The sequence below is a fragment of the Nipponia nippon genome, unplaced genomic scaffold (genome assembly GCF_047370975.1).
Source record: "Nipponia nippon isolate SJK-2023a ecotype South Korea unplaced genomic scaffold, ASM4737097v1 scaffold_26, whole genome shotgun sequence".
In the NCBI taxonomy this organism is placed as follows: Eukaryota; Metazoa; Chordata; class Aves; order Pelecaniformes; family Threskiornithidae; genus Nipponia; species Nipponia nippon.
The window spans coordinates 3,788,961-3,861,049 of record NW_028262343.1 but is presented as its reverse complement, the minus strand read 5'-3'; the positions used below and the strand labels follow the sequence as shown (position 1 = coordinate 3,861,049).

The following is a 72,089-nucleotide window of genomic DNA, read 5'->3' as shown; positions in this document are numbered from 1 at the left end:
TTGTCTACATATACAGTAGAAGTTCAGTGTGTCAAGTGTTTAATGTACATAAATCCTTGGTAACCTAGGTCTTAAGAGAGATTGTGGATTTTTAGCAATGCTGCATTCTTGTGTTGTCAGACCCACCAGGTCTTACCTGCACTGGCATCTGCACACTCAACTCGCCTTCCTGCTCACTGTGGCAGCCTATAGTGGAGGCCTGTTCTTTTTGCTAAGTGCAGCAGAGTGATGTGACAAGGGACAGCGTGTGCTACAGCACATAAATAGCCTGCTGGCTTTATTCCTCTTGGCAGTCCTTGGCTGGGAGGAATTACTCCAAGTCAGAGAGGCCTCCGTGACTCCATTGAGAGAACCTGGTATATCTGCTGTCCAGCTGGATGATTTTAAGGTCTTTTTTGACTACATCTGCAAAATAGCTGGGAGTGGTGAGATTCTACCAGAAAAGTTCCTTAAATCAGAAGCATTTATTTTGCAGCCTGCACCAGACCTTCTGCCAGGAGCATGGACTACAAGCTCCAAGTCTCAGAGGGACTAGAGATTACCCTCTTGGGACTTGTTTTAATATGCTTAGACATAGCGATGTATACTTCTATGACATTCTAGACCAGAAATTATGATGTTCAATTATTTCTGTCCATATGCTGCAAGATTACATTTTACTGTTTTTTCATGTCTTGGAACGTTAATTGATCTTGGACTTCATATGTCAGGTAAGCATTAGATTGCCCTGCCACAGCCTATCTCCTGACACAGTTTTAAGAACGATCACATTTGCTTCAAGGTGAGAGATTGGAAGGGAGATCTCTGAGGCCGCTTTCAAGGTCTGGACATACTCTGAAGTCACTTTGCTTTGGTTTGGAAAGGAAGTGCCCAGAGGTTCCCTGTTGGGCACCTTCCTGATTCCATGAAGCAAGAAAATGAAGTACATAACCTGCTGTGGTTTGAGTAATTCAAATGGAAAGATGGGTAGATTATGCATGACCCTGATTGCTCATGCCTTTTAAAAACCATTTTGGCTTCTGGTTTCATACTGTCAAAGCTTCTTTGCCAGATCAGTTTCTCTTAGGTACTGTATCCCACTATTGTACTCCCTGCTGTCAGGGTACTCCAGCCATCTCTCGGGAGAGACTGCTGTTGCCCTTACTGAAAATAGTTCCATTAAATGCTCATATGTGAAGGGTCTAGAGCACTACAAAAAGGACATTGAGGTGCTGTGGTGTGTCCAAAGAAGGGCAATGAAGCTGGTGAAGGGTCTAGAGAACAAGTCTTATGAGGAGCAGCTGAGGGAGCTGGGGTTGTTTAGCCTGGAGAAAAGGAAGCTCAGGGGAGACCTTATCGCTCTCTACAACTACCTGAAAGGAGGCTGTAGTGAGGTGGGGGTTGGTCTCTTCTCCCAAGTAACAAGTGATAGGAGGAGAAGAAACAGCCTCAAGTTGCGCCAAGGGAGGTTTAGATTGGATATTAGGAAAAATTCCTTCACCGAAAGGGTTGTCAAGCATTGGAACAGGCTGCCCAGGGAAGTGGTTGAGTCCCCATCCCTGGAAGTATTTAAAAGATGTGTAGATGTGGTGCTTAGGGACATGGTTTAGTGGTGGACTTGGCAGTGTTAGGTTAACAGTTGGACTTGATGATCTTAAGGGTCTTTTCCAACCTAAATGATTCTATGATTCTATTTAAGTGGACTAGGTTCTGGACTTCATGTTTGTCCCATCTTAGTCATTATTGCAGGTCCTTATCCCTTTATTATAGACTATTCAAGTTGAAGGGAATCAAGATTGTCTGTCAGTCTCTTCAAAATCTGCTTAGGATCAATTTCTATTAATTATCATCTTGATAATCTTCAGTGTTATCCTGGGCCCTTCTTGTATAGTCCTAATAAGATTGATTGCGTTGCTTGGTAATTCGGTGCCTCAGAGGTATCTGAAGTCAATATTTTCATCCGTTGTGAGGACACCCTTGGATCCACAAACAACCTGTTCTCTTTTACGTTAATTCATTGCTTGTTGGGAGAACAGGCAAAATACGTACTTAGTTACCTTTAGTTGCATCCCATACCTGAGATGAGTTTTATTTGGACCATTAGTTTAAGCTACCTGTGTTGTTGTTTTTTCTCCCCAAGACCTCGCATCTCCAAGAGCCAAAGAAGTGCTATGCATTCTCTGTGTCAATTGAAGCAAGGTGTGTGAAGGCATGTTATGAATCTCAAGGTGGAGTGCACTGCATTAGCGCTGTATTGGGTTTGCATGGCAAGGTTTTGGTAGCGGGGCAGCTGCAGGGGTGGCTTCTGTGAGAAGACGCCAGAAGCTTCCCCTACGGCTCCAAGACGGACCCGCTGCTGGCCAAGGATGAGCCAATCAGTGATGGTGATAGCGCCTCTGTGATAACATATTTAAGAAGGGGGAAAAAACCTGCTGCACAACAGCAGCTGGAAGAGAGTGGAGTGAGAATATGTGAGAGTAACAACTCTGCAGACACCAAGGTCAGTGAAGAAGGAGGGGGAGGAGGTGCTCCAGGCACCAGAGCAGAGATTCCCCTGCAGCCCCTGGTGAAGACCATGGTGAGGCAGGCTGTCCCCCTGCAGCCCGTGGAGGTTAACGGTGGAGCAGATATCCACCTGCAGCCCATGGAGGACCCCACGCCAGAGCAGGTAGATGTGCCCCAAAGGAGGCTGTAGCCCCGTGGAAAGCTCGTGCTAGAGCAGGCTCCTGGTAGGCCCTGTGGACCCATGGAGAGAGGAGCCCATGCTGCAGCAGACTTTCTGGCAGGACTTGTGACCCCGCAGGGGACCCATGCTGGAGCAGTCTGTTCCTGAAGGACTGCACCCCGTGGGAGGGACCCCATGCTGGAGCAGTTTTTGAAGAACTGCAGCCTGTGGGAAGGACCCACGTTGGAGAAGTTTGTGGAGGACTGTCTCCTGTAGGAGGGACCCCATGCTGGAGCAGGGGAAGAGTGTGAGGAGTCCTCCCCCTGAAGAGGAAGGAGTGGCAGAGACAATGTGTGATGAACTGACTGCAACCCCCATTCCCTGTGCCGCTTGGGGGGAGGAGGAGGTAGAGAAATCAGGAGTGAAGTTAAGCCCGGGAAGAAGGGAGGGGTGGGGGGAAGGTGTTTTAAGATTTGGTTTTATTTCTCATTATCCTACTCTGATTTGATTGGCAATAAATTAAATGAATTTCCCCAAGTCAAGTCTGTTTTGCCTGTGACGATAATTGGTGGGTGATCTCCCTGTCCTTAACTCAACGCACGAGCCTTTCATTATATTTTCTCTCCCCCTGTCCAGTTGAGGAGTGGAGAGTGATAGAGCAGCTTGGTGGGCACCTGGCATCCAGCCAAGGTCAATCCACCACAAGCACTCATGCCAATATCTGTGGCTTTGCTTGAGTATGTTTTCATCTTCAGTATCTGCAGAGCAATCATTTAGAGGTCTGGTTGCACCTTCAGAAACAATGATGTGCCATTACTTCAGGCCTCATTGAAGAGTTCAGGTTGCTACTAGGTAATCATAACAGTCTGGATTGGTGTTATCCAAAATGGAGATTGGATGTGAGCAATATTGCTCTATTTCAGAAGAAAAGCTTCTCGAACATAATTGTAGTTCTTCGAGGTGCATTTTGCACTCACTCTTTCTTGTAGTCCTGCTTTTCTCACAGGTTCGGACTGAATTGAAGGCACGGGCTGTTCTCTAGTTTAAATAGGCATTCTTTGAGGAGGACCAGTGGCCCAAGTTTAGGATGATGATTGCCCCATGTAAGAAAGTCATGTGTAGATCTCAATGAACTTTATCCTCTTCCCCTCCCATTTTCATTGTTTGCTCTGGAAATAATGGAGGATTGTTCCTACACAGGAGTCTGTTATTAATCTTTACAGATGCACGCTGAATTGGACAAACACTGAGTACTTACATAAAGAAAGTTTTTTAATTGTTAGCCTTACCATCTCAGTCATTCTCAGATTCATGTGGTAGGATAGGAGGGAGAGAGGAAGTGAGATAGCACCACACTGATGAAGTAAATACATTGTGCAAGGCGCAAATAGCGCATGAGTAGCACCCATCAAAGAAGGGACAGGTTCATTTGTAAGCAACAGGAACAGTGAAGGCTCATGGGCTATAGTAAAGAGTTATCAGAGCAGTAAATAGTCTAAGGCTTGATAGCGCACAAAGAGGTATAAGGTCTGAGACTGATGGTTAAAAAGGGGATAGGAAAAAGACAATGTATGCAACAGATATTATATATCTTTGTTATATACATTAATTACTAATAAAATACATTTGATGCCCTTTTCCTCTGTGCAGGACCTGAAGCTAGGTGCAGAGATAATTTGTGTTGGTGGAAAGTCAGATTTTAGTTTGCAGCTGAAGTCTCCCACTATGCCTTATGCTTATCCGTAAAGATCATAAAAGATTTCAAGAATAATTTCAGCTTTCACTATGAAAAGTCTTTCTCTTTCTTATGAAAATAGAAAACAAATCTATAGCAGTGTAATTTCTTTGGGTTCAAACCTTCGTCATTATTAGTAACTGTCTTAGGTTAGTTGTTTGGATGTCCTTTGCCTTTAGTATCTGGGCTGGAAGCCGTTAAACCTGATGAAAGATCCTTGTAGTTGCATCTGAACCTTGAATAATTAGAATATTAGCAGTCAGCACTCTAACAGTGTTTGCCTAGAAAGGTCTATCAATATTCTTGCTAATATTCTGCTCTCACTACATTAGTACTTGTTGCTTGTATCAGATAATTTCATTTGGTAGATGTACTTTAGCTAGCTACTGTGGGAATAAATGAGATAGTGTTTTACTTTGACGAGATGCAGCTGTGCCCTTGAGGTTTGTTACAAACAAGTTTGTGAAACTTGGAGGCAGAAAAATAAGGATGAGATTGGATACATCCCTGAAAGAGGAATTTGCATGCACCAGCTTGAAGAACCAATGGGTAACGCTGAGGGGACGCGTGGACGCAAGACAGTAGCCAACAAAATAAGTTTTGCTTGCTCGTGAACACTAGATCATATTATAAAAGGGATAGATTGTAAAAATAAAGTCGTCTTCGCTTGTCTTCACTTGTCTTCGCCTGTCTTCGCCTAAACTCATATGCGGAGTCCGTGATTAATTGCCACAAGTTACATTGAAGTATAGTAACAAACAAAGCTGTTTGCACCGTATATTTTAGTTGCATTAGGCTTTGAATCACACTGGAGGCATTTGCGTGTGTGCATCAACTTTAGAGTTAGTTTCCCTGGATTTTTAACTTTAATCCTGTGTTTTTAGTCTGAGGTAGGTGATAATGAGTACTGGCTTACTACAATCTATTTGAAGCGAAGAAGAATCTCTCATATGCAGCTTCTGTGCTATTCTGCTTTAGCTATGGTCTGTGTTGACTGGATTTTGGGGAAAGGAGGACTAGGTTTGTAAATGAATGAAGCCTTAGTGTGTTTTCATGGTGAAATATGAGAATGCTGAAAGCTAAAGATAAAGCAGGGTTCTGAATCTCTTTTTTAAAAGAAAACCGATATTTACAGAAAGGAAAATAATACAGTATTTCAATTATTCTGATTGTTGTCACATGTAGAAAAACAGAAACTTTTTTGCTAAAATCAAACTTTTTATTTAGTCTTGCTTTGGGGTAAAGTGAAACTCTTCTAGCAATGTCAGAGCACCTTCTACTAGTTTAGGGACTGGAGAGGAAAGAGTAAGTGGTAAGTTACATGCAGATAAAACTGACTTATGTCTTATTAAAACAGCACTGCCAGTATTTTAAGTAGTGGTCAGAACATGTGAAGATCCCACTGTTCTTGTTGTCCTCACTGTAAGTATAGTTCATCTGGTTTTCTCTTGTTGCTGCTACTGTCTCCTAGTGCATTGGGCTGTGGGAATTGTGCTATGTCTCATCAGTATAAAGTTCACATTTCTTCTGGACCTAGGTTTCAATGTTAATTCCAGTTTGGAGAAATTAAAAAAATACAGGTGTAGCTCTCTTACCCCTTCATGTCTGTCTAATGCTAGTGTCTTCTGGAAGCAAGTGAGTGCTAGTCAGCAAGCCAGGAGATTTCAGTGACATCCAGGATGAGAGTAAGGGATCTCTTTGAAACAAGCCAGCTGCTAACCATAACAAAGCTATTTAGCAAAAAGTCTGGGTAGAGAAGGCCTCCCCTGGAAACAGATTTAAAGAGCTTGCAAACCTTCATTGCCGTTACTGGGGAAAGTCGTTTGCTGGCATGAAGCATAATTAATCCAGTTTTTGAAATAGCTTGAGCTCCTCACTTCTGAGCAGATCTCAGTGGAAAGCACCTGCAGAAGTATTCAAAATGATTCTGCTGCCCAACTGTGTGTTCTGCTGACTGGCACGGTTTGCTATGGTATGAAAGTCAGACCTGTAGCTGTTGATGGTTTCTTGTGTATTGTTCGCTTCACAGCATGGGTTCACCACCAAGTAAACTGACACAGAAAAATGTATGTTCTATGGTATTGCTATTGTTATATTGTATTGCTGTGGTGCTGATGTACTGTGATTCATTTAAAAAGACCATCAAATAATGACACCAAGACTTCAAACTGGAGCTGTCTTTTGATCCATCAGGAATTTGAGATAACAATTATCATTCACTGTTATCCCCTCAGTACTAACAGAAAGTCATTGCATCAGAAACTCTTTAATTTGTAAGTAGACAGCTATTAAAAGTACATTAATAATATACAGTGACTGTAACATATGCCTCTCTAAAAGATTTAAAACATCTTCCCTCTGTGGCAAAGACACAGGACTTCTTGAAGCTACTTACAAAACAATCACAATTACTCTGGATATAGTTTTCTTAACAATAGCTGCTTGCAAAATGAGCCACCCTGTGTATTGTCATCAGGTAGAGTATTGTTTTGGTATGTTGATTGCCTATTCATTGTGTTACTTGTCCCAGAGGATACTGGAGTTAATTACCTACCTAATACCTGACCACCAGTCATCAACAGTAATCTCAGCAGCATAGAGATACCCTAGGACTAAAACATACAACAGCCAGCAGATCACAAAGAACAGCAGAATTTGACTAATAAGCAAGCACTGCACATATGGACAGAGAATTAACTGGCACTGTTTTTTATTTGAAAGTCTCCCAGGTATTGACTTGCAGATGGGTGGATGAATGCCATGATGGATGAAGGTCACGTATAGGACTCTGCTTCTAACCTATCTTGCTTTTCTAGAACACCACACCCTAAACCCTTAATAGCACTAGCTGTTTCTCCAGTCATTTGGGGTTTGGATTTTCATTCTCTGTTTCCAGGCTTGTCCAAGTTCTTAGACTTCTAGATAAACCTGCAGGATTTAGTATCCAGGTATTACATATACAGCTTTACCAGTTTTGTTATTTTAAAAGCTTTTTTTTTATTTTTTTGCTTATTGGAAACAGTGCTTGCAAATTGATTTTCCTAATAACAGAATCTGATGCTCTCCTGAATAAGACTTTGACTTCTTCAGGTTTTATCTGTAATGAAGTGATCTTTGTTGTTTCTAGTGAGGTAGTTTGCAGCGCTGCATCTCCTCAAATCCACTGCAATAGTTATAAAATTATTGCATCTTTCCACCATGTTTTTTGCTTCTTTGTGAAGGTTAAGCATATGTTCTGACTAACTGATGGACAGTTAGGCATGTTGTTGATGTGTATTAAATAAGTATATATCCATATATAACTTTTAAATAGCTATCAGTGGAAAGGAATTTGATTTGTCAAATTATTTCCTGTCAAAAGCTGTTTATGTCTCACTGCATTAAGCCTAATTCTCTGCTTTTCTGCCAGAGTTTAAGGTAGCTGCTTTGTCTTTTTTCCTCTTATCTAAGTCCACAACACACTCCCAATTGCAGCTATTTTTTTCTAGTGCAGTAGCTAAAGTTTGTGACCATGTTTTCTTTGCACAGTGTTACAATTTTTTTTTTTAGCTTATCTTTATTAAAATAAGCTCTGGTAGCAGCAAAAGAAATCCAGTTAGCTGTTAAATGAACTGTTGCTCTCAGTAATTTGGTGTTTGCAGTTCATGCAGGACAAGAATAAATTGTGTTGGCCCTCAAATATTGAAATCTATGCCACGTGCGTGGCTTCAGATTCCTTCTGCTCCCCCCCCCAATCCCTTCAGGCAACGAAAATCCTTGCCACCTTGAAATTATCTAGGCCCTCAGAAGTGTCTGAAGAGTAATGAAGAAGGTGGGGTCTTGAGGGGGAGGAGGGAATGTTGGAGGGACATAATTCAGCCGTGACAGATAAACGGACAAAAAAGAGTCGGGGGTATTGGCCAGCAAGAGTGGAATCCTTGTCTCTCGGGGCCATGGGAAGAGCAGCTGCAAAGATGTGATTTAAGCACAGCTCAAAAAGCATCTTACCATCTGCTTCTGGCCAAAAAAAGGCGGGGGGTTCTCTGTGTTTGCTACCTAATGGCTCCATGATTACACTTTCTGTTACAGAATTAATGGGATCTGTTAAGGACATCACTATGAAAAATGCAATGTTAGTTCAAAACTTTGAGTAGAAATCAAGGCCGCTTGAAGTCTTTTAAAGACTCATTCTGTTGTACTAGCCTTTTCACACATAGGTAATAATTTTCTCCTCAAAAATTAAATGTTGATTCTAACTGAATACATAGAAGCTTTTTTTTAATCTGTTGATTAATGTTGCAGTCTCATTTATGTCCAAAAATAAAATACTACAAAAAATACATTACTTTAATGTATCCTTATTACTTTAATGTTCCTTATTTAAGGAAAGATTGATTTTTAGATGTATGCCAATGCTACTTTAAATCAAATCTTTTTAGCTTTTGTGGTGTTTTTTTTTCTTTTTTCCAGGGGTCATCTTTATTTCTTCTTTAGATACTGTGTCTCCTCTAGTTATAGGTGCTTAGGAGCAGAGGTGGCAGGAGTTGCCTTCTTTCTGCACTCATGTTGGTTAGCAGGAGTTTGGGTGCTTTAATATTAAGAAGTAACAGACCCTAAAGTTATAACCTGTTCACAATGTGCAGTTGCTTCTCATCACAGAGGGTGGTTGCCTTTTCATGCCTTGGTCTAACAAACTAAAGAAAAAAATTCATTCAGCATGTTTTGCCTGCTTATTTGGGGTTCGGAGATAGAAAAAAAAATTGAACAATGAAAAATTCACACTAAAACTCCTCTGGAAATGCTTTAGAGACTTTGTGTAAGGGCTAAACCCATGCTCTGATTGTGATTTTTCTATCTTTCAAGTATTTGTGTGATTTTAAAAAAAATACCTTGTTTCTGACATTCAAAATATATTTCTTTCAAGCTAAAATACTGTTTTTGTAAACTTTAATTCTCAAATTCTCAAATTAATTTTATAATTCTCAAATTTAATTCTCAAATTAAAGGGTTAAATAGAGGGTTTTCTATGAGTTATAAAATCCAATAATTAAAAATCAAATATACATGAAATGTAACTTGAAATAAGATTCTGTTTCAGAGTTTGTTTTCTCAGAGACCATGAGAGAAGAAATTCTGAAATTAGTTTCTAACCTGCCTGGAAATGCTAGGATTAGTATGTCTGTTTTTCTGGGTTTTTTTGGTTTTTTGTTTGTTTTTTTGGGGTTTTTTTGGGGGGGGTGGTTTTTTTCCCTAATAATTATTTATTTGTGTGTTCCCCCCCCAGGAAACAGTCCTCAAGATAGCCCTAGGAATTTCTCTCCCAGTGCCTCATCCCACTTTTCTTTTGCACGAAGGTAAGAGGTTGTTTGTAGTACGCAACATGCATTTTGCGTAGAGGAAATGTTGTTGGACCCAGATATTAAAAAAGATGATTGCAAATACATAGCTATATCTGTCAAGTCTATCACTTACAATGACAAGTGTTATCTCTCTTACGTAAACTCTCTTAAACCTCAGTTGCAACAAAATTGTACTGAATGATTGATACAATGCAATCATACCTTTTTAAGTTAAAAAAAATTTTTTTTTGTTAATGACTTAATTGTAATGTATCCAATTCAGACATTGTCTCCTCATCCATTGAAATATGGGAAATTTTAAGCTACATCTAGTTTTTTCTTATTTTTTTTTTTCTTAACCATGTAAAAGAAGTGCATAGCTTGTAAGAGCCCTATTATAGAGGTCCTGAGTTCAGGGCTTGATTTTACTGGCAGCAGCAATACAGTCAGCATACCTTCAATACCCGACCTTGACCTGTTTCACTATCTGTACCACTGAGACAGTCAGCTTTGTCATAGGAGTGTTGTGAGGATTAATTAATGCTAGTAGAATTTTTTAAGACCTAAAGTGAATTTGAACCGTAACCAAAGTTGATAGCATGTCATGGGAGACTGCCTATTTGTGCCAGAGTGGTTCCATATCACTTAACACCTTGTCAGCCTACCTCAAATAATATGTTCATTAAATCTAAGCCTGGGAGGGTAGGCAGAGTTTATATGTTGACCCAAGAGTATATACACAAAAAATGAAATTGGAATGCTGTGGCTTTCTTTGTCATTAAACAGTGCGAGGCATGTAACTTGCATTTTCAGTGCGACAGCACTTGCCGCTATAGCTTTACTTCCTTTATTTTGGGGAGTTCATGAAAGTTGCACACACAAGCTCTCAAAAGTAAATGCAAGGAAATGGTTTAACTCTTTCTAAAAGCTGCAAAGGGGAGAAGACTTTACTTCTGTATTCCTTTTATTATTATCTGAATCAAATTCATCTGTGATAGTAGATCTTTTCAATCTTTCTAATAGCATATGATGTCACTTTTTTAATCAACACCTTAAAGTTGAGTATTTCTTTTGAGTCTACTTCTCTTGATAATATCCTTAAAAAAAGGAAAGATATCTCGCCGTAGATTACATTTATTTGTGAACATATTTTTAGAAAGATTCATTAAATCTTGAAATAGCTTATAATGGAAAAAGCAGATGTGAAAGATCGACCATTATTTAGAAATATAGCGGGCAAGAAGTAGTTTTCCTTTCCCACCAGTAATCAACAGAAAGTTGAAATCATTATGTTTTTGCAAACCTTAAAATTCAGGAGGAAAAAATGAATTTGTGATTCATTTAGATTTTGACCATTTTTAGAGCCCTGTAATGATGTTAATTTCAAAATGAAGTTTTAAATAAAATCTTTCTTTTAAAGGAGTGCTAACACAAGAAGTTTCTGTCATTTCAAAATATTTCACCACTTCAGTGGGATTCAAGAAACTTCTTCAGAGCAGTTTTCTATGGAAACTGATTTTGTTCTATGTTTATAGCAAAAAAGTTTGATAAAAAAGTTTAAAACAATGTTAATGTAAAATTTTCTTATCAATTTGGTATGTGTGTTATGGTTGTCTTCATATAACCTATAATAGGATGCATTTTGGTAGTAAAATAGCCTGTGCGTTAATGACAGCAGTTTTCAGACTTCTGACTTTATGCCTTTTCTGTTATGTTTTGTAAATTTAATGAAGGTACAAAGGAAGGGAAGGACAGTGTGTGTGTGTGATGCAACAGGTAGAAGGAGCAGAGGTGAGGCGTTATAGGTGTATGGATAGTCCTTTTCCATCCACTCCCCCTCAGTCAGTGGGGATACCAAAAAACTGGGGAAGTGTAAGGGAGGGAAAAGCAAAGGAAGTGGTTTGGAGGCCTCCTGTGGGAAAGGAGGGCTTCCCGGGATAGCAGTTTCTCATCAGCTGCAGGCCATGCCACACAGCTGCGATAGGAAGGGGAGCTGCAGCAGGAAGGCAGCCCTCCGCTGCACTGCCAGCTGGTGCGCTGGGCTGGAGGCAGCCTTCCCAATGGCCCCTCGGCAACGAGCAGGAGTGTCACCTTCCTCTGCCCACATCTGGTGGGGCGATTGATGCTGGGGAATAGCCTGCACTTCTGGTAGCGGCTGCTAAGGCCTCTTCTGCTGGTACATACGAGTCCAGTGTCCACAAGCCCATGGGTAGGTAACAGATCCTGCTTTCCAGAGCTGCTGGGAAGTGGGTAGGACTGCACTGTAGTGCAGGGACAAGCGGTGTATGAGAGTCCAGGGAAAAATGCTGTAGGGGCTTGCTACCCTTTTTCCCCTTATTCCCTTATGGATGCCTCCTATTCTTCTGCCTTTGCTTCCCAGATACTTTCCATGATATCCCATCCCTGTCTTCGATGTCCCTTCTGTGTGAGAATTGCTATGTGATGCAGGAACTCTGTTCAATATAAGTTATTCAGTAAGGAAGTATTTTCTGTCTCACAGCTGCAGAATATATGGGTCTTACCCATGTTTAAATACCTTCCAAGTTCTTGTTCTTTCAACTGTGAACATATTTAGCTTGTGCAGCTGAGCCAAAATGAAGAGAAAACTCTTTTTGGAATTGTTCATTCATCTGGAGGTAGCTCATGCATAGCTGGGGGAAGGGGAGGAGAATTAATGAATTAAAAACAAAATTATGGCAGAGGAAGAAGTTTTTTTCCAGAGTTCAGTCTTTGATACAGTCAGCAGTCCCTCTACCACATGTTCTCTTTATATTTTAACACTAATTATGCACTGTAGTTTGCAATTGGCAACATTCAGGTATGGTTCTTGACCTCTCTTCTCACACTATTATTCAAAGTCTCAGAGACTTGTGGATGGATAAATGGCAGTAGGAAACAAGGTATTAGAATGGAAAGAAGCCAAAGGGTTTTTTTAGACAGTTAGCTTGAAGGGTAGGGAAGTTGCATCAAGAGGTTTAAGGTTCCTGATTTGGCATGACTTTAGTTCTCCTTTATGGAATTATATTTTTTGTGCAGATCAGACTTGAGAAATGATCTTTGTACTGGCTGTAAAGCAGAGCTTCAATTCTCCTATCTTCTCTCTCCCACTATCATATTGTGTGTTAATAAAAACTAGTCCTGTTTTGTTATTTATTTATGTATTATTTTGCTTTTTTTTTTAACATATTTGATACAATTGTACTCCAGTCATGGGCACCGAAATGACAGGTAAATGTTACCTTCTCAAAAATCCAAACACTGCTCCCATAGTTGCTTTTTGGTTTGTCACGTTGAATGTTCAAGTTCCATGTTGTCTGTGTGTAGCTCACCTGAAGCAGTGAAGAACAGAAATTGGTTTTAGTTACGATTTTTTTTTTTAATTCTGAGTGAGCATGATTTTTGCTGAAAAATTATTTTTCCTGATCTACATATCTAACACTTAGCAAGTTTAAGTTTTTGCCTAATCATTCTTTCCAGTTATTTGACTTTAGCCTGCTAGTTTGCTGGTATCCTGTACTGATGTCACTTATGAAAGTGTTACCCTTGTATGCAGACTATGGTTGTTATTTCATGGTTCAGAGCATTGTGGTTTGCATTTGTTCACAAATTTTTAATTTGCTTCTCATTAATTTTCATCTGATGGACCTGAGAGTTGTGAAGACTCCCTGTGTTCCATTTCTATGCACATTAGTGAGAGACCAATCCTGTGGAGCTGTTCGTTCGCTTCCTGGTTATTTCATCTCATAGATTTTAACTAGAAAAACACTCTAAAAAAATCTGTAAGCCTAAGTCATCCTTGCTGAATGCTTGTTTACTGTGGTCCCCTGTGAAAGTTTACTCTATTAAAAACCCTGTTTGTATCATGCTTTTGGAATCCAGTTTTACACAGCAATACTTTCACAGATGTTTCTGTGTTAGGATACTGCAGTGTTCGTTTGACTAACCTCAGTTTCACAACAGGACTGATGGTCGCCACTGGTCTTTGGCTTCTCTCCCTTCTTCTGGTTATGGTACAAATACACCCAGCTCAACTGTTTCTGTAAGTATCCACTTTGCTATACTGATAGATTTCTATTACATGCTGTATCTTCTCAAATTTACTTACTTCTCTTAGGAGAAGGCAATGTAGGTTTTGTTACTGTTGATAGACTTTGAATTAATATGGGATACAAAACTGCTTCACTGAAATAGAAGAAAACTTTAGGCAGTGTGTGCTTTGCTTAGAGATATTTTCTGGCAGGGAAGTAGTGTTTAACTACCCCCTTTTGATCTGTGGGGCAGTAGGAGGGGAGACATACTGCCTTATTTTAACCATATGGTAGTTAGGTATCAAGTCTTAAGTGAGGCTGCCTTGATAACAAAAAGAAAGAGAAACCACTCTGATACGATTCATCCATCCTAGGCTAGACTGCTATCTTAAGATGGTATGATGGCATTTGCCTGTCTTTTTCTTTGGCAATAGTGAGATGTTAGTGCATGATAATAGGTGAGTTATTTAGCATTTTAGATGGCTATAATTAGAATAGAAGAATCCCTTGGGATACATAATAGGATAAATATAATAGTCTACATTGTTAATTTTTGCCTGTTAGAGCAATCCTTTTGGTGTGATCTTATATCAGCCCCCCCTGCCATGCCATGCACCATCTGAATTGTGACGTGCACCATGGCAGCGCATGAGATCCTGCTTCAATAATTAGGAGCTAGGCAGTGTGAAAAGTATGAATCTACTTTTGCACATCACACACACCTCTATACTGGAGAGGAAGTACTGGGTCATGTTACAACCTGGAACTAAGCTATCTGTTGTGATAATCACACCCGAGAGACTGGGGAGATAGATCTGCGGAGGAAGCTTGCTTCGGAAATAGCAAGTAGTTAGCATTTTGACAGTTATATTACATCATCTGCAGTAAAGGGCTTGGTCCTTGTAGATCCAACCATGACAAAAAATTGTTTTGTATCTTTAACCTTGTTTTGTACCTTTAGAGTTGCATCATTAACAGAAGTACTGTTTTATGAATGTTACGTATTATTGGACACTTTAGTATCTGATTTTTTTTAAATGTTTCTTTTACAATTTAAGTAAGCTTTCTCTTTTGTTGGGTGTGTTCTGTTTCTCTTGTGAAGTAGTTGAGTTCCACATCCTGTACACTGATAAAACTTGACCATTTTATGTTATGATCAACTCTATTTTATTTTTGTCCACAAAGGCTTCTGGAAAGTCATGTCAATTCTTTTTCTTGCTGACTTCAAACCAGGTTGGAGGATTTAATGTATCTTAAGAACTGTTCTTCAGTAGCACTGATTTTTGACCTCTGCTTTCCTTCCCATGTAGATCTTGCTTTTGTCAAGCAAATTGCTTGGTTTCACATTAATACCCTAACCACTTTCCATAGTGCATGTTTGTACACTTCTTGTTGGAACTAGACCAAATCTGCTGTGCTCTTCACTTAAAATATATTGATGTAAAGGAGGTTATGTCAGATAATAAGTAATTACCATAGGAACCCCATCATTGTTGTAAGAAACAGGCTTATGCTAGAAAGGAAATGAAAAGCTGTGTCAGAAACATATCAAAACACAGTTTTAATTTTCAATCCATAGTCATATGCTTTTTCTTTGACATCTGCAACTTCAAAATGGTAATTCTAGTTCATTTACTTCTTTCCAACTTAAGCTTACTAACTACTGTATGCATGCTGGAATGTGGAGCAGCTTTACATCATTTTTGTATTTCTTATTAAAGAATATAGCACTGTCATTTATGGGCAAGGATATCTTAACTTCTGTAACAGATTGTTGTTGAGCTCTCCCTTGATATTTACTGAATAGACCATATATTATAAATATTAAAATAGATGTCTTCCCTAGCATTGAACAAACAGTTTCTGACTTGTGGAAAGAAACCTGGTTTTCCAATAAATAAGTTTGAATTTTGTTGAAGAAACCAGCAGTAGAGAATTCATGCCATATATTTCTTATCTCCCCCTCCCAAGAATCCTCTACTGCTGATGAACCCTGCAAAACCACTGGAACAACCTCTGAATTTTAAATCTAGTCACTATTTCTTTGCTTCTTAGTAGAGATGCTTTTCATTTTCTTTTTTTACCCACTGGATGATATACGTGAATCAGAAAATGAAAACTGTAAGTGTGCCCATCTAATTGATTTAATGTACTTTTTCAGAATCTGAAACAGCTAGTACTGTGCAACCTCCTCCTCCATATTTTTACAAATTCTTAGAGGCAATGAGAGACCACTTCACACACAATAGCCTAAGTATACATACAGAATGCTCCCTTTTCAGTGCCAGATAAAGAAGATTCACATTAATCCAGAGATGTATCAACTGGAGACCAGAAACAGTTTTTATACATCACAATAGAGCACAACTTTAATCTTTCTAAGCAAATGAAATTCAAAGCAGGGGCAGAAGGGTCTGTAGTAATCATGGTTATGCTCAGGTAAGTGTAGCACACCATTTCCTGTTAGCCTGTTTTTTCTTAATTTTTTTTTATATTGGAAGTGAAGAGATTGATGGAATTATCAGTTTAATGGAAGTTCATGGGTTTAGAAGTGGTACAAGTACCACATATACCAGTTCTCACAACAAAGTTGAAATTAAATGAAAATATATCCTGCTAAGATTATTCGATTGAAAAGAAACTCTTGGTGTGTCGTATTCTAGCAAAGTTGGATCAGTTACAAGATGCAGTTGAGATGATTTTGAAAATTCTAGGAGAGCAAGCCTATCAAAAAGATAAAGTCAGAGAATACTCAGTTGCATATTTTTGCCAGTAGCTTATATTCTTGGTAGCTTATTTGGATGGGGAAATAGGGTAAAGAGATGAGGAAAGAGACTTTGGGGTTACATTAGCTGATATTGCCAGCAAATTTGTCTTGCCATGATGCACTGTGGCTGTGCATGTTAAAAATATGTTAAATCTTATGTAAATTTTGAAGCAGCTATTCTAGAATGCCAGGAGAGTTAATTTTTTTAAAGAGTTTTTGTATGAGAATTTGGATTTGTACAGAGATAAAAATTCAGACCTCCAAGAAAACACACTCTGTGCCTGTGATGGTCCTGATACAACTGAGAGCCCTTAGCAAAAGGAGATTTTTGCTTTAATCCTGTTGGATCTAGACTCTGTGACACTTTATATGAGAAAAAGTGTGATATAGGTTATTGTCCTCCTGATCTTCCCAGAATCCCCTGAAGCCAAAGAGGTAGAGATTGATTTTATAGAAATAGCCATATGTGATGGTCTGCAAGTTTTTGGACTTCTTCCCCTCCACAGGTAAAATAAAGGGAATGTCTGCATGGTACCAAGCAGCTTCGTGTAGTCATACAAGGATATCTGTGAACGAGCTATCTTGGAAACTAGTTTTGGTACCAGAAACAGTAGAGCATTTCTCTGTCTACACTCATCAGTCCAACATATTGGGTTTGCGTGGCAAGGTTTTGGTAGCAGGGGAGCTATAGGGGTGGCTTCTGTGAGAAGATGCTAGAAGCTTCCCCTATGTCCGATAGAGCCAATGCCAGCCAGCTCCAAGATGGACCCACCGCTGGCCAAAGTCAGGCCAATCAGCGATGGTCGTAACGCCTCTGTGATAACATATTTCAGAAGGGGAAAAAGTTTCTGTGCAATGGCAATTGCAGCCGGAGAAAGGAGTGAGAATATGTGAGAGAAACAACTCTGCAGACACCAAGGTCAGTGAAGAAGGAGGGGGAGGAGGTGCTCCAGGCACCAGAGCAGAGATTCCCCTGCAGCCCCTGGTGAAGACCATGGTGAGGCAGGCTGTCCCCCTGCAGCCCATGGAGGTTAACGGTGGAGCAGATATCCACCTGCAGCCTGTGGAGGACCCCATGCTGGAGCAGGTGGATGCCTGAAGGAGGCTGTGACCCTGTGGGAAGCCCGTGTTGGAGCAGTCTCCTGGCAGGACCTGTGGCCCCATGGAGACAGGAGCCCACGCTGGAGTAGGTTTGCAGGCAGGACTTATGACCCAATGGAAGGGACCCACGCTGGAGCAGTTTGTGAAGAACTGCAGCCCATAGGAAGGACCCACATTGGAGAAGTTCGTGGGGGACTGTCTCCTGTGGGAGGGACCCCATGCTGGAGCAGGGGAAGAGTGTGAGGAGTCCTCCCCCTGAAGAGGAAGGAGCGGCAGAAACAACGTGTGGTGAATTGATCGCAACCCCCGTTCCCCGTCCCCCTGTGCCGCTTGGGGGGAGGAGGAGGTAGAAAACTCGGGAGTAAAGTTGAGCCCAGGAAGAAGGGAGGGGTGGGGGGAAGGTGTTTTAAGATTTGGTTTTTAATTTCTCATTACCTTACTCTGATTTGATTTGTAATAAATTAAACTAATTTCCCCAAGTTGAGTCTGTTTTGCCCATGATGGTAATTGGTGAATGATCTCTCCCTGTCCTTATCTTGACCCACGAGCCTTTCATTATATTTTCTCTCCCCTGTCCTCATTGTGTTCTTCATAGAAATATGAAGAGAGATTTGTCAGGATTTGCAGAGTGATCGAGCAACAATCAGAAGTGTGAAACGACCCACTCGTTTCAGCGTTTGAGATATGAACTAAGAGGTGTGGGATTACTTTTTAATAATAAAAATATCTTTAAGTTTTTTTAAGCATCTGCAGTTCTGTGAGAAACAGTTGGGTCTGTAAAACAGACACATTTAGCAACCTGCAGACACATCTGACAGCTTGTGGTGCTTTTAATCAGTCAGTGTTCTTTCAGACTCTGCCCAGTGAAATATTTTTGTGGTATAACCTATATGAAAGGAAGGAAGATATTCTGGTCTGTAGTATCTGCAGTTTTAGCAAAACAAAGTAGACCTCCATGAGTTCTCTTTTTTTTTTTTTTATTATTTTGACTTGGACTTAAAGTTTTACAGTCATGGCTCTTATTTTAGTTCTGTTTAGTGATCAACACAAGATTAGTGCACAGTTACTGTGCACTACCAGTGGCAGACAAAAACAGTGGCAGACAAAAGGGAGGATCTGCTTAATAGAACAGTAAGGCTATTGCTTTTCTGGACTGGTAATGTGGGGAAATGTCACCTGTCACTTTGCCTTTCTGTTTGCTTGCCTTTTTGCTTCAGTTATTTCACGTATTCCACCTAGGTAACTTCTTAGGTGGTATAGAAATGTTGCAGAATCAGAAGTAAGTTTTGAGGCTGTTAGTTTCATGTAAAGCTGTATCATGTATCTATTTGTCTATAGGCCACAGCTCAAATGGAAGAGAGGCTTCGGGAAATTATAACAAATCATTCTCCAGATAACATCCTCCCCCTAGCAGATGGAGTGCTCAGTTTTACCCACTATCAGATCACAGAACTGGCTCGAGATTGTTTGGATAAATCCCACCAGGGCCTCATCACGTCACGATACTTCCTTGAATTACAGCAGAAATTAGACAAATTGCTACAGGAGGTATGAGCCATGAGACTACTGTTATGTTTGCTTGAAGAATTGTTTAAATCTGTTTGCCTAAGAGTTGTTGCCTTGAAATAATCATGACTGTTTCACAAATAATTGTCAAAGTGATATTCATAGCAGTTTTAGTCTACATAATGACCGCTACAAAGACTATAAGGTTTCCTAGTGTACTAGCCTGGAATAAATGGGTTGTAAATATTTCAGAAACAACAGCAATTTGTCATGCAGTGCAAGTTATAAATTGCTTACAGAAGTGTGTGCATAGGCCCTAAGTGAGGAGGCTTGTTATTCCATTTACTGTGGATAAATGAGGAAACATACACTTTCTACTTTATCAACCCTACTAATTGCCTGCTGTGTTGAGAAAGCAGACAGCAACCCTTAGCTTTCCATTAGTTGGAGGTTATTTAATTATTTAAATATTTATAATATTCCTTTCATAATTAAACTGTTTATTAACAGAAATAATGTCATTTCTAAAAGTGTTGAAACTTCCATAGAATAGTCAGCTAAATGAATTAAGAAAAACTTGGAACTTGACTAAATAAAAGCGCTATGACATAAGTCACTGCACTTTATGAATGTATTATTTTTAAAACAATGAGTACAGCATGTATGTGATGGGTTGACCTTGGCTGGACGCCAGGTGCCTGCCAAGCTGCTCTATCACTCCCCACTCCTCAACTGGACAGGGGGAGAAGAATACGACGGAAGGTTTGTGGGTCAAGATAAGGACAGGTAGATCACTCACCAATTACCATCACGGGCAAAACAGACTTGTGTTGGAGAAATTAATTTAATTTATTACCAATCAAATCAGAGTAGGATAATGAGAAATAAAACCAAATCTAAAAACCTCTTCCCCCCACCCTTCCCTTTTTCCTGGGCCCAACTTCACTCCTGATTTCTCTACCTCCTCCTCCCTCTGAGCGGCACAGGGGGACGGGGAATGGGGGTTGCGGTCAGTTCATCACACGTTGTCTCTGCCACTCCTTCCTCCTCACACTCTTCCCCTGCTCCAGCGTGGGGTCCCTCCTACAGGAGACAGTCCTCCATGAACTTCTCCAACGTGGGTCCTTCCCATGGGCTGCAGTTCTTCACGAACTGCTCCAGCGTGGGTCCTTTCCACGTGACCTTTCCATGGGGTGCAGTCCTTTAGGAGCAGACTGCTCCAACATGGGTCCCCCATGGGGTCACAAGTCATGCCAGCAAACCTGCTCCAGCGTGGGCTCCTCTCTTCACGGGTCCACAGGTCCTGCCAGGAGCCTGCTCTAGCACAGGCTTCCCACAGGGTCACAGCCTCCTTTGGGCATCCACCTGCTCCGGTGTGCAACCCTCCACGGGCTGCAGGGGGACAGCCTGCCTCACCATGGTCTTCACCAGGGGCTGCAGGGGAATCTGCTCTGGTGCCTGGGGCATCTCCTCCCCCTCCTTCTTCACTGACCTTGGTGTCTGCAGAGTTGTTTCTCTCACATATTCTCACTCCTCTCTTCTGGCTAATGTTGTGCAACATTTTTTTCCCCCTTCTTAATTATGTTATCACAGAGGCACTGCCACTGTCACTGATTGGCTCGGCCTTGGCCAGCAGTGGGTCCATCTTGGAGCTGACTGGCATTGGCTCTATCGGACGTGGGGACAGCTTCTGTCATCTTCTCACAGAAGCCACCCCTGTAGCCCCCCCCGCTACCAAAACCTTGCTACGCAAACCCAGTACAATGTAACATACTCAGTTGTTTGTGGGGTATTTGATAGTATTTTATGAGCCAAAGTTAATGTGATAGACCAGCAGATTTGATATTGTCTTGGAATTTTCCAACCGAGATGTTAAGATATCATGCCTGTCTTAATTTATATCTTTTCTTCTCCTTTCTTTTAAATGCAGGATCAGTTGCTAAAGGTTTTGGTTGAGATTATTTTTTTTTCCTGTTCTGCTTTTTTGTTAACTTCTATTCAGTAAATAGGTTTTCTGCAACTGCTGTATTTTCATAGAATCATAGAATACCAGGTTGGAAGGGACCTCAAGGATCATCTGGTCCAACCTTTCTAGCACAATCTAGATGAGATGGCCCAGCACCATGTCCAGCTGAGTCTTAAACGTGTCCAGTGTAGCGGAGTCAACCACTTCCCTGGGGAGATTATTCCAATGGTTGACTGTTCTCATTGTGAAAAATTTGCCTCTCGTGTCCTATCGGAATCTCCCTGGGAGTAACTTGTACCCGTTACCCCTTGTCCTCACCATGTGGACTCCTTGTAAAAAGGGAGTCTCCATCTTCTTTGTAGCTCCCCTTTAAGTACTGGAACATGGTGATGAGATCACCTCTAAGCCTCCTTTTCTCAAGGCTGAACAAGCCCAGCTCTCTCAGCCTAGCCTCATATGGCAGGCTTCCCAGACCCTTGATCATCTTGGTGGCCCTTCTCTGGACCCCCTCCAGCCGGTCCACATCTTTTTTGTATAGCGGGGACCAGAATTGTACACAGTATTCCAGGTGTGGCCTGACAAACGCCAAGTAGAGAGGGATAATGACTTCTTTATCTCTGCTGGTGATGCCCTTGTTGATGCAACCCGGCATCCTATTGGCCTTCTTGGATGCAGCAGCACACTGTTCACTCATATTGAGCTTCCTGTCCACCAGGACCCCCAGGTCCCTTTCCACAGAGCTACTCTCCAGCCAGGTGGATCCCAGTCTGAGCTGCACTCCTGGATTATGTTTTCCCAGGTGCAAGACCTTACATTTGTCCTTGTTAAACTTCATAAGGTTCTTGTTAGCCCACTCTTCCAGCCTATCCAGATCTTCCTGCAGGGTGGCTCTCCCTTCCAGAGTGTCTACTTCTCCACTCAGTTTGGTGTCATCTGCAAACTTCATCAGGCTACACTTGATCCCATTATCCAGATCACTTATGAAGATATTGAATAGCGTTGGGCCCAATATCAATCCCTGGGTGACCCCATTTGTGATGGGTTACCAGTCTGAAAAAGAGCTATTTACCACTACCCTTTCGGTGCGGCCCATCAGCCAATTCCTCACCCACCGCACAGACCACTTGTCTAGGCCGTAACGCATCAATTTCTCCAGGAGGAGGCCGTGGGAAACCGTATCGAAGGCCTTGGAGAAGTCCAGGTAGACAATGTCGACTGCTCGCCCCATGTCAACCGAGCAGGTCACTTTATCATAGAAGGCCACCAGATTTGTCAGGCACGATCTGCCCTTGGTGAAGCCATGTTGGCTTTTCCCAATCACATGCTTCATTTGACTCGTGATGGCCCCCAGGAGGATCCATTCCATAACTTTCCCGGGGACTGAAGTAAGACTGATGGGCCTATAATTACCCGGATCCTCCCTTGAGCCCTTCTTGTAGACAGGGGTAACATTTGTCTTCCTCCAGTCCTCTGGGACATCCCTCGATCTCCACGACTTCTTGAAGATTATGGAGAGTGGCCCTGCAACATCAGCCAGCTCTCTCAACACCCTCGGGTGGATGGCATCATGGCCCATCGATTTGTAGGGGTCAAGCTCCTATAAGGTATTTAGGTATTTAAAAGACGGGTAGACGTGGTGCTCGAGGACATGGTATAGTGGTGGACTTGGTAGTGATAGGTTAACGGTTGGACTCAATGATCTTAAAGGTCTTTTCCAACCTTAACGATTCTATGATTCTATGATAATAATTCACGTACTAACTCCTCCTTCACTGATGGTGGGTCTATGTTTGGATCAACCTGGATTTTCATTCCCAATGCCTGGGACCCAACAGTGTTGGTAAAGACAGAGGTGAAGAAAGTGTTGAGAACCTCTGCCTTTTCAGCATTGTTGGTGACTGATTCACCTCTGCTGTTTAACAGTGGGCCTATGTTTTCCTTTTGTTTCTGCTTGTTTTGAACTTTTTCTCTTCATAAAGCAGTGCAAAAATTAAGACATCAGTGAATTATTTCTGGATTATTGAAACCCTGTTTTTTCAAACAGAGAATACATAGAGCTTGCTTACTAGTCAAAAGGAAGTTTGAACTAGTGACCTTCTTATGAAATACTCACATTTTTATGATGCCAAAGTGCAGGCAGAGTTGGCCAGTTGGCTGGAGATGTCTTACTATGCATTATATTATGTTAGTGATAATGTCAAAATACAAGGAAACATGTCTAAGCTAAGATTCACTGAACTGTGTTAACAATATATCCCTTAAAATGGCTACGTAGTAAGTAGAGTTTAGAGTACATTGGCTTATTCACTTAAAGAAAAAACAAACAACCCCCAACCCCCCAAAAACCCTAAAAACCCCACTCTAGTGAGTTATTTATGCTGATGGAAATGCCCAAAATATGTCTGACCTGAGAGAGTTTGCTATATCTGTTGGAGGGGGCATTTGCTATATCTGTTGTTTGGTTTGGTTTGGTTTTTGGAGGGAGGGGTGGTTGATTTTTTTCTAATTTGTGTACTAATTTGTGTTGACTGAGACTCATCCTGGTTATGAAACAAAATGAGGTCTGTAGCCATTCTCTAATGTGAAAGGCTGGTCAACTACATTAAATTAAAACCAAGTCTTTTATGTAATATTTATACAGTGTTTTATATTCATTTACTTATTTATTTGTAAAAAAGTATTTTAAAATACATTTTTAATACAGTTATTTAGTCCTTTTTCTTTTTTTATCCCATTTGAACTTCTTCAGTGCAGTTTATTTTGTGAAACATAAATAAACCAGACAAAGATTTGCCATGAAGAAAATTAATAAGCAGAATCTCATCCTCCGAAACCAGATTCAACAGGCTTTTGTTGAGCGCGATATCCTGACGTTTGCAGAAAATCCGTTTGTTGTTAGCATGTATTGCTCCTTTGAAACAAGATGTCATTTATGCATGGTCATGGAATATGTAGAAGGTAAAGTGTTTGTTCTGTTTTTACAGAGGAAAAAGAGGGTTTTCTTACACCAAGAAATAAAAATAAGCTGTATGGTACTTGCATTAGAAAAGCCCTCCTCTGTACTCTGGCAATATGGATTTAGGATCTAAATCCAACAACAAGGTGGCTTTTTTCCCAGTTGTCATCTACTGGTGAGAGCTTGTAAAACACTTGTGCTCCAGCTGTAATGGGAAATAACTGCTCTTTGAATAAGTTCCTCATAGACTGTAATCGTAAGTGTCCTAGCATTCGAAGTTCATGTGGAAATGCTGTTCGCATTTCTGGAGTTCAAATTTTCATTAGCATGTGTTGGGGTATTTGTAATAGTTATTTTTACAAAGAAAGAGGGAAGAGGAAGCAATTTGACAAGGTGCTGATGCTGAAGGAAGACAGTGGACAGAGACAGTGCAAGATGAGATACCCAGGCTATGGTTGTGTGGGTGGGTGGGTGTGGGGGTTTTTATTATTTTTTTAAAGTAGCAGCACAGGCTTTATTGGTTTCCAGCTGAACCCTTGTACTGCTTGCTCCCAGCTTTACACTGTTTTTTCCAGTACAGTAGTTGGTGTGATTACATGTTCAATTGGATCATCTGATTGGAAAATAAACATTTATGACTACAATTTGTGTCTACTTCTGCAACTTGTATGGATTATACTGATACACCTCAGAATTTATAGCGTCATCTGGAACATTTGTCCTGTTTTCACAGGTGGAGACTGTGCTACTTTGATGAAGAATATGGGTTCCTTACCTGTACACATGGCAAGGATGTACTTTGCAGAAACTGTTCTGGCCTTGGAATACCTTCATAATTATGGAATTGTACACAGGGATTTGAAACCAGACAAGTATGTATATAGAATATAACCAAAAGAGGACTTTGAAATTGTTAGATAAAATATGAAAGGTGTAAATTTGCTATGCATGAAATGTTTTTGTTATCATGAATGTTATGTAGATTCACAATTTCTGCACAATATGTGAATTTTCATTACTTGCAGTTACAGAGAATGTGCTTTTTCTAAAAGTGCTCTTTAAAATCCTTTAAGATGGGAGATGCTATCAAAGTACCTAGAGAAAAATGTACTTACTCTTCTGGCTGAAATGGAGGGAAATGCATTTTGGTCATTAAGGAAAAGATATTTCAAAGTATGCTTAAAACACTGTATAATACAAAGTATCATCAACTTGCAGATATTTGCATATACAAAAATAAGATTGACCAGATGGGAAATCTTTCCTATTTCAATTTTTTGCAATATTTAGAAATACAGTATATCTACTATACATGTAAATAACATTACAGCAAGTAGATGTAGTAAAAAGTATGACTGTTGTATCTCCATTAATCTTTTTCTCTGTTTCGTATTTAAAAAAAAAAAAAAAAGAATTGGAGTCACATCTGTTGAGTGACAATACCTTCATAGCATGATAACTTCAGGCCAGTGTAGTATTAGTTACCAACTAACTTAATATCTGAGGTTTTTTACAAATGAATGACCCAGATTGTTACAGACAGAAAATTCCCACCTCACTTCAAAAGCTAAATTTATTCTATTCTAATTTTTTCAGAATGATGACTCTTTTTGTTTGAAGCATCTAACATTCAACTCTCAACACTTGTATGGTTCTATAAGATGCTGTAGAATTACATATAAAAAGTTTGTTTACATGTGGTAATAATAGTAACAAATGTAAGACTCAGATTTTTAACCTGTTTATTTTGTACCTGGTTAAATTACTTTTTAAGCTGTCTTTATATTTTTGCCATCCTGAGGAAACATTTTCCTCCAAGAATAATAATAATAATAAGCACATAATGTTGAATTATATCACAGTAACTTCAGATCATTCTAATTTTCAGTTTATTGGTAACATCCATGGGCCATATAAAGCTTACAGACTTTGGCCTGTCAAAGGTGGGGCTAATGAGTTTGACTACCAATCTGTATGAGGGTCACATTGAGAAGGATGCCAGAGAATTCCTTGAAAAACAAGTAAGACACAGCTTTTTTCATTTCTACATCGAGTGTTCAAATGAAGTGATGTTTTGCCAGCAGAATGTACTGTAATACTGTATAAACTGTTGTTATTTCTGCACTGGTGTTCCCATTGTGTATGTCAGTTACTTTTACTGATGCCCTGCAGATTATTCTAGGCTTTTTTTCTTTCTGCATTAGGATCTATTCGTAAGATGAACAACCTAATTGTGCACAAGTGGATCTGTAAGAGACACAAATGGAAAACTGTTTTTATAAGGAATTCAGAAGTCTCAGCAGAGTACTTGTGGAGCTCATGATGCATTGTATAACCAAGGGTGCTAAAATCCTTGCTATGGCCTATTTCTCTTTAAGCATGCCTCATTACCATTGCTCACAATCTGTTCACTGTAAAAGTTACTTAAGATAAAACTATCACAACTTTCATGTAAAGATAAGGATATATTTAAGATAAATAAAATATTTGCTGTGATGGACTCCCATGTACGAAAAGCAAACTGTACTTTGCATGACAGACATGCAAATGTGATTATGATGCCTGTAAATGTTAGATAGGTCATTCTAAAAACATTAGATGCTATGCAAACTCAGCAGACTAAAACCTACGGAATTCCATTTTTCCATGTTTCCACATTATTTTACATTTCAAGAATTATAAATGATGTGGTATAGCTAGTACCACTAGACTTATTTTACCATCATGTTTATTTTCTTTCTTTTAGGTCTGCGGTACACCTGAATACATAGCTCCTGAAGTGATACTAAGACAGGGTTATGGAAAACCAGTGGACTGGTGGGCTATGGGAATTATACTTTATGAATTTCTTGTTGGGTGTGTGCCATTCTTTGGAGATACACCAGAAGAGCTGTTTGGACAAGTAATCAGTGGTGAGCATCATCACAAAAAAACAGATTTCTTAGCTTGCTCTGAAACATTTCAATTTATGTTAATAGTAAAGATATTTACAACTTTACTGATACACTAGGTTTTCAAGCTAGTTTTGCTCAAAAAAAAGAAGATACCATTATTGTAGTATTGTAATATACAATTTGCCGTCAAAGCAATAAGAATAAATTTGGATTAAAAGCTGAATTTACCGTATATTGTTGCTGAGTACAGAAATGCAGTAAAGTGCAATGATTAAACTATACTGTTTGAAAAAGAAAAGCAGTATTAGTAGAAAAGTCATGCCACTATGGCACAGTGTTTTCAGTCTTTAGTAGAGAAATTACACCAGAGAAGAAACAGTTAACATAAATTTGCATAAATGGGAAAATGCCTCATAGCACAATGAAGACATTAACAAAGATGTAATAAAACCCTAAAACAAATTACTCCCGAATAATAAATAATGAGAAAGAGAATGAAACAAATTCAGTTCACAGATTGTTAATGATTTAATTGGTGACTGTTGTAGTGTAATGTTATTCCTGTAACAGCTGTTATTTCATTTAAAATTCAATAACCTTTTAGATCTTAACCTGCAAGCTGACCCTAAGTATTATTATGCGGCTTGTGGCAAAACTGAATGATAATTAAACAGAATCGTTTACTATCCTACCTGCTGTTTCCATAAATTTCCCAGATGGATAGATGTAGAGGGCCTCTATTTATGCCAAAAGTTTAACAGAATGGCACCTCTGTTACTGAATATTTCCTAGTCTGTTTTATGGTCTGTTTAAAAGACCAAAAAAACCCAACCAACCAACCAACCAAAAAAACCCAATAGAAACAAAACTAACCACACCTCCAGTTCCTTGTTCTCTGAGAATGCAACAAATCCCCTGTTGTTCATAAGGAGACACTCTGTCATCATCTCGCTTTCCTCCATCTCTGAAGTTGAAAGGCAGGCATGTTTGTAAATGGTAACGAAATAGATTTGTGAGTTGCCTCTAGTATATGACCTCTTTATACAACATCCTAGCTGTTTATGGATTTATAACGATGCTGTTTTCTGATGTGATACACCATGGCCTGAGTGGCAAGGAGAATCAACTGTTTAATTAACACGAGCAGCAAATTCTGGCTTTGTTCTGGATGCCTCACGGCTGCAATGCATATTCATGCTTTATTTTCCAAATCAGGTTTAAACTGCAGTAGAAGGTGTAGGCAGGCAAACATGGAAATAACTCATGTTTTTATTGCATTTCCAGACACATGCACATGTGTTTTTATCTTTATGCTCTCTGACTGGGAGGAGGGGAGGGAGCAGTCTAAAATCAATGACAAAATTTGCACTTTAGACTTTATTTCACATGTTGCATTAATTTTATATTTCATAAGCCAAATTGTCATGTGTTACAATCTAGCTGATACTTATGTAAATAACTTTATCTGTTTGAATGTGTCCATTTATCTTCCAGAAATTATCTGTAGAAGCGTATGTTTGTAAACCTGATCCATTCCCACTCACTCTCCAAGACTGTTGGTCAGCTTAGTTTCTTGTTTTGATGTTAACTTGTCAGGCTTTTTTTTTTATCCTTACTGAAATCATTCTTACTGTCAATATCTGCAGGAGAACTTTTGTTGGATAAGATTCCTGTGCTAACATATATAGTCCCCTTGTATTCAACTGTAAAAGCCATGTTACAGAATCCAAACTATATAGCATAGACTTTTATTCCAGTTTCTGTGGGTGAAATCTACATTCTACTTGAAAATCTACTTTAAAATCTTGCCCCCTCATTTTATCTCCTTTCTTCTTCGTTGTAGGTTGCCTTTCCTTCCCCCAAGTTGTATGAGTACAACCATGGGAGGCCTCAGTGTAAACTTAGATGCCTAAAACGATCATGGTTAAAAATAACCTTCCAGAAACAGGTTACATTTCATGCCTGTTTATTTTAGTACCTTTCTTTAAGTCTGAAATGCAAAGATTAATCTCATGTGTAGCTTCTGATCATTATTTCTCCAATGATGATCATTTTGAAGGAAAAATCTAAATCATATAATTACAATAAAATCCTTAAGTCGTCTGTATTTCCTGAGCTTCTAGCATTCTGCTTCTCTGATGCCAAAATCCTTGTACCTACCAAGAAACTTCTGCAGAGTTTTGTCTAAACCTGCAATATATTACATTTGTAGAGCCAGCTTCTGCTAAAAATCAGAAAAAACTTGCTGTGTAAGCTTTTATAAAGTTCATGTTCATATTGAAACTGGCACAATTTTCCATGTTTAATTTAAATGAAGCTTAGGCAGAATTTTTGTTCAGCCTTACCTGGATGCTGCAGGGCTTAATATCTTGTCTGCAAGATTTAGGTGCAACTTGCTATGAAGTGCAAAAGCTTTAGTAGTATAAGAGTCAGTAGAGTGAGGTTTTTTTCCTCTGAAGTATGAGAGACTTGGAAAAAAGCTGCATTGGTATGTATCTCTCCAGAACAGAGTCCAATACTTCAGCCCTTAGTCATGGGAGTAATGACTTCAATGAATCTACTAGCATTAGAGAAGGATTACAGATGTGAGCAGTGACTGCTTGGTCAGTCAGGTCAACTGTGTCCATCTTATCAGCAGTTTCTGTGGAACAGAACTAAAATTTAAACCATGACGACTGGAGGGGGAGGACGGGACAGCATATGAGTATGCTAGTGTTTTGCAAGAGTTTTCCATGAGCCAAGCATTCCTGTATTCTGTTGTTAAACACTGTTTTGGGTTAAAGGATACTTCCGAGGAAAATGGGACCATAAAAATATGTTTATGGAGTCTGTATAGAGAGTATTAAAATTAGAAGTAATTGGTATGCAAGAGAGCAACTTGAAAAAGTTGCCTTAACTCTGACTTTATTGCTAGCTCACTAGGAGAGCTTTCACAGTTTCTGCTGAATGTTGGGATCAGACTTAAATAATAACAAAAAACTTTCTGTTTTGCTAGATGAAATCAACTGGCCTGAAAAGGATGAAGCACCACCTCCAGATGCCCAGGATCTGATTACCCTGCTGCTCAGGCAGAATCCTTTGGAAAGACTGGGAACAGGTTAGGAGGCACTATTTTAAATTGTTAGTGTGCTAGAAATAGCTTCTACATTCAGCATTGGAAGCTTTTGTTCACCTATTTGTTTTACCCAGGAAACATCTGTCAGGGCAAGTAGCATGACAACATGTCATTATAGCAGAGGGTATTTTATAGATTCAAACCAGTAATATGAGCTTAACAAGATGATGACTGTCCTTTTGTGGAGTTTACATGTGGTCGTTTGCATTTATTCTTCTCTTACTTTGACAGGTAAAACAGAAACCTCTCAAAGACCCAGTTAACCATTGGATGGGGTTCCTTCATGAATACAGTATTAAATAACTAAACACAGAAACAGAGAAGGGGAAACAATACACAACTGATGCTTCTTTTTCCAGAAGTATCTTAACCTGGCAAATTAGTTCCTCCACGCTTTAGGGTGGTTGATGAGTACTCGAACTAATTATTCAGAAATTCTGAAGTTGTCTTGTGAAAGGTCTTGTCATTCTCATTCAGCACTGCTGCCTTGCATGAAAAAGAATAAAACCAAAAGTGTGAATATTAAGGAGTAAGTAAATGGATATCGGTGAGAATGCAAGCTGCCAGCTTATTCCACTGTAGTCATTCAGTGCTTTGCTCGTTCCATTTCAAGTGAAGAACCTGGCATGTGGTATTAGGAGCAGTGAGCCTGCATAGGCTAATGAAAGCACTGTGCATTTATGTAACAGAGTTTATTTGTTAGTTGATGGAGCAGGATTTATTTGGGAATTTGGGTGCGAGGCAGTAATGAAGAATATTGCACATGATTTTTAAAGTGCTAATGTATGGGAGCCCTAGTCACTGACTGCCATCTTATTGGGCACAGCACTGTGTAAACACAGCAAAAAAGGCCTCCTACGTAAAAGAGCTGAATATAAAGCCATATTTTTATTTATAGTGAATACTGTATGCCATGACTATAAATATATTGGGGACGCTAAGGAAACCAAGTGGCAGGTTGAGTCAGCGTGACAGTATTTGGAAAATTGCTGGCAAAACTGAGTCCAGCAGTCAGATTTCAATGCATATTTTTAGAGCTAACATAAAAAGGAGCTTTAGGAATCGGTTCATAACTGGCCTTACCACATCCACTCAGGGGAACGTATAACCCAGACTCCAAGTACTATTGATGTGGTCCAAGTGACAGGTCTTCCTTTGGGACATGGTGACATGACAGATGAGTGAACTGCATGTCCCTTGCTCCCTGAGCATCTGGGACTAAGACTTCACTGTAGCTGATGGTCTGGAGTAAGTGGCATCCAGCAAAGTTTGTTGTTCTCTCTTGCCCCATGTTGAATAAGATAAGAGTGAGGGAGGTATCATGCCCCAGTCAGCTTCTCCACTTGCCACCTGCTTCATCTGCTGCAGAGGGCACTACTGCTAAAGGCAAAATGAAGAGCCACAACTAGATCCATTCCCTTGTTTTAAGTATACTTCTTTCAGGCATTGTCGTTTTATTGCCAGGATGCTTTTTCCTGGTAAACATAGCATTAATGCAAGACTGTCACCCTGTGAGAGGCTGGATCACAAGTGGATTGCAAATTCTGCCTCTGTTTTGCTACAGCTGGTTGAGAAAGCGAATTGGCTAGAATGAGGCTGGCTTAAGTCCTGTAATGATCAGTGCTGCCACACAGAGCATCTCTGCAGTTTGTTTACAGGCTGATTTCTTTCAACTGTTTGTGGTTTCTCAAGAGCTGGCAGTCCAAAGAAGGCAATCGGGCAGCCATTTCTTTGAAGCACAGAGGGGTGTTTAGAAACCACAACAAAGTTTTTTTTAAGTGTCAGAAGCAACTCACAGAAACAGAGGCTGCAACATGACAGGTCCCATAGGGCCACTGGAAAATAGCATGATTTATCCCAGGCTCCACCATGTATTTCAAATGACAGTCTTATCTAATACGTATTAGCTAGCTGCATAACACTTCATGAAAATTGTAATTGTGTATTTGCTCAGGAGACCCGAGTGGCATAGTCAAGTTGAAAGAAGAGAGAGAGAGATACTACACTTCTTTTGAAGAAAGAAAATGACAGAAAAAAGACTTCTTTGGGTTTTTGAAGTGTCTGATACCTAGTCAAGAATTACACAATTCTGCCGTAATGTTCCATTACTGTGTTCAGAGAAATGTTCACTCCTTGGCTAGTGACTTACAATTAGATGTGATTTTGGTTTCCTTTGGGAAGATTTGGCTTTTATGAATTTTTCCCTGGTACAGTCAGAAAAGCAAAGAACCCAACCTAGAAATCTTGACACTGACTTAGAGACCAGTCCTGGAGACTTCACGCTTTTTCTATGGCTCTCTCCTGACTTAGCTTTGACACAGGGAAGTTTACACACAGTATCAAGTTGGCAGTAACTCTTGCCGCTGTAGGTTATCTGTTCAGTTTTTAGAATTACATTTATGCTTATTAATAACATCCCCTCCCACCTTCCCAGGACAAAAATTCCAGTACTTCATTGTGTTCTTATAGTTGTTTCTTAACTTGAAAGTAGTGTAGTTGTTTAACACACATTATGATAAGTAGTAATCCAAGGCAGTAATCCATAAGAAGCTAAATGATAAGGTATTTCCTATAGAATTGTGTATTATTGCCATAAAACATCAAAAGGAGCTCCTGATCAGCAATGGTATTTACATTGAGCAACTATTAAGAATCATTCTTCGTTACTTTCTAATTTGTACTTACTCATCTAATGCACATATTTACATTTTGATGACAACTACTACTACATCTGATGCTTCTGACTAATGTGTAGCTCATAGATAATAATTACCCTAGCCAGAAAAATAGAAATGTTAAAAAGGGGAAGAAGAAGATAAAGCAACGTCACCACTGTTAAAGAAATGGCAGCAACAAAACAGGGATAGGGAGGTGCTCTGACAGGTTTAGGGGAGATTCTAGTGGGAATGGGTAGTAGATGTTCCTGCCTGAAGTGATGATTATGCCTTTCTATGCTAATTTGCATTTTTTGACCAGGGATTTAGTTGAATTAATGTCAGAGGATTTGGTATCATTTGCTCAGCGTTTTTCTCTGTCTCCCCCAGGTGGTGCATATGAAGTAAAGCAGCATCAGTTCTTCAGGAGCCTTGACTGGAATAGTCTGCTGAGGCAGAAAGCAGAATTTATTCCACAATTGGAGTCTGAAGATGACACAAGTTATTTTGACAGTAGGTATTAGATGGTATTAAAAAAATGTGATGAACACCTTGTTTAAATAATCACTGTCTTTGACTTTTGTGTTTGCTTACCGCTTTGAAAATCTCCTTTATCAGAACCATTGGCAGCTGTGTAATTTCACTGGTTGTTTGATGTTTCAGGAGAAATAATCTTAAGAATAAAATTATGCTTTTAGTTAATATTAAAACTTGGTACCCATTCTTCCTGATAAATTCAAATACTTTATTTCCCTTGTCTGTAGCTCGTTCTGAGAAATACCACCATATGGAAACTGAGGAAGAAGATGATACAAATTATGAAGATTTTAATTTGGAGATAAGACAGTTTTCCTCATGTTCACACAGATTTTCAAAAGTAAGTAAAAAATTGCTATAATGTGTACATAAACATTTTGCTACTTTTGTAGAGTTTGGAAATGTTACATATGGAAGAGGTGTTTATGGCATTGTTTCTTCAAGAAATGTTAACTGAAATTGAGCAAGAATGAAATGAATACCATTAAATCAAAACATGGGAAGATTCTGTAGGAAAGTTATTTCTTGAATCCTTAAGAAGGTAATAGAAAATTATGTAAATAGTTTGATATTTTCTGTAGAAAATTCATGATAGCATAAGAGAAATTTTAGGGAAACTGTTCTGTTAAATGCTAATGCATGTTCCTTATGTTGGTTTTCTTTGTACATAGTTTGCATGTTGCTCCAATTGTGTCCTGGGTATCTTGCAGGCAATGGCATAACAAAGATTCCAGTACTAGCCTATAGTAGAGATTAATTAAATGACATTAGACTGTAAGGAAAAAGAAAAGTAGTGGTTAGCATGTGATTAGGTCAAGGAGAAATGTGGATTTGAAGGAGTGATTTGAATGCTGTGAATTGAAGGTAAATCTGACTGTCCAAAGGGTACTATAGTAGTTGAGATGAGAGCTAATTATTGCTGGACAAGAGACGCCAGTAGGAGCAGAGTGGACATGTTCAGGAAATACTATGGAAGAAAAACTGGCAGGAAATAATGGATTAAGAAGTAGAATGCCTAATGAGCGTGCATAGTCTTACATAGTAGGCAGCAGTGATTTTTCAAAAGCTTTCTATTAAAAAAATACTTTAACCTACTTTAGGAACTGTTTAAAGGTATTTTGAAATTCTGTGTTTATATCTTGTTTGTCCTGGCTTAATTGGTGGATTTTATACTGGCTCTGCAGTACCACATATGTATTATATCTGCGATAGCATGGAGGAGCAGAGACAGGAATTGTGGATGTAGTTATCCTCATTCTATGTAAACTCCTTATTTTGACTTGGTGGCATGTTTCAAATTCAGATGCTGGTAAATGACGCAGTCTCTTTGGAGATAACTTGGATGAGAGGCAATGGGCACAAACTGAAACACAGGAAGTTCTGTCTGCAGATAATAGAATAGAATAGGTCAGTTGGAAGGAACCTACAATGACAATCTAGTCCAACTGCCTGACCACTTCAGGGCTGACCAAAAGTTAAAGCCTATCATTAAGGGCATTGTCGAAATGCCTCTTAAACATTGACAGGCTTGGGGCATCAACCACCTCTCTAGGAAGCCTGTTCCAGTGTTTGACCACCCTCTCAGTAAAGAAATGCTTCCTAATGTCAACTCTAAACCTCCCCTGATGCAGCTTTGAACCGTTCCCATGTGTCCTGTCACTGGATACCTGGGAGAAGAGATCAGCACCTCCCTCTCCACTTCCCCTCCTCAGGAAGCTGTAGAGAGCAATGAGGTTGCCCCTCAGCCTTCTTTTCTCCAAACTAAACAAGCCCAGAGTCCTTAGCCACTCCTCATAGGACATGCCTTCCAGCCCTTTCACCGGCTTTGTTTCCCCTCTTCTGGATGCATTCAAGGACCTTCACATCCTTCTTAAATTGTGGGGCCTGGAACTGCACACAGTACTCAAGGTGAGGCTGCACCATCGCTGAATACAGCAGGTTAATCGCCTCTCTTGACCGGTTGGTTATACTGTGTTTGATGCACCCCAGGATGCAGTTTGCCCTCTTGGCTGCCAGGGCACACTGCTGACTCATATTGAGCCTGCTGTCAACCAGCACCTCCAGATCCCTTTCTGCAGTGCTGTTCTCCAGCCACTCCTCTCCCAATTTATACTTGTGCCTGGCATTACTCCGTCCTAGGTGCAGAATCCGGCATTTGTTCTTGTTAAATTTCATCCCATTAATCATAGCCCAATGCTCTAATCTATCTTGATCCCTCTGCAAGGCCTCTTGTCCCTCAAGAGAGTCAACAGCACCTCCCAGTTTAGTATCATCAGCAAACTTGCTAATGGTGCATTCAACTCCTGCATCTAGATTGTTGATAAAAATATTAAACAGAACTGGCCCTAGAATTGAACCCTGAGGAACACCGCTGGTGACCAGTCACCAGCCAGATGTAGCCCCATTCACTACAACCCTTTGAGCCCTGCCATTCAGCCAGTTCTTCACCCAGCGCACTGTGTACCTGCTCATCCCACAGTTGGACAACTTGTCCAGAAGGATTCTGTGATGGACAGTTATCAAAAGCCTTACTAAAATCCAGAAAACCCACTAGGTGTGTGACCTTATCAATTAGTTAAACAGGACTTTCCCTTCGTGAACCCATGTTGACTGTGCCTGATGATTGCATTGTTCTTTAAATGCCTTTCAGTAGTACCCAGTATGATCTGCTCCATAATTTTTCCAGGTTAGACTAACAGGTCTGTAGTTTCCTGGGTCTTCCCTCTCGTCCTTCTTGTAAATTGGAATAACATTGACTGGCTTCCAGTCAGCAGGGACCTGGAAAGGAAGGAAACACTTTTTTACTGTGAGGGTTATCGAGCACTAGCACAGGTTGTCCAGAGAGGCTGTGGAGTCTCCATCCTTGGAGATCTTCAAAAGCCATCTGGACATGGTCCTGGGCAACCAGCTCTAGGTGACACTGCTTGAGCAGGGGGGGTGGACTAGATGACCTGCAGAAGTGCATTCCAACCTTATTCTGTGATTCTGTGAACTTCTGTCCTTTTGAAAGCTCTGTACTACAGTAATAGTTTGGTTTGTTAATGTCATTATGTTATTGCATCTCTAGCTGTGCCTCTCAGACTGTTGAATATACAGCTGACAGTTTCTGTATGTGATTTGTCAGCTAAGCAAACAACAGACTTGCAAAGATCAGAGTTTATTTTTTTCTAAATCTTTTAGCCAAGTAATTTATTCTTAACTTCAAAGTCAATTCAGATTCATTTTTCTGCTTTCCACACCTGACTGGTAGATATTAAGCCAGTATCTTAGGGTTAAGGTTAGTTGTTGGGTTTTTTTATTGACTGACTTTATGGTTGTGAATTAATCCAAGATGTGCATTGATCCTGTGACCTAGAGCCCCCAAGGCTATGAATTTTGTTTGTAGTCTCGTGGTTCACACAGTGAAATGGGGAGAAAGCTGATGAATTCTTAAAGAGAAGAGATGTTATTCATGACCCTTTATGTGAGGAGCCAAGAAAGCAAAATAGGAAAGCATTTTAAGAACACAAACTCTTGGAAATTTAAAAAGGCTCAAGAAGTTTGAAGTATACACTCTGAAATACTGTATAAGCATTTAGAACATGCAGAGTACCACCTGAAATATACTTTCCTGCATATCTTTATGTCAAATATGTCTGTGATGAGTTGGGGTTTTTCTTGTTGCTTTTTGTATCTGTAATAGGTTTTTAGTAGCATAGATCAAATCACTCAAATGCAAGGTGAAGAAAAGGAAGATGCAGGAGATGAACCAAAAAGCATAACATTGCCGCCTTTGGAATCTTTAAGCTGGAGTTCAGAATACTCTGAAACGTAAGTAGAATGAGGCGCTGGAAGTGGTCCACGTCCTGCTTGTCAGGTAGCAGGCCTCCTCATCTCAATAACTGCATGAGAGTTTGCTTATTTTTAATGCAGACAACAAGTATCTACATCCATCTCCTCTGACACTGAGAGTAGTAGGCACTGACACAGTTCTGGTTTGCTTCCGAAGTTGGCCATATCAACCGAAGGAGAACACGATGATTCCACCTGCTTAGTGGGACCTCGGGAGGAACAGGAAAAGCCTGCGTTTGTGAGTGAGGAAATAGTGCAAGACAAACCTGAAGTAACCACTCCAGCAAGTACGATCAGCAGCTCCACATTATCAGGTAATTCACAGTGGGTCTCTTGAATGATGATGTTAGAAACAGTTGTGGATCTTCTTTGTTTAGCAGTAGCATTCATGGATTTAGAAGTCCTGCATTTCAGAACTGCTTTAAAAAAGAAAACATCCCCAAAGGGGGTCTGGTTTGGGCTCAGGCTCAAACTAATAAAATCTCATAAAAATATGTATGGGAAAGTGTCAGCATTTTTGGAAATGCCAACATTTGATGTTACTTCACTGACTCTGGAGGGCTGCTAGGCAAGTGAATAAAATTATGACTTTGGCCACAGAGACATTACGGAATCCTTCTGTGGATCCCTTGAGCACTTAAAGCACTATTTTTATACCTTCCCTTGACAAAGCTGGTGATTTTTTTTTTTCTTTTTTGATCGATCATCCTGGAGTCATTCCAACTGATCTGTATTGCTGTTTTCTAACACTCTGTGCTGTACCATTGTGTGCTTTTAACTAAGACATCTCAGTGATGTATGCCTTTCAGAATTGGCAGGGTTGTCTTTGACTTGTGGAAGTCACTTGTGTCATTAGGAATCTAGGAGGGAGTGTTGTAAACAATTCCTTACTTGAATAATTTATTTCCTTTATGCATCCATCTCCCAGCACAAGTATTTGCATGCATTTCAGTAGGATCCAGGGCTCTAGTATCCTGCTGGTTTTCTGCTTTCAGAGGAGAGTTTTGTATAACTGTGGGAAGACCTGATATTTAACACAGGTCTAGGCCTATATGAGTCTCACATTTGTCCATATATAGGTTCCAGTTACCTCCTCTCCACATATACCTGTCTTCAGCTTATTTCTCTTTTGTACCTCACTGAGTTGTCTCAAGATACCCCTTATATTATATCTCCTTTCTGTCCCCATACCCCTAATTGCCCTTGTAGTCTGCATTTTCCTCAAGCCCATACAGCTGTACAACCATTTCCATCTCCTTCCCTTGTCAAAATCTTGACTGTGCTGTATCCTGAGTCCTGCTCACTCCCCCCAGCCCCATGTTGTGGTGTTGGCATTAGCACAGCAGTTGCAGTGATAACTTGAAGCACCTATTCCTCTCTTCTCACTTATAAATTACACTTAAGAAAAACTTCATTTTTTTTTCTGTGGCCCATTAGCAACAGGATATTCAGTGACCTTAAAGAAATACTAGGAATTACTGCTGTGTCTTCAAACAGGCGACCTACCCTTGGTGCTTGTTTCATAAGGTCATACAACTTTCCTGTGACATCTTTGAATCTTTGAAGAAATCATTTGCAGGTTGTTCACATGACACAAGGCCTTTATTTTTTTTTTCCATTGTTTGAAATGCTGTTGTCCTTCCTTCCACTCAGTATTGTGGAAGTTCATGTGGTTGCAATATTGAGTTTTGTGGTACCAGGTATCTTTCTCCTCATGGGTGTTGTAGAAAACCACTCAAAGAATAAAAGCAAAAGATAATAATTAAAAATAAAACTTTACTTAGTGTTTTAATGATTTTGGGAAAGTTGTTAAGCTGATAGCAACTTACGTAGGATTGGAGCCTCTCATTTGGTTTAGGAAAAGTTCACATGAAAAATAAATGTATGATTAAGTTCTCTAAGGTGAGTGCTGCATATTGAGCTACCAAACTTGCTTTAGCTTTTGTCTACATTTTACTTTAGTCAGTGACTACATAAACTGTTGCTTCAATTCATTCTGTTAACCTTAATGCATTCTGTAAGTCTGTAAGAATTACTCAGATTTCTATAATGTTTTATGAACTTGTGGAGAGAAAGAAAAATTCCTAGCTCACGATTGTACCGTTTCCCCTCCCTGACCCACAGTTTTCCCTCAATGTGTTTATCCCTTCTTCTTTGTACAGTTGGCAGTTTTTCAGAGCACTTAGATCAGATAAATGGAAGAAGTGAGAGTGTGGACAGTACAGATATAACTCCTCAAAGCCACCCAGTGAAATTGCATCTCACATGGCTCATCAGCAATTAGAAAGCTCAGAGATAAAGATCATCTCTGGAAAAGTCACAAAGTCCCTTTCTGCGAGTGCTTTGTCCCTCATGATCCCAGGAGGTAAATATTTTTGTTTGAAATATTATGATTTGTGCATACTTGATGGTTTACAATGTAAATACAAGATTTTGGAGAGTCCAGAATGGATTCTATGTTACAGGGGTTTTTTGTTTCTCTTGTTGTTCACGTGTGTTACTAGATGGTCCCATCTTGTCAGCCAGTTACAGTGGTCACATTACAGCTGAGGGACCTTCTCTGACAAACAAAACTGTAGCTTAGTGGTGACTACTTTGTGTTTGACCATGTGCATGCACAGCAGGATGCAGGCTTCAGTCCTGGCCCATCCTACAGTAGGGTTGTAGCTTAAGTTCTAAGCAGCTCGCTAGGTACATCTCCACGAATAGCTGTTTATTACAGCAGCACACTGTAACAGCACTAGCCTGACTAGTTCTCTCCCATCTCCCATAAGGAAAGATGATAAGCCAGAGAGAAGTGTCACAAAAGTGGAAATAGCCTGTAGGCTCCTGTTTGTACTATATTGGCTTACATGGAGTACTCAAAATGTGAAGCCAGAAATAGTGCTATAGATAAGTGGAAGTATAATAGTAGTATTGAGTGTTTCCAGATGAAGCATTGGTGCTTCGCTTTGTAATGGTTCAGAATCAAAGTCCAAATTTCCCAAACTTACAGGGATTTTTTCCAAAAGTAGGATTATGTCTCAACTTTGCACACTGGCCATATGTTGCTTTTAGACCTCAGGTGTAATATTTAAGTATCTGCTGGTCTGATAACATAACCCTGCATTTGCTTCATATGTTCAAAGATGGCTTTGACAGTAACTTCAGCAGGTTGCTTTGAGTCCTCAGGCTAGTGGAGAATTGTACGCAGTGTTGAAGAGTTGGTTCTGGCTCTCTGAGGCGGAGAGAGTTGACATCTTAGACTTCACCTGTCTCTGGATTGTAAAGCACGTGTGCCCTATGCTCTACATAATACCTTGGTGAGCAAACACAGTGCTATCGTGCATGTGTTTTGGAGACCTTGGAGAGGTGAAAGGCCCATCTGATTCACCTCATGTTTTCTACCCTTCTTCACCATGCAGTTTAAAGAACAGCATAGGCCTCCTATGCAATACCTGTAATTCTACCAGCTAACCATGAGTATTCTTTAATGAGAAAAGTCAAGAGGAAAATGTTGAGTTTCGATTAAAGAGGAATATTTTGCTCTTGCTTGAATGAGGACAGCCAGGTGGCAATGAAAAGAATATTTAGCATTTCTGTGATGCTGTCTGAATGTGAATGATCATTCTCACAAAATGCATGTGAGAGATGAAGATGGCTTTATTTTTACAATGAGAAAGGTAGTGAACATGTGCCCAGCCTGTTCAGGGCATTGTCGACACTGTAAACTGCGAGTGACTTGCAAACACTCTGGGCTTGTTCCTTGTATAGACTCTTTCTTCCAAATAATATTTCTCTTCCAAATAATATTTCTCTCCCAAATGTCATAAGATGGTTGGTTTTTTTGGTATACCCCTGTAACATTTAGCACCATGGTTATTTTTTCTGCTTGTAGAGGGCCTGCAGTGCATGCTAACTATTGAGATTATCTATCACAGGAGCATTATATACACACAGATAATTACACAGCCAAGTAATACTCAGAGTTATTAATCAGTTTATATTCTAGTAGTTCTTTCACAGCTGTCAGGTAAGAATCACTAAGTTTAGAGATGGTATAGACTGAGTTACTGTGCTTATTAAACTATGGTTTTCTTTCAGTTTAATCTCAGCATTGTTCTATAAAATCTGAACTTAGCTTTGCCTACACTGAAAAATGTTGTATTTATATCTATATCAATCAAAATCTTATATGTTAGCTCTACCTAATACTCTCCAAAAATCTACCTTATTCATGTTTATCAGTAAAATAAACTACAGCAATAGATGGCCAGTGTTCCTGACCCGAGTCATGTGGCTGAGAGTCACAGGACTTGTCCCACACGTATCAGATAGCAAAAGCAGAGGGATCTGGGCATGTTTCAGAGCCAGAGGGTGACAGTGACAGCCCCTCTGGGCTTGGCTGTTCTGTGGGATTTCAGCATTAACCCAGTGATATCGATCTCTAGGAGCCTCTGGTGACTCACATTTAGGGAGTAGCACCTGTGCTGACAAAGCATAGCTACCCTCACGACATCACTTGGCAAGGAAACCAAACCTGGAATGTTTCTGGACTGCATTCCTTTTGAGAGGTGTCACCCTGTTAGAGTCACCAAAGTGTGTTTTATGCTACTGCAATTGTGTTTACATTTGCACAAACACGAGCACAGAGTGCTTTCAAAACAATGAAATAAAACGAAGCCATAACTGATGTTGTTGCAAGAAATTCTTGTGGTCTTGCATGTAGTAGCAGAATGTAGAAAAATGGAGGCTTGGTACAAGCATTGTGAGCTACTGTCATATGTACCAACTAGATATTGTGGTTTAAGTACAGTAGTCTTTATATATAACTGAATCCAAAAGACCAACTAACGCTTTCTTTAGCACTGCTGGATGATTTGGGGGATGGTTTTGGGTGTACTCACAACGACATCTGCTACCAAACTCTTATTTTCTTTTCGTGAGTATTTATTAGGAAGAGGACTGAGAATTGTTCTTCCAATGTTAGCAATGAGTGTGTTTCCTATCTAAAAGGAAAAGGCAGCCTACATCTAACAAGTTAATCCTTGCATTAAGAAAATGGGGGTTAAGATATGGGGAAAGAAATTTAGTTCTAAGATCTGGTTGTTGGTCAAAATTCTCATTCACTAAGATTCACACCGAGTGAGGAGGAGAGAGTGTTTATGCCAACACAATGATATATTTTGACACAAAGGTGTCATAAAACTTTAAGCAGATTCCCTGTTCTGTGTCTGTGTGCTCAGAATGTACTCTAATAGGCAGATTTTTGTGGCAATTAATCACGGACTCCGCATATGAGTTTAGGCGAAGACAAGTGAAGACAAGCGAAGACGACTTTATTTTTACAATCTATCCCTTTTATAATATGATCTAGTGTTCACGAGCAAGCAAAACTTATTTCGTTGGCTACTGTCTTGCGTCCACGCGTCCCCTCAGCGTTACCCATTGGTTCTTCAAGCTGGTGCATGCAAATTCCTCTTTCAGGGATGTATCCAATCTCATCCTTATTTTTCTGCCTCCAAGTTTCACAAACTTGTTTGTAACAAGCCTCAAGGGCACAGCTGCATCTCGTCAAAGTAAAACACTATCTCATTTATTCCTACAAATCCCCCTTTTTGTTTTTCTACTACAAAAGCTTGTTTAATCATATTCTGTAGCATTTTCTATACCCAAGACACTAGACAAGAAACTATCATTATTATAGCGCAAAATATTAGTAACAAGAAAAGACCCATTTTGATTAGAGACATTATCCACCTGCCAATTCCCCAACTTGTTAGTAAGTGATTCAGCCAACCAAATCCATCACTGACTTGTAATTTGCTAACTTCAAATCTTTGATTGCTTTATGGATTAATTCGGAGTTATCTGATAAGTCATTCCCCATCAGTCTTCTCAGAGTTCAGTGTCTTCTGCTGTTCGTTCTTGTTATCCAATGCAAGAGCCGGTCTTACGCACCTTGCAGGTACCCACTTAGGTCCTACATCTGTTGAGACACAAGCATACCCTCTGCCCCAGGTTAGTAGATCAAAAGGACCTTCCCATTTACCTGTTTGTAGCGATTTTGTAAAAACTCGGGCCTTCTGTGGTGTGGCTGTTAAATCTTTTGATTGAAGAGACAGAAAATGAGAGATAATAACATGAATATTATTTTCAGACATATTCAGGTAGTTTAACACATACACGGCTTTACTTAGTCTGTCTGCTGGAGTGGCTCCTGGCATTCCCCCTTTTTGTTTTTGCAGGTTCAATTGTTTGTTGCAAGATTTTCCAGCCCAGATATTTCCAAGGCTGAGTTTTTTGCACCTTTTCAGGGGCTATTTCAAGTCCATATCTGTTTAGAGCTCGTCGTATCTCTTTTTCTTAGGTGTGGGCAATCTCTTTTAAAATGTCCAGTTTTTCCACAGAAGAAACGTGATTTCTGTACTTTCATTGCGGCGGCAAAAGCTGTAGCTAATGTTTCCATATGATGGGACATTGACCCCACCTTTTGGGTAGCTTCTATCATATCCATTAAGGAGGGATTTTTTAGAGGCAAAAGCACTTTTTTACAGTCTGTATTCGCATTTTCAAAGGCTAATTTTAAGAGTAGGACCTCTCTTGCTTCTGCATTTTCGACTTGTTTTTCCAAAGCCTCTTTAAGACGATCTAAGAATGAGATACATCCCTCTCCTGTCCCTTGCTTTATTAATGTAAATGATTTTGTCGCTCTTCCGGCATCCGGCACTCTTAGTAATGCCTGTAAAGCAAGGTCTCTGCCTTGTGCTAATATCTCTGGTCGTAACCGTGCCTGTAACGTTGGGTGATTTAGCGGCGGATCCCCCATAAGCTGTGGGAGTCCTGCCCCTTGTAAAGGGTCACCTTGTTGTCGCTGCATATTGATAATTGTGGCGTTTTGACAGGCGGTACGCCAGGTGCTTTCAAAGATCACCTTTTGCGTTGGGGTCAATATAAGATTAGTAAGCATGCATATATCAAATGGTACTATTTCATTTGTAAATATTCCCTGTAGCAGGGATTGTGTAAAAGGAGAACCCAGTCCATGCGCGGCAACTGTTTGTCGTAGATCTTTTAAAACATTATAGCCAAAAGGTTCATGCTCATCGGGGACGTTTCCGTTGCTGCGTACGACGGGACACGCTATCGCTGAACAAAAAGCTGTATCCCCCTCTTGCAATGCTTGGTGTCTAGTCTTTTGCCACCTCGCAGCAGCGGCTGATGCCCCCCATTCCTCGGGTGGCAATTGATTATGGGTTTGTGGAGTATCGGCATTAGAAGCAGTAGAGAAAGGCGGTAAGAGTGCCAACGCAGCAGGGGCCGGGGGCGGGCGGGGAAGTGGAGGGGTACTGATTGCAGGGATCGGAAGGTCTAGCAGAGGTGTTGAAGCCATAGGAGCAGGTGAAGGAGAAAACGGCGCAGAGGGTAGTGGCGGCGCGGGGGGGTGTGGAGGGTTGTGCAGCCTGAGCACCCGCGAGCAAGGGCATGTCGGAGGACGAACCCGATGTCGGTGTTTCTGGCGTGCCCTGCGGGGTTAGCTCCGGAGCGGTAGCAGAAGCTGCAGCCTTTCGGTCTGACTCTAATTGTTCTAAAGTGTCTTTCAGTAAACGCCATGTCGTCAAAACACTTGTGGCATTACTGTCCCCCCTGGTGGCCGCTTCCCATAACACTTTTCCTGCCTCCTCCCAAGTCTCCACCGGGAACGCGGTCACTGCGTTCGCTTGTTGCCCGTTTTTTCGCAACCAAGTTAACAACAACCGAACCTTTCCTTCATCATAATTTATGCCCCTTTTTGCAAGGATTCGCAAAAATATACGCAAAAAAGATTTTTTCTTCCGAGGACATTTGCGCCCCCATTTTCCCATCCCCAGCTGCTCACCTCTTTTTCCCGAGGCGATTAATTGTCCACAAGCAGCTCTCTGGTCCGCTGCAGTAGAGTTCAGCTCTCTGGTCTGCTGCAATATAGTTCAGCTGGGCTTGCCACCAGCCGCTCTCTCGTCTGCGGTTCTTGGGACCGAATCACGTCATAGGACCGAATCACGTTGGGGGTCACCATTTGTGGCAATTAATCACGGACTCCGCATATGAATTTAGGCGAAGACAAGCGAAGACGACTTTATTTTTACAATCTATCCCTTTTATAATATGATCTAGTGTTCACGAGCAAGCAAAACTTATTTTGTTGGCTACTGTCTTGCGTCCACGCGTCCCCTCAGCATTACCCATTGGTTCTTCAAGGTGGTGCACGCGAATTCCTCTTTCAGGGATGTATCCAATCTCATCCTTATTTTTCTGCCTCTAAGTTTCACAAGCTTGTTTGTAACAAGCCTCAAGGGCACAGCTGCATTCCTGCGAACCTGTTTGTAACAAGCCTCAAGGGCACAGCTGCATCTCGTCAAAGTAAAACACAATCTCATTTATTCCCGCAGATTTTTTTTTTTTCAGATGTGTTTGGTTTCTCTCCTTTGGGAAGTCCTATGTTTCCTCATTCCGTATCATCTGATCCTTCATCCTCCCAAGATTTATCCCCCAGACATGATTCTTCAATTGCTGCTGCAAGTCTTCATCAGCCGATAGTAATTCGCAGTTCAGGAAAAAAGCATGGCTTCACCATCCGAGCAATCAGGGTTTATGTGGGTGACAGCAATATCTACACTATGCACCATATTGTTTGGGTAAGATAATATTTTTTTTTGCTTATATACAGCCACAGAAAACTGTAATGATGTATTTGTTTTTAATCTTTTGTATCCATGGTATCTGTTTCTTGACAGTTACTGTGTAAATTGTGATGTTGTGCCAAACTGCTCAGCAGTAACTAAAACATCCCTGTATTATCAACACTGTTTTCAGCACAAATCCAAAACATAGCCTCATACTAGCTTCTATGAAGAAAATTAGTCCTATCCCAGCCAAAACCAGCATAGAATGAAATTTGTGCCTGTGCACAAGGCCGGTGTTGGCTGTAGGGCTGCCCCAAGCCATATAATGCACATCTTCGGCAGAAGTGGTACCTACGTATGGTGTTGACCCTCTGCATGGGTCACTTCCACTTTTAGCAAGTTTGGCAATTGTGAACAGCCACGTCTAAGTTCAGAGTGCTGTGGCTTAGAAATCCAAAGGGTTGGTGCAGCCCCTTTTTGACTGGGGGCAGGGTCTGCAAAATTGAGACTGTAAACAGAAATTGTTGAAATATACATGGAGTTTAATAAACTGCTTCAGTTAAGGGATTCGTGAAAGTCAGCAGGTTCCTTGTATATTTTACTAGACACAAATAGGCAAATTTCAAGCACTGACTTTCTTTTGTGTAGAAATGTGCAAATCACTTGGAATTGTGAATACCTTTGAGGATTCTACGGCACAGGAAAAAGATTGACTGTCATGAATAAATCATGTATTTTTCATCCTCTGTTCACTACTGGTTTGAATGAAGTGGGAGACAGGCTACAGGACAAGACAGCAGTTCTTGCATTTCATTGGTTATCAACCTCCTTAATTATAAAATAAATATATATTTATGTAAATGGAGGTTATTTATGTAAATTGGAAGTTCCTGGAGTGTGTGGAAGATAACTTCCTGACACAGCTGGTGAGGGAGCCAACTAGGGAAGGCGCCCTGCTGGACCTGGTGTTTGCAAACAGAGAAGGACTTGTGAGTGATGAGATGACTGGAGGCCGTCTTGGGCATAGTGATCATGAAATGATAGTTTTCGATTCTCGGAGGAGTAAGGAGGGGGGTCAGCAGAACTGCTACCTTGGACTTCTGGAGGGCAGACTTGGGCCTGTTTAGGAGCCTGGTTGACAAAGTCCCTTGGGAGGCAGTCCTGAAGGGCAAAGGAGTCCAGGAAGACTGGACATTCTTCAAGAAGGAAATCTTAAAGGTGCATGAGCAGGCCATCCCCATGTACCAAAAGATGAGCCGATGGGGGAGAAGACCGGCCTGGCTGAACAGAGAGCTTTGGCTGGAACTCAGGAAAAAAAAAGGAGAGTTTATGACCTTTGGAAGAAGGGGCAGGCAACTCAGGAGGACTACAAGGATGTTGTGAGGTTATGCAGGGAGAAAATTAGAAGGGCCAAAGCCCAACTAGAACGAATCTCCATCCTTTATTGGATGTGGGGGGAAACATAGTGACAGAGGATGAGGAAAAGGCTGAGGTACTTAATGCCATCTTTTCCTCAGTCTTTAACAGTCAGACCAATTGTTCTCGGGGTACCCAGCCCCCCTGAGCTGGAAGACAGGGACGGGGAGCAGAATGAAGCCCCCATAATTCAAGGGGAAATGGTTAGCGACCTGCTACACCGCGTAGACACACACAAGTCTATGGGGCCGGATGGGATCCACCCAAGGGTACTGAGGGAGCTGGTGGAAGTGCTCACCCAGCCACTTTCATCATCTATCAGCAGTCCTGACTAACCGGGGAGGTCCCAGTTGACTGGAGATTAGCCAATGTGATGCCCATCTACAAGAAGGGTCGGAAGGAGGATCTGGGGAACTACAGGCCTGTCAACCTGTGCCAGGGAAGGTTATGGAGCAGATCATCTTGAGTGCCATCACGCAGCACCTGCTGGACAACCAGGTGATTGGGCCCTGTCAGTGTGGGTTTATGAAAGGCAGGTCCTGCTTGACTAACCTGGTCTCCTTCTATGACAAGGTGACCCGCTTGGTGGATGAGGGAAAGGCTGTGGATGTTGTCTACCTGGACTTTAGTAAAGCCTTTGACACTGTTTCCCACAGCATTCTCCTGGAGAAAATGACTGCTCATGGCTTGGACAGGCGTACTTTTTGCTGGGTAAAAAACTGGCTGGATGGTCAAGCCCAGAGAGTGGTGGTGAATGGAGTTAAATCCAGCTGGCTGCCGGTCACAAGTGGTGTTCCCCAGGGCTCAGTATTGGGGCCAGTTCTGTTTAATATCTTTATCAATGATCTGGATGAGGGGATTGAGTGTACCCTCAGTAAGTTTGCAGATGACACCAAGTTGGGTGGGAGTGTTGATCTACCATCTGAATGGTAGGAAGGCTCTACAGAGGGATCTGGACAGGCTGGATCGATGGGCCCAGGCCAATTATATCAGGTTCAACAAGGCTAAGTGGCGAGCCCTGCACTTGGGTCACAACAACCCTATGCAACGCTACAGGCTTGGGGAAGAGTGGCTGGAAAGCTGCCTGGTGGAAAAGGACCTGGGGTGTTGGTCGACAGATGGCTGAATATGAGCTGGCAGTGTGCCCAGGTGGCCAAGAAGGCCAATAGCATCCTGGCTTGCATCAGAAATAGAGTGGCCAGCAGAACTAGGGAAGTGATGGTCCCTCTGTACTCGGCACTGGTGAGGCCGCACCTTGAGTACTGTGTTTAGTTTTGGGCCCGCCACTACAAGAAAGACATCGAGGTGCTGGAGCATGTCCAAAGAAGGGCAATGAAGCTGGTGAAGGGTCTAGAGAACAAGTCCTATGAGGAGCAGCTGAGGGAACTGGGGTTGTTTAGCCTGGAGAAAAGGAGGCTGAGGGGAGACCTTATTGCTCTCTACAGCTACCTGAAAGGAGGCTGTAGTGAGGTGGGGGTCGGTCTCTTCTCCCGAGTACCAAGTGATAGGACAAGAGGACACAGCCTCAAGTTGCGCCAGGGGAGGTTTAGGTTGGATATTAGGAAAAATTTCTTCACCGAAAGGGTTGTCAAGCATTGGAACAGGCTGCCCAGGGAAGTGGTTGAGTCCCCATCCCTGGAGGTATTTAAAAGCTGTGTAGATGTGGTGCTTAGGGACATGGTTTAGTGGCGGACTTGGTAGCGTTAGGTTAACGGTTGGACTCGATGATCTTAAGGGTCTTTTCCAACCTAAATGATTCTATGATTCTAAATATGTATGTATTTATATTTATTTTATACTTGAGGTTGATAATCAATAATATACGCATATATAATACATAAATTATATAAAATATATATGTGTATATATAAACTAAAATATTTCAACTACCTTAAAATAATTTTGAAAAAATCATTAGAAATATATCAAAAGCTTTGAAGTTTTGTACAATGTTTTTTTGTAAATATTCATGGTCGGTTTTGAAATAGCAATGCTACTAATGTGGTAGTGTATCATTCATTTTTTGTTCATGTTCTCTGACCTATTAATCCATCAAGAACATTGAATCTGGAGATTGGGGTACATGTTACTGATAATGGAATAAATAAAAAAGTTGGTCTTTTTGCCACTGGTGTAGCATCACATCAGTGAAAGGAGGAAAAATAATGGTACATTGCAGTAAAAGTGAAACCTTGGCTTTTTTCAAAATACTATAGGTATTTATTTTTTTAGCTCTGTAAGCACTGTAGGCTTCACTAGTGGCTGCATGACTTAAAATTATTGAAAATCTCTTTTTTAAATATAGTAAATTATTTAATCATTTGCAGTTCAATTTGTTTTGTTCCTGCATCAACTTTGTTCCCTCTAATTGGCAGCCTGGTGAATTCAAACCAAATACAAAGAGTCCTTCATTATATGGTGGAGTTAAAATTTTGTTTTATTAAAAAATTACTGCAAAAAAAAAAAATTTGTTTTGTTCCTGCATCACCTTTGTTCCCTCTAATTGGCAGCCTGGTGAATTCAAACCAAATACAAAGAGTCCTTCATTATATGGTGGAGTTAAAATTTTGTTTTATTAAAAAATTACTGCATGTGACCACTGCCTTAATCATGCAAGTATTTCTAAGTGTCAGATGTTAAAAATCTTCATTCAAATCTTTAATTTTGCCATGGGGAGTGAATCATCTCTTCTTTATCATGCATTAAAACTGCCCTGTTATACAGAGCTTACTTAATACTAGTGGCAACAAGCAGTGTTTCAGTGAGCTTTGAAACCATTCCAGGCCTCATGTAAGTATGAAGTTCAAGTAGTTGATGGTGAAATGGCTGGTCTGATTTTCTTTTTCTCTTCCTTCATAGAACTTAATATCTGTAAGGTTTCTTCATTGCTGTTGTGGTTTACCCCCAGTCAGCAACTAAGCACCACACAGCCGCTCGCTCACTCTCCCCCGGTGGGATGGGGGAGAGAATCAGAAGAGTAAAAGTGAGAAAACTCATGGTTTGAGATAAAGACAGTTTAATGGGTAAATCAAAAGCCGTGCGCGCAAGCAAAGCAAAGCAAGGAATTCATTCACTACTTTCCATGGGCAGGTAGGTGTTCAGCTATCCTCAGGAAAGCAGGGCTCTGTCACACGTAACGGTTACTTTGGAAGACAAACGCCATCATGCCCAATGTCCCCCCCTTCCTTCTTCTTCCCCCAACTTATATACTGAGCATGATGTCATATGGTATGGCATAGCCCTTTGGCCAGTCTGGGTCAGCTGTCCTAGCTATGTTCCCTCCCAGCTTCTTATGCACCTGGCAGAGCACAAGAAGCTGAAAAGTCCTTGACTAGTGTAAACTCTGCTCAGCAAGAACCAAAACATCAGTGCGTTATCAACATTATTCTCATCCTAAATCCAAAACACAGCACTATACCAGCTACTAGGAAGAAAATTAACTCTATCCCAGGCGAAACCAGGACAATTGCCAACTGGCTTTATAGAAAGAGTTGTTTAAACAAAGCCTACTCTTGAAAGTATGAGGTTTAGTTAACACGAGTCCATTTTGTATATATTCTCTTCATCTCTGATTTCCAGAATGTGGAAGAAGGAGGTGCAGCATACCAAGTGGGTTTAAAAGCTGGAGACTTGATTACTCATATCAATGAAGAGCCAGTGCATGGTCTTGTTCATACAGAAGTCATTGAGTTGTTGTTAAAGGTAACTCTTGGACAACTGGGATACAAAAGCACTTGCTGTTTTCACCAAGAATTTGAGGGATTATGTTTGTTTCCTTCAGAGATTAGTTATCAGGTTTTCTGGTTGTTCAAGTACAAACTCTAAGCTACTATTGCACAGATCTGGAGAAAGGTCAATGACTTCATATATCCTGTTATGATTTTAGTTTCTCTGCAATAAACTGACATTGCTGCTGAGATAGCTAAAGTACATTCGGGGCACTGACACAAAGAGATGTCTCTGTCTCTCTCAAAAAAAATTTCACATTTTCAAGCACTTTCTTGAATACCCCCATCTTCGTCAGGTAATTAAAGCTTTTGATGGTGATGCTACTTCTCATTTTCTCCTTTTAAAGTGAAATCAATGAGGAAAAGTGGAAACAAAGAATATGAAGTATTTTCTTTCCTACTGTACAGAAACTTGCCTTTCATAATCTTAAGGCCCAAAAGGTTTTTTCTCATATATAGCCAGGCATGTCCCACAAAGCTTCTTTGCTTAATGAAGTTCTGATCCTGCAGTTGGACTTTTATGAATAATCTCTCACATTTTTTCTCTTGTGGTGTGACCAGTACCCTCTGCTGCTGACATGGAGTTTTCTGAGGTCTATCCTATTAGAAAATTATACATACATTTTTTCTTAAGCAAACAAAAAACCCCAACTTTTTAAATGAATGGTAGTGTCTTAGCTATTCACTGTAGCTCCTCATATTGCAGTTTTTCTGTAAACTTTGTAGCATAAACTAAAGTAGGTCAGAATTATTTTAGACAGCTGTATATTTTCTTCCTATATTATTAATAATTTTGTGGTGTTACATGCAGAGCTTTGCCTGTCAAAGGGAGTAGTCAGTTATAAAAGAAGACTGGAAAGCAATGAAGGATGGGAAATACAAAGAACTGAGGAAAGATGCAAAATACACTGTTCCTTAAGTCTTTATTTTCCTTCTCTGAAACCAAGAGGAATTTCCAAGTTTTCCAGTTTTGCAAGAAATGTATAGGAGAAAATTTGGTAATTTTAGGCAATTGGGTGTGCAGTTGTTTTCTGCATCAGATACAGAAAAACTACAGAAAAAGAGAAACATGACAGCCCTGTACACTACTTACAAGAGTAAACTCAACATGAGAGATCGTTGTTTATCCAAATGTGATGTATTATAAATTAATTTGGGTTATTGGAATTCCTTTGAAAAGAAGTTCACTGTAGGCAAGAGGTATGGATTTTTAAAACATAAGATATTTATTTCCAGTTGGTTTTGTTTATTGAGCAGCTGTCATCTGTTCATGAAAACAGTCATAAAAGCTTAACTTAATTATATTTTTTATCTCTTTTGAACAAGATAAAAGGATTGTTTGGGACGGATAATGAAGATTAAGTTTTCTCCTCCATTTCATCATTGTAACAGTCTGTATCCTGAGACGTGACTGGCCAGTAAATGGACCACTGAACGGTGACAGCTGTTCTTTGTGAGAAAATAAGATGTTTCTATAGAAATTTTCTTATTGAAAATTGTGGTCTTGGTCAGTCCTTGGTCTCCTGTCTAGCTACAATTATTGGAATTTCTGCTTATCCTGAAGCTGGTTCTTGGAATGGAGGAAGTTTAGGAAACTTGACAGCAGTTTGAGAATTTTCCAGTCATCGTTTATATGACATAAATTAGCCTGGCAACATCTGCATAGGGTTCCCTACACTGCCAGCTCTTACTTTGATGCTGGAGTTCTATCTCGTTGCATTTGCGTGTGTAGTGTAACTTCAGTTTAAAGCAAAGTGGTCTTGTATTACACCTCCTTCATTTTGGCAGAGTGGTAACAAAGTGTCAATAACAGCAACCCCTTTTGAAAACACTTCCATCAAGACAGGACCTGCCAGGAAAAACAGCTACAGGAGCCGAATGGTCAGGCACAGTAAGAAAACCAAGAAGAAAGAGAGTTTAGAGAGGCGAGTAATCCTTTTGTTTTATGGCAAACATGTTTCCTTGTGTGTGTGTATACATAAGAATTCATTTTTAAAATTAAGTTAATATACCTCTTTTTACCTTCTTCTATAAGATCCTATTGTTGTAACACCTTCTTTCAATCCTGTTTTGCCTAAACTAGATCTATTACAATACCCCCTAAAAATTTTGCATGGCGCACACACAGATATAGGGAAGAAAGTGAATAACTGAGGTTGCATCTTAATTTGCTTTCAGTATATCTTTTTGTACTTGTTTAATTAAACTTTCTAGTGATAAGTTTATGTGCATTTTTAGTTTGATGCTAAGTTTATGTGCATTTTGTAAATAAATTGCTAGTACTGTACAGATATTCCTTCAGGTTTGATCGGCTCTTAAATTAAAAAAATGAAGATTTATACTCATAAGGAGCTAACAGTTCCTCTGAAATACAGTGAATAAGTTTTAGTACAAATAGATTTAGTTACAATATCTATCCTACCTATTAGCAAATCAGTATATTTTCTAGACTTCATACTATGCAGTGTGATTTGCTTTCATGTAAACATAGATATAATATTTGCTTTTCTGAGGGTAATGGGAGAGTGAAGCAATGTCAGCCACAAGAGCTTTGCCTGTAGTAATAGTATCTTTTGTGCATCTTAGCTTCTGATTAATGCTGTGCTCTTCTCACACTAGGAGGAGATCTCTCTTTAAAAAGCTGGCCAAGCAACCCTCTCCTCTTCTTCACACCAGCAGAAGTTTCTGCTACCTGAACCGATCACTTTCATCAGGGGAGAGCTTGCCTGGGTCTCCAACCCACAGCTTATCTCCCAGATCACCTACCCCAAGCTACCGGTCCATTCCTGATTTTCAATCTGGTGAGTGTGAAGGAATGAAGGGCAGAGGAAAAGGACTTGAAATTGAAGTGTATTGTACTTCTTGAGAGCCCCCCCACATCTGTTTGTTACACTCTGCTGAGAGTAGTCAGCTCGGACAAGCATAATCATTGAACAGCTGGTTTCTGTCTGGAAAAGGGAAAAAGATTCCTGATGCAAAATCAAAGGTGTTTTCATGTTACAGAAACACCTAAAAGGGAATTGTCTGCTAGGTTTGTCCCAGAGTTTAAATCCAAGTCCGTTGGCTATAAGTTGAGTAATAAACAATCCAGGTTTAGAGTAGAAGGTAGAATCTTGCCTAGGAGAGGCTGACTGATAAAAGAATGAAACAAGAAAAAGTTCCTATGTAATCATAGAATCGTTAAGGTTGGAAAAGACCCTTAAGATCAAGTCCAACCGTTAACCTATCACTGCCAAGTCCATCTATACCGTGTCCTCGAGCACCACATCTCTCTGTTCTTTAAATACCTCCAGGGATGGAGACTCAACCACTTCCCTGGGCAGCCTGTTCCAATGCTTGACCACCCTCTCGGTGAAGAAGTTTTTTCTAATGTCTAACCTAAACCTCCCCTGGCGCAGCTTGAGGCTGTTTCCTCTCGTCCTGTCACTTGTTACTAGGGAGAAGAGACTGACCCCCACCTCGCTACAACCTCCTTTCAGGTAGTTGTAGAGAGCGATAAGGTCTCCCCTCAGCCTCCTCTTCTCCAGGCTAAACAACCCCAGTTCCTCATAAGACTTGTGCTCTAGACCCATCACTAACTTTGTTGCCCTCCCCTGGACACACTCCAGCACCTCGATGTCCTTCTTGTAGTGAGGGGCCCAAAACTAAACACAGTACTCGAGGTGCAGCCTCACCAAAGCCGAGTACAGGGGCACTATCACCTCCCTGGTCCTGCTGGCCTCACTATTCTTGATACAGGCCAGGATGCCATTGGCCCTCTTGGCTACCTGGGCACACTGCTGGCTCATGTTCAGGCGGCTGTCAACCAACACCCCCAGGTCCTTTTCCGCCAGACAGCTCTACAGCCACTCCTCCCCCAGCCTGTAGAGTTGCATGTTGTTGTTGTGACCCAAGTGCAGGACTTGCCACTTAGCCTTGTTGAACCTGATATAATTGGCCTATCGATCCAAGCTGTCCAGATCCCTCTGTAGAGCCTTCCTAACATTCAGATGGTAGATCAACACTCCCACCCAACTTGGTGTCATCTGCAAACTTACTGAGGGTGCACTCGATCCCCTCATCCAGATCATCAATGAAGATGTTGAACAGGACCGGCCCCAGTACTGAGCCCTGGGGAACACCACTTGTGACCGGCAGCCAACTGGATTTGACTCCATTCACCACCACTCTCTGGGCTCGGCCGTCCAGCCAGTTTTTTACCCAGCACAGAGTGCACCCATCCAAGCCATGTGCAGCCAGCTTCTCCAGGAGAATGCTGTGGGAGACAGTGGAACTAGCATGGGCTCTCATGTGCACAGATTTAGTGTTGAAAAGAATGGCTGGGTGCTGAAATATGCATATTTCTGATTCCTAAAAGTGCTTCACCTGCCCCTTTTTCCTATTTTACTTCTGTCATAATTTTAGTGTGTTACTAAAAGTTACTGCTGTTGTACAATCCCTTGCCAAAGGTAAATTATTTGGAAAGCCTTGACCATTGCTTTGAAGTGTGGCAGAAAGCATTAGCTATTCTATTTAAACAGATGGAAGTGATAACTTAAAGGGGATGAAGGAACAGAGAGGGAAAGGGAGAAATAGCAGCATAACTGGAATGATGGGACCTGACGAGATGCATCCCAGAGTCCTGAGGGAATTGGCTGATGTAGTTGCCAAGCCACTCTCCATGATATTTGAAAAGTCATGGCAGTCAGGTGAAGTCCCTGGGGACTGGAGAAAGGGAAACATTGCACCCATTTTTAAAAAGGGTAGAAAGGAGGACCCTAGGAATTACTGACCTGTCAGCCTCACCTCTGTGCCTGGGAAGATCATGGAACAGATCCTCCTAGAAGCTATGCTAAGGCACATGGAGGACAGGGAGGTGATTCGAGACAGCCAGCATGGCTTCACCAAGGGCAAGTCCTGCCTGACCAACCTAGTGGCCTTCTATGATGGAGTGACTGCATCAGTGGACAAGGGAGGAGCTACAGATGTCATCTATCTGGACTTCTGTAAGGCCTTTGACACAGTCCCCCACAACATCCTTCTCTCTAAATTGGGGAGAGATGGATTTGATGGGTGGACTGTTCGGTGGATAGCTAATTGGCTGGAGGGTCAAATCCAGAGGGTAGTGGTCAATGGCTCGATGTCCAGATGGAGAACAGTGACGAGTGGTGTCCCTCAGGAGTCCGTATTGGGACCAGTACTGTTTAATATCTTCATCAATGACATAGACAGCAGGATTGAGTGCACCCTCAGCAAGTTTGCAGATGACACCAAGCTAAGTGGTGCGGTTGACACGCCTGAGGGACAGGATGCCATCCAGAGGGACCTGGACAACCTCATGAGGTTCAACAAGGCCAAGTGCAAGGTCCTGCACCTGGGTTGGGGCAATCCCTGGTATCAATACAGGCTGGGGGATGAAGGGATTGAGAGCAGCCCTGCAGACAAGGACTTGGGGGTACTGATGGATGAGAAGCTGGACATGAGCCAGCAATGTGCGCTCACAGCCCAGAAAGCTAACCGTATCCTGGGCTGCATCAAAAGAAGCGCGGCCAGCAGGTCGAGGGAGGTGATTCTGCCCCTCTACTCTGCTCTGGTGAGACCCCACCTGGAGTACTGCGTCCAGCTCTGGAGTCCTCAGCACAGGAAGGACATGGACCTGTTGGAGAGGGTCCAGAGGAGGGCCACAAAAATGATCAGAAGGATGGAACACCTCTGCTATGAGGAAAGGCTGAGAGAGCTGGGGGTGTTCAGCCTGGAGAAGAGAAGGCCCCAGAGAGACCGTATTGCAGCCTTTCAATACTTAAAGGGGGCTTATAAGAAAGATGGGGACAGACTTTTTAGCAGGGCCAATAGCGATAGGACAAGGGGTAATGGTTTTAAACTAAAAGAGAGTAAATTCAGACTAGATATAAGGAAGAAAGTGGTGAAACACTGGAACAGGTTACCCAGAGAGGTGGTAGATGCCCCATCCCTGGAAACATTCAAGGTCAGGTTGGATGGGGCTCTGAGCAACCTGATCTAGTTGTAGATGTCCCTGCTCATTGCAGGGGGGTTGGACTAGATGATCTTTGGAGGTCCCTTCCAACCCAAACTATTCTATGATGCTATTCTATGATTCAGGTTTTACAGCCCAGTCACTTGAAACCTTCCAAGTTTTGGAACATTTTGGCAGCAGACAGCACTTATGCCTTTTTGGATCAGCACAAGCGCTACCTCTCACTAAGCATTTAGACAAGATTCGAAAAACCTTGCTAATCTTATGTTTGGTTTGTTTGTTTGTTTTTTTAGGTTCTAATTCTTCCCAGAGTAGCTCCCCTAGTTCAAGTGCTCCCAATTCTCCAGCTGGTTCAGGACACATAAGACCCAGCACTCTTCACGGCTTGGGTCCAAAGATTGGTGGGCAAAGATACAGATCTGGGAGACGCAAATCAGCTGGCAGCATTCCTCTCTCTCCTCTGGCACGGACACCTTCTCCAACACCCCAGCTGACATCCCCTCAGCGATCTCCATCACCATTGTTAGGACATTTGATTGGAAATACAAAAATAGCTCAGTCTTTTCCTAGCCAAATGCACTCCCCTCCAACTATTGTAAGGCATATTGTTAGGCCAAAGAGTGCAGAGCCACCAAGATCTCCACTGTTAAAGAGAGTTCAATCTGAAGAGAAACTTGCACCCTCTTATGGCAGTGATAAGAAACACTTATGTTCACGAAAACACAGTCTGGAAGTGACCCAGGAAGAAGTGAATAGACAATTGTCCCAAAGGGAAGTAACTCTTCGGTGCTTGGAGGAGAATGTATGTGATGTGCCATCACTCACACGAGTCAGGCCTGCAGAACAGGGCTGCTTGAAACGGACCATCTCCCGCAAATTAGGTAGGCAAGAATCCATTGATGAGCTAGACAGAGAGAAGCTGAAAGTCAAGATAGTTATGAAAAAGCAAGATTTTGCTGAAAAAGCAAATGTTGCTATACATAAACCTAGCAGTGAACCAGAAAATCCCAGTACCTTAAGATTGGAAGAAAGAGACAAAAAAAAGCCCTCCAGAAGGTATTAGAAAGATCAAATCAGTTTGAAACAAAAATTTTTGCTTTGGAGACCCAGTCAGCTGGTGGCATACTCAAAGACACCCTTCAAAAGAATGTAAGCTTGAGATCAAATGATTGTATTGTATTAGATGCACAGATGTGTCATGGGCCTCCACTTAATGAACTCAGTCATATTTCTTATGACTTCAAAAGAATTTCCCCTCCATGTACACTGCAAGATGTGCTACCTCAGTCCTCTGACAGGATGTTAAGTGGAAAGGGAGAAAACACAGATAAAAATGTCCCAACAAAAGAATTTGTCAAATTTGAAAGATTAGATGTTAACCTTGCAAATATTGATTATCTTAGAAAGAAAATGTCCTTTGAAGAAAGAGATGACAGCATCTGTCCAGTGCTAAAACCCAAACTGACATCAAATATTCATGAATGCCTTCAACTTAATACAGGCAGACCCATAAACATACAGCAGGACTCCACTGCAGTTACCGATGGTGGAGTGTTTATCAGCAGTGCACATGCTGCTCAGTTTAACTCGGTTTCTTTTGTTCCTCTGAAGACCTTGAATGGCCAAGCAGAAATGGGTGTGGAAAAATCAGCCCTTATTTCCACCGATTCTCCTGTCAGAAAAAGTCCATCAGAATATAAACTTGATGGGAGGTCTGTTTCCTGTTTGAAGCCAATAGAAGGCACACTAGACATTGCCTTACTTTCTGGGCCACAGGCTTCGAAGACTGAACTGCCTTTGTGTGTGCTGCCAGGACAGAGCACCAGCAGTGATGGGGGATCTCCTAAACCCCCAACACCACAAGGGAGTGGTGGAAAGGCAGAGCTGGCCTGTCGGAAAGAGCAGTTGTTAAGCTATTCAAAATCTAGCAAAGTCAATGTATCAGAGCCTCAGGTTCCGCAAACAAGCAAGAATTCTCCAAATCCACCAGTCATCCCTGTGGGTCAGAAGTACTGACAGAGAAAAAGGTTTTTAGTCCAGCTGCTAAAAGCAATAGTTCTGTTATTGAAGCTGTTCAAAAGAAAGTCACCTCCCCTTCAAAACAGAAGGACAATTCAATGGAAGCAAAGTCTTGTGTTAATCAGAGTGTTAAAACTACCCAAACATACTCCAAACTTTCTACTGTCCAAAGCACTCCTGAAAAAGCTGTAGGAAAAGAGAAGCAAATACAAAAGAAGTTGCCTGCCAAACAGCCAGTAGCCCAGAGAAATTGTGAGCCTATCCCTGCAAAGGTGGAGGTGATCAGGGAGTCATCTCTGAAGGTATCTGTCTCAGATGTCCTGACAACAAGTTACTCCAAAAGCAATGAAAAAAATTCTGCTGATTTTGCCATTCCACCTCAGATGCAAGGAAAAATGCAGGCAGCTGGCCCCAAGGCACAACCTACAGATGGCAGAGATTCACTGAAACAGTCAGGCAAAGGTGACACCAGCATTGCTAGTCATTTTGTGGAAAGGGACATAACCAAGCAGAAAGTTCTCAGTGAGTCTAAGAAAGTTATTGCAGAGCCAAAGAGTGAAGCTCCTTCATCCAAACAGCCCATGCAATCTTCAATAGATTGTGATCCTGAAAATGAGAAGTCTGCACCAGTTTCCTCTGTGCAGAAGCACAACACCAAAGATTTAGGAAAGAAAGATCAGAAACAGCTTACTGACATAAGGCTTCAAGCTACCGAGAGAGAGCAGTCCAGCCAAGTTCCTCAGCAGCAACTTAACGTTTCAGGCTCCCCTGCTGTGAGAGAGACTGTAAGCAGGAACTGTGCTGTAGATGTTCATATAGGTATTCAAGAACATGTGAAGCCTGCTGCTACCTATGTGGAAAGCAGAAGTAATAAACTCAGGCCTGTCTCTGATATGAGTTCCTCTAAGTCTAGGTACTTGGATAAACAGACATTTTCACAAAAAACATGCGCTCCAACTGTAAAAGAAAAAGAAACTATTATTCAGGTGTCTGCCAGCTTCCGGAAAGATGGGAAACATGCCAGTAAAAATGTGCCAGATCCCCTTTCTTTTGTTTCAGGCTCTTTGAGAAAAATGAATAATGAACATGTGCAGGCTGAAAGGCCTGTGAGTTTAGAGCATGGCTCAGTAGCCACCCTCCAAATAAGCAGCATCACTCCTGACACCAAACCTAAATCCTCTGCTGTTGGCCCAGTACCAGCAGGCCCAGAGAGTTCTAAGAAAATGCAAAGGCAAGAACCAGCAGGCTTTGGGGAATCTGCTGATCAAAAGCAACTTCACCTCAGTGAAAAACAAACCATGTCTCCAAAGTTTTCCACTGTGAAAGACCGTCTCTTGCTGAGCAAACAGGCAGACAGAAGCCCTAGTAACCAGATGATCTCTGCAGACAAAACACCTGAAGGAAAAATATGCATTGATGCACTTTATGTTCAACATGACAGTAGGAAAGTAGAGCCTACCCTTTGCCTCGCAGACTGTGATGTCAGAGGGAAAGGAGCAGAAAAAGTAACCGCAAGTAGCAAAAGCTCTCAAAATTCGAAAGGGAAAGGACAAGTTAATCAAAAACAGCCAGAAGATGCAAAAAAGCAGATTGCAATAAAACATTTGTTGGCTGCCAGTGGGCAGAGTTCTTGTGTGGCTACACCACCAGGAAAGCTGCTGATGTGTTCAGCCAATTTCTCTGAATGTAGACAAGAAGTATCTGTTTTGTCTTCAGCGAAGAGTGATGCATCTTCAGCAAATGTTAAAGCAGGCTCACATAAGCTTCCTGCAACCAGCTGCAAGGAACTAATTAAGAAAAGCACCTCTTCCATAGGGAGTTGTAAGGAAGAAATGACTAAAAGTGTTTCACTGATGACCTTGCACAGTGCTGCTGTTGTAGTAGAAGCCCACCACCCTGCTTCAAACCTTGGGGGGAAACCTGGAAATCAAGAAAAGTCTTTTTTTGTTAACACTGTGGATGTAAAGGGAAAAGATGCCGTTCAGACTCAACAGTCTGCTTCAAGAAAACAGAATGTAGGTAAAGATTTACCTAAGTCAGCAATCACACCTGACTGCCCTAACGCACTTTCTAATGACAAAGACTCAGCTCGGCAGCGGCAAGGAAAGGAAGCTTTGCAGAGCAGTCCTCACAAAAAATCCTGTTGACTGTAAGACCTGGCAGATGTGACTTTGAGACTAGCTGAAACAATATCAATATATTTTGACTGCCTTGAAACCAGCACTGTTGTGTTTTTCTTTGGCAAAGATTTCATGTCACTGAAGAAAGGGGACGGGGTTATATAGGGAGAGGACTTTTTTCAAAATGCCTTCCCAATTGTAACCGGTAAAACTGTTACCATATAGTATTTGTACAAAAATATCTTTACAGCTGAGAGCTGTTGAAGAAAAGATTTCCTCTATAAATACCAAGTCATGTTTTTGGGGTTTGAATGTAGCATATATACTTTGCTGCTGATTGCATTGTTTGCTCCCCTTTTTTAAGATAGTTGCTTTGCCACTTATTTGCCATACTTGAATATGAAACTGAATTACTAAAACTAAGACCTGGCATGGACATGCACAAGCATTGGTCTGTCGGGAAGACAAAAACAGGCCACATTTTTCCTTACTAAAAATCCTAGCTAGAGGTTAAAAAAATACTAGGAAAGAATAAATATGGTGACTTATTGTGAGTTTTTACATATATTTTTAATAATCAGATTTTGATAGTACTGTACCTGGCTGACTGCTTCACCAGATCTAACACAAGATCTAACTGCATCTCCCTACTGCACAAAGCTTGTCTCTTAGAGTAGGTGTAATTAAAGCTAAGGGAGGACCGCTTGGTTATCACAGCGTCCCAGGAAGAGTCATGTTCTCTGGTGAAATGGTGGTTCTCATCTTGTCTTATTAGGAGTGTGTTCTGTGACCTTCACCTCAGACAAGGCTGAGACTCTGAAGCACACACCGTGTGCTTAGTTTCTGCTGCAATCCTCTCTTGGTTTCCTTGAGCTTTTTTAAATTCAGGCCCTTACAGTGTGAGGCACAAACATAAGCACGACTTGCAGTACTATTATGTTCATCCCTGTTTTTTAATGAATCTAGAGAATAAGTATTATCATGGCATATAGGTCTGCATAATTAGCTTCATACAGCTGTAGCTTTTTTTTATTTGACAAGCAAGGTAAAAAGGAAAAAAAGCAGTTTCAGTGTCATATCTTCAAAAAAGTTCAGGACATCTGATACATTTTAATACATAGCTGGGGCATTATGTTGTAGACTTAACTTGCTGGTTTTAGCAAGTAATTCTGGGTTTCAAATTCATTTCTAAATGCATTGAGTATCTCCATACATTTCATAACATAATCTTTTTATTTGTATGCAGAAAAAGTAAATACTGTAATTATAAAAGAAGCATTTTGTAACAAAAAGGAACCTGTTGGAGCTATTTGGTGCTAGAATGCGTCTGTCTTTTTACTTTTGCTAAGCCTTATTTAAATTTTGTATACTGTGGAACATGTAGACTGATCATTTTAGCGTGCAGGTATTTAGTTTGTTTTGAAGGATGAAAGGTAAAATTTGAAACGTGTACAGGAGCAGTACAAAATACCCTTGCAGATGCGTTTTTTTAAATGATTGGGATCAATAGAATGGTGGTTTTGCTTATTTGTTATATGTACTATTTACCTACACTAGAGCTAGGCCCCTACCTGTTTCATTGTGGCATATGGATTGTCTTTCTTTCTCAAAAGATAGAAAACTGTTCATAAAAGCACAGTGTAAACTTGACGTGGAGGTTTTTATGACAACTGACAGTGTGCAGAATTCATTTCCCTCTGGGAAAAGCTTTATTACACTGGTTTAGTTGAGTTGGATTACAGCAAACCTGTCATGGAAAGGTAAAATCACAAAAAATTCCTGATTTTTCATGTGGCACTAGAACATTCATACTGCCTTTGATGCATTCACAGAAGAGCTAGTGAGCAATGGATAATATTTTTTGAGCAGTTTTAAAGAGAAAATGTTCTTGAGATTTACAGTTCATCTGTGCTTTGGCAGTTATTACAAATGAACCCTAATGCATTTTGATATAACATTTCTGTCTGGGAGGTATTTCCTAGTTTAGAGTCTTCTGCATTTTTTAAACTATCCTAGTTTCCTTTAAATCACATCTAGCTATTTGTTTACAGTATACCTTTATGTATAGTTTGTATAGTTCACTATCACTTCTGACAAATAAGTTTTTTGCATTTTGGAAGTGTAACAGTGCTTAAGCTTGTTTTTATGTAGTACCTGTTTGTTGGTGTTTACCTTATCAGTGAGCTGTTAGAGAACCTCCTACCTTTGTGCTACTTGGTCAGTCTATGTGATTGTAGATCTGATGTGTTCCTTTGTAGACTTCCTGCTGTAGATTTCTCAGCTTACAAAAAAAAAAAAAAAAAAGAAAAGAAAAATGTTAGGGTCTGTGCAACAAAGTGTTTGCAGGTCTTATTTTCTCTAAGAAACTCCTTATGGATGTCATAATTGTTGTATATTGAACATAATTATTTATACTTGCATAACACTGAAATAAAAAGTCAGCATGAAATGTGGTGTTAGCATTTTCCCTTCAACTGCTTTCACTCCTGTAACTTAAGGCACATCTCTGCTGTACTCAGAGGCAGGCACATACTGGCCAAGGATTTTGCATCAGGAAATGTAGTCTGGAAGAGGTCTGCATAGCTAAATATCTCGTCTCGGGCAGTGGCTGGAACCACTGAACCATCGAAGTTAGCACATATGAGGATTGCTTACTGTTCTGGATAAATTATTAATCCCTAAGAAAGAATCCCCACAAGGTAGTTTTAAATTCTGAATTTCATGAGTCTTGTAACAAAGCTTATTCTAAGAGAAGTCTTATGAAAACCTTGCAGACAAGAGGTGAAAAAGAGCCAGTCTGGGAATATTTCTAGAAGGAACATGTCCAAATTAATTGAATCTGAACTGCAGTTACACTCTACAGCAAGAGGATAGCGTGAATGTTTAGCTCAAGCTAGACAAAGATCATATCTGATACACCAAGACTTTAAAATTTCTATGAAGGCTTTTCAGTTTCAGTCAAAATAAATTGATCTATTATGTAGAGAAGTCTACTCTGTGGATACCAGGGAAGTTGATTAAACATGCCTGACCTGCCTTTGCCTGGTGATGGCATGAAAGTCAGCCAGAGCCTGGGACTATCACATGCAGGAAAATGCCACCCTGGAATAGCCTGCTGTGGCTGCTCAAGGCAGAGGAAATGCTCAGAGCATCACAGTCGCTCCGACTGCTGAGCCATGATGGGGAGCGCGGGCACAGCCAGCGCAATGCCACCCTCCTCCTTGCCCAGCCCTGCTCCCAAAGAAAGGGCAAGGAGAGGGCCTGCCCTGGGTGGTTATGGGGCCAGCCTGAGAGGGATGGGGTCCCCAAGGCCACGTGGGAGCCACAGCTTTGGCAATATCCTGCCAGGAAGCTCTGAGACTTTCTGCTTGCAAGGAAGTTGTAGTAAAGATAAGGGCTGGCGACCGGAAGATCACGTGCTGTACGGAAAGAGTTAAGGGTCGACCCTCCCTTGTCTCCGCCCCTTATAACATGACACGCCTACTGCTGGGAGCATAAAGGTAAACTACTGCGCAATAAACGTGGGAGTTGAACACCCACACTGTGTGTGCTGACTGTTCCTTCCCCAGCCCGGGTCGGCTGGACATCCGCCGGTATAACCTTGATATGTAACGAACGCTACATAGTGGTGACCCCGACGTGATCGGCTGCAGGTAGCAGCGATGGAGCTCGCAGAACTCGTAAAGGTACTAAAGTCGGTAGCGACGGAGGTGGGCGAGGATGGGGCGATAAGGAAAAGGCCCACGGGCGACTGCATCCAATGGATGCTACGCCGGGGAGTGCTCGGCGCTCCCACAGAAGTTTTTGGACACCCCAAATTGGGGGAAAATACGCAATGAGCTGACAGAAGCGATCATAAGCAATGTTGGAGGAGCCAGTGACCGGCTTCGCGCCTCGGGAACAGTAGAAAGGGTGCTCAAGAAGGGGTTTGCGGCAAAGCGGTGCTGGCTTGCCGCACGTAGCGCGCTGATGGGGCATGAAGTTCCTGGGAACAAAAAGCAAACGGGTTTAGTCTCGGAGGGGACACAGGCTGGTTGGGAGGGAGCACAGCCGGGGGGGCTGACCCAGACTGGCCAAAGGGCTATGCCATACCATATGACATCATGCTCAGCATATAAAGCTGGAGGAAGAAGAAGGAAGGGGGGGGACGTTTGGAGTGATGGCATTTGTCTTCCCAAGTAACCGTACACATGATGGAGCCCTGCTTTCCTGGGGATGGCTGAACACCTGCTTGCCTATGGGAAGTAGTGAATGAATTCCTTGCTTTGCTTTGCTTGCGCGCGCGGCTTTTGCTTTACCCATTAAACTGTCTTTATCTCAACCCATGAGTTTTCTCACTTTTACTCTTCCGATTCTCTCCCCATCCCACCGGGGGGGAGTGAGCAAGCGGCTGTGTGGTGCTTAGTTGCTGGCTGGGGTTAAACCACGACAGTTTTTTTTGGCGCCCAATATAGGGTACAAAGGGTTCGAGATAACGACAGATTTAATTGGAATGTGCTAGATCGAAGTTATAGCAGGTATTGCTGTTTAGCTATTAATCGGCAGGCTTCTGTACTTGCCACGGGGCTTGCTTGCCTTACTGTATATTAGAGTCTAATGCTCGTTAGTAGCTGCTTTTTGCTTTCGCTGCTTGCTGTACTGCTGAACTGCTTATCATCTTACTCCGCTGTGCCTGGGAACGTTTTGATAACAGCAATGGCTATGTGCCTGGGCTGGCAGATGGCCAGGGCATCTCTGCTGTTTTTCTGTACTGCTGTACTGGACAGGCTGGAACTCCAGTGTGAACTCGAGTTGAAGGGGTGGCCTGTGGGGCACAGACGGGGCCGTCGTTACTGGGGACTGAGCCAACGGAGGAAGGGGAGGCGCAGGGAGGCCATGGCGCAGCGGGAACAAAGGAGTCAGGAAAGGTGTTCCCGTTACGAGTGGGGAGTCTAGAGCAGCCACCCACAGAACCTTCTGCACCAGCGGATCCACGACCTACTCAATACCCCTGGGGCGAGTTGCAACAATGTGTGGAAAGGGAGCTGACTGATAGGTTGCTGGATTGGGTCCCGGGGGCCGGTGTGGGATCCCAGCGGTATTGCGAACTACGTGAAGGAAGATGGCGGGAAGGAGAAAAGGAGGGCAAGACACCATCACCTTCTGAGGACGCCCCGTTGCATCCCAGTGATCGACGGGTGCTGGACACACAGAGAGCAGAGCGCAGGAAAAGATCTGAGGAACAAGGAGAACCGGCGTCACGGCTGATGACATCTTGGGGGGGTGGTAGGGCTCCCCCGGCACTGCCAGTGATACCTGAGGTACCAGAGGGACCCCTTAGCCCTGGGGCAGTGGGAAAGCGAACTGGTATTACTTTGCAAGGTGCTCGCTCTGTGATTGTTGCTTATCCTGTGTGTTCCAAAGGTCCCCTCTGGGAGGCAGGGGTAAACCCTCGAGGGTTGCAGCCCAACCAAATATGGCAGTCTGATGTTACGATTTATGAACCCTTTAATCCACGTAAGTATCTGCATGTCACAGTTGATACCTGCAGTGGAGTTATTTTAGCCACTATGCATGCTAAACAAAATGCTCTCGCAGTTATTTTACATTGGCAGGACTGTATGGCGCAACTTGGCATCCCACAAAAAATTAAAACAGATAATGGAGCGGCATATGTCAGCAAGAAGACAAAGGACTTTTGCGCACGCTGGGATATTCAGTTGAGTCATGGCATTCCCTACAACAGTACGGACCAAAGCATTGTAGAACGCGCGCATCGCACATTAAAAGGGTTACTCGACCGACTTAGGGAGGGGGAAAATATAAGCCCAGGAACAGGGGTTCCCCCTCCCCTTGACCCTCCCTTATTTCGGGCACAGCGTCTGTTGACGACGGCACTAATTACCTTAAATCATACCATTCGAGGGAACACCTATAAAACTCAGACTGCAACCCAGGCACATTTCCGGCTCGATGAGAACGAAGGGCCTTACCCTTTGGTTCAAGTACGGGACCTGCAAACCCGTGAATGGAGGGGCCCGTATTCCCTCCGTTGCCTGGGACGTGGGTATGCATGTGTGCAAACCGAGAAAGGGACGCTAGAATGGGTACCCAGTCTAAATATTTGACCGTATAAACATTAATCAATTTATTGAGTCTTATCTTGACAGGTTACCATTTCCCTATGCATCCTGATGGTGTGGGGGAGCAATGAGGGAGCCGCGACGAAATACTGACTGGACTGGGCAAAATCCATGAACGTAATGGATGCGTGTCTGTATATGCCGGCTATTGGACAAGCCTCTACCTGTCTATTGTTCACCCCCCTACTTCACTAGTGATAAGGAGGACAGTTGCTGCCACAAGTCAAACCAGAGCTCCACTATCCCAGGCTTACAAAACTGGAATGTTAATAACGCCCAAACTTTTAATAACCGGGCTCATAGTCTTGTTACTTGTTCTTGACCTTGTTGTGCTATTACCCTGTCTGTTACGCTTAATTATGCATTCTATGAGTCGTATATTAAGAAGTCTTACCACATATCGATTATTTTACGCGCAGCTTCCCCAGCGAGATCCAGAGATACTGGAGCTAAGGGAGGGGGAAATGTAGTAAAGATAAGGGCTGGCGACCGGAAGATCACGCGCTGTACGGAAAGAGTTAAGGGTCGACCCTCCCTTGTCTCCGCCCCTTATAACATGACACGCCTACTGCTGGGAGTATAAAGGTAAACTACTGCGCAATAAACATTGAGGCTGAACACCCACACTGTGTGTGCTGACTGTTCCTTCCCCAGCCCGGGTCGGCTGGAGATCCACCAGTATAACCTTGATATGTAACGAACGCTACAGGAAGTAAACACACATATTGCACAGTTGGCCAATCTGACCACAGGGGTCCTGTGCATGGCTATCTCCTAGCTAAGAGAAGCGCTATTTAAATTACCCGCACCAGTGACACAACGTACACCCTGCAAACTTTTGGACCTTTACAGCACTTAATGAGAAGCATATGGTCTTTTGACTGAAATAGCAGCTGGAGCCATGCTTCATGCCTAGATCACTCCATGTTTTAATTAGATTCAAAGCTATTCTATTAGCCCGAGGAAAGCAAGCACAGGCCATGGGATGTCCAGTGAGAAATGCACTTGAGCCTAGAGTCTGTGATGAGCAGGGGACAATGCAGGTGTGTGCCCTGTGGGGTGGGAGCACACGGCCCACAAGGGTTTTGTTGAAGTGCATGCGCATGGATCCTGGGGAACAATTCACAGGGTTTGGGTCTTTCTGACCATGTGGGACCATGAGTGTTTCAGACCAAACCACGTCTCTGCCTGTATGTGGCTTAGGAGATGCAGGCAGGTAGCGGAGGCACTTGGTAGCCTCGCTGGAGAGGGAAGAGAAGTATTTGTTGCAAGCCACAAAGTGAATGCTTTCTTCCTTTCCTTTAGGTGCAAATCCTGTAACCAAAGGGTGCTGGGGAGTGCAGGGGGAGCAGGCAGCGCAGCCCAGCAGGCGGGGCAGAGAGATGCCAGCAGTGGTGTGGCGGGAGCTGGGAGGAAGTAGAAAGGGACTGTCAGCAACAAAATGCCCCATGTGGGTTGTGAGTACGGCTCCTCTGCGGTCCCGCTCCCCCCCTTGGCATGTTGGGGCCTGGCTGGAGCTCAGCACAGGGGGGATGGCACCAGGTCCGGCACCAGCAGGGAAGGACATGCAAGTACTGCCCACAGCTGAGCTGCCCTGCATGTGGGCACTTGGCATAATGTGGGGGACAGCAAGTCATACTGGTACCTGCCATGATAATACATGGCTGTAGCACGGGGACTTGGTTCTAGCCTAGAAGCACCTAAATAGTAGAGTGCTGGTAACTATAGAAACGGCAAAATATAGACTTAGAAAAGCCAATGCTTTCAATACAGATAAGCAAAGAAGAACCTGTGGAGTTGACTGCCACAATGTGCACTTCAGACATAAAAAATGTTTAGCAGTCACTATAAATGAAACAGTGCCTATGTTTTACCATTCAAATAAAATAGCAAGTGAGCTCTCTTCTTACGCTTCGGGGCATGGAGTAGCTCTCACGGGGAACTGAGGAACAACCATCACCTGGGGGATCCTGTTGTACATCTCAGAGCACTCAGGGATTTTTACATTTAATTCAGTGAGGAATTTGCTATTGGCCCCAGCTGTGTGCTGCGTGGGACTGGGTTTCCATGGTGCTTCTTCCTTGAATCAAAATCCTTGCCTTTTTTTCCTTGTCTTCCACTTCAATAAAATAAAATAAAATAAAATAAAATAAAATAAAATAAAATAAAATAAAATATAATAAAATAAAATAAAATAAAATAAAATAAAATAACTCTTTGGAGGAGGATGGTGGGGTGAACAATGGCAGAAAGTGAAATGCCTGTTTCCAGATGAGATTTCTGAAATTTGCCTCCCAAATTATCCTTTTACTTAGTTTTACCACTTGTCTCTTCTGGTTTTCAGCTGCCTAACCAGCACATAGAGCAATGTGTGGTTTGCTACTGGACCAAATGCTGCGTTATCTGGCATGGAGGAGTGATGCCCAGCAGTGCGGAGCAGGCAGGGGCTCGGGGAGGTTCTCGTTCAGAGACAAAGGGACAAAGGGAAGGGAAAGGAGCTGGCGTTTGTAACAGATTTAGTGGGTTAACCACTGCCAGAGGAAAATCTGGCCAGTTACTCTGGGGACCCTTCCTTTAACCATGACTGTATCTAGATTTTCAGTTAATAGCATTTTCCATGGTCTTTCTTCTCTAGGTCCCATTTCTAGACTGCCATCAGCCTGGACCTCATTGCAGCCAGAGGTATGGGATTTCTGCAGTGTACACTGCTGTGCCTTTCTGCTGGCATCTCGTGGGAGTGACCTCCAGCTCTCATGCCTACATGCTGAGCAGGCGCTGTTTGCTAAGGCACTCTGGGATACCCTGAGCATGGCAAAGCAATGCAGAGCTCCCCTGAAGTCCAAGGGGTAATTCATCATCTTAGCATTATTTATATGTTTGTGTACCTTACAGCTGAGTGGTTTCACCCAAGGAGATTCTTGCATCTGTGTTCAGTAGGTGGCTTGCTGATGTCTTATGCAGGTCATGGGATTTTTGTCAGACCTCTTAAGCCTGAAAGCTTTTGCATTTTCTTAGATGGTTATATGTGGTGGTAACAGTGCAAAACCAAAAGGATATGTCCTTGATGCTAAAATCCACTTATCTCCTCTGTCCTCCAGGACATGGGTTAGAGAGTCTTGCAAGATAGATAAACTCTGTTATCAAAGGGTAAAACTCAGAGTACAGATAAACAGGAGAATAAATCCAACTGAAAAGAGGGAGTAATTATTATTTTAAAATGTAATCCATGGATTTAATGCTGTGTACTTGCTTCATATTCATTATTTAAAACATTGCTTATCTAAACTGGAAACTCTTTCAAAGACAGGAATGTGTTTGACCTCTGCAATACAGATGTTCTCTCTGATTTATGAGAACACACACAGAGAGGGTTACAGATAGATACTCCTGAAACAAGCTGCAAAACGAGAAGGGGAAACTAGATGATGTAGACGAGAAAGAAATGCTGATCAACGTACAGAACGCAGCTGTAAATTAACTGGAGGAGGCAGGGAGTGACAGAGAGAAAAGGAGTCTCTTTTGGAGACAGTCTGAAGTGGAGCTCTGTGCGGCAGAGCTTGAAGCCACCACCCAAGCCCCAAACATTTCCATGAGCTCTGAGCGCAATCATACACTAACGATGTAAATATTACAGTTATATGTCAAAAGTCAGATAAAAATATACTGTTTCTGTTGGCTTTGTGCAAAGATTTTTTCGTTTTATTCAAACCTGCAGCTTGGAGTGAAACTCCAGGAGGGAAGGGACTAGCAAAATACCTGCAGATGGGAACCAAAGCCACAGCTGGCACATGCATCTGAAGAACACGGTGCCAACATTTTCCTACAGCTTTTCTTCCCGTTCGTTATTGTTTGCCCCCACTTAGGCTGCTGATTTCCACGAGATGGAGCTATTCTAACATGGCTTTGGCAGCAGCCTTCAGAGAATAGCACGCTACAGCATATTTTATTTTATTTCCATGACAATATTTCTGAAGCGGGTAGGCTTTTATGAAAAATAATCATAAAAAAAAAATCCAACAAAAACTGCTGGAGCTCGATGAGCAGTTTGCCAGGCTCGCTTCTTGTAAGATGAAGTTTATCACCTCCCATACCTCCTTATCCCTTGCCCATCTCCCAAGGCTGCCATGGAAATTAACATGTTTTTTCTGAAGCACTTGTGTACTGTGGTGGCATGGGAGAAAAACAGGCAGAAATTAATTAGTCTGTCTTCAGAGCAGGATTTTGAGGATTATAGAAAATAAGCCTGTTAAACATTAAGGAGAAAGCAGAATGCTCTGTACTGGGTCCTCACTCCCTCTGAGTACTTAATGACATGTTTTCACTGGAAAAAAAATTGTATGATCATGTTAATTAAAGACTATGCCAGAATGCATATGTACAAGGGGGGTAATTGAAGGCTGCTGAATGTCTGCCAATTTGACATTACCTAACTAGCTTGATTATTCAACCATAGTAATATTCTTGTATTTATTTATTTTGGGGGTATCATATGATACCCCCAAAATATTTTAGCAAAATACCATACTGAGCAGAGTAAATTATACTGGTAGGGTTTCTTGTTACTCTGTGCTTGATGGAGACAATGAAAAAGGATAGTAAACAGAGCAGAGAAGCAATGGTGTGCATATGATATATAAAAAGGTACTGTAACAGCAGTGATTTGTCTGCCATAGTAATGAAGTGTTTGGAATAAGATATGATTTCACAGCAAGAAATTATAGTAGAGATCTGCTGAGCTGAATCTATATAAGATGGTTGTCACTTATCCACGTGAAACTACAGAAAAGGTTAAATCTTAATTTTATTAAAGGGTGAGTCACAGCAAACAGGGTCACCTTATGGCTTTTCTAAATTCCTAGCTTTCCTTGTCTCCAGCTTGTTATTTATTAGAAGCTGTTTCTCTGCACAGCTCTATGGACTCCCTGCAAATTCCATGCAGGCTCACAAATTCATGGTGCTAGCCCTCTTCCCCAGGCTTCTGCTCTTACTCTTGTACTGTGCTGTCAACCGCCATAT

At 41.6% G+C, this 72,089-nt stretch overlaps 2 protein-coding genes and 1 long non-coding RNA gene across 3 annotated transcripts; 2 read left to right on the top strand and 1 right to left on the bottom strand.

The window, feature by feature from the left end:
• The first annotated feature begins 16,150 nt into the window (after positions 1–16,150).
• Positions 16,151–61,060, top strand: LOC148055168 (microtubule-associated serine/threonine-protein kinase 4-like). The gene is given in 19 exon segments (XM_087762397.1): positions 16,151–16,164; positions 23,815–24,023; positions 24,755–24,893; positions 25,910–26,042; positions 26,768–26,933; positions 29,911–30,012; positions 33,075–33,197; positions 33,449–33,561; positions 36,904–37,031; positions 37,134–37,366; positions 39,215–39,279; positions 39,282–39,417; positions 45,477–45,706; positions 50,690–50,812; positions 52,627–52,763; positions 53,458–53,639; positions 57,106–57,848; positions 57,851–58,811; positions 58,814–61,060. Coding segments are annotated over 19 exon segments (6,102 nt in total). The 3' UTR covers positions 60,979–61,060.
• LOC148055169 (endogenous retrovirus group K member 24 Gag polyprotein-like) lies at positions 42,432–45,286 on the bottom strand. The gene has a single exon (XM_087762580.1). It carries the CDS (start codon positions 44,422–44,424, stop codon positions 43,357–43,359), a length of 1,068 nt encoding a protein of 355 aa, XP_087618706.1. The 5' UTR covers positions 44,425–45,286; the 3' UTR covers positions 42,432–43,356.
• Positions 61,061–64,645: 3,585 nt separating the features above from the next.
• LOC148055167 (uncharacterized) lies at positions 64,646–68,393 on the top strand. Its single transcript, XR_015705869.1, has 3 exons — positions 64,646–66,447; positions 66,529–67,658; positions 68,379–68,393. It is a non-coding gene; the product is annotated as an uncharacterized LOC148055167 (long non-coding RNA).
• Positions 68,394–72,089: the final 3,696 nt, after the last annotated feature.

Excerpts from the sequence above, each read along its gene's own strand:
- LOC148055169 (XM_087762580.1), bottom strand. The coding sequence starts at position 44,424 with ATGGCTTCAACACCTCTGCTAGACCTTCCGATCCCTGCAATCAGTACC.